This window comes from Nycticebus coucang, chromosome 17, assembly GCF_027406575.1.
Source record: "Nycticebus coucang isolate mNycCou1 chromosome 17, mNycCou1.pri, whole genome shotgun sequence".
NCBI classification, from domain to species: domain Eukaryota; kingdom Metazoa; phylum Chordata; class Mammalia; order Primates; family Lorisidae; genus Nycticebus; species Nycticebus coucang.
The window spans coordinates 77,575,168-77,639,420 of record NC_069796.1 but is presented as its reverse complement, the minus strand read 5'-3'; the positions used below and the strand labels follow the sequence as shown (position 1 = coordinate 77,639,420).

The 64,253-nt window shown below is 48.4% G+C and overlaps 2 long non-coding RNA genes across 2 annotated transcripts; one reads left to right on the top strand and one right to left on the bottom strand.

Annotated features, from left to right (window-relative positions):
* Positions 1 to 26,550: 26,550 nt before the first annotated feature.
* Positions 26,551 to 33,959, bottom strand: LOC128568994 (uncharacterized). The gene is made up of 3 exons (XR_008375256.1): positions 33,278 to 33,959; positions 27,323 to 27,413; positions 26,551 to 26,768 (listed from the first exon to the last, which is right to left on the bottom strand). It is a non-coding gene; the product is annotated as an uncharacterized LOC128568994 (long non-coding RNA).
* On the top strand, positions 28,032 to 33,181 carry LOC128568995 (uncharacterized). Its single transcript, XR_008375257.1, has 3 exons — positions 28,032 to 28,288; positions 29,182 to 29,234; positions 33,049 to 33,181. It is a non-coding gene; the product is annotated as an uncharacterized LOC128568995 (long non-coding RNA).
* Positions 33,960 to 64,253: the final 30,294 nt, after the last annotated feature.

Here is a 64,253-nt window from a genome sequence, read left to right as displayed (position 1 = left end):
CTTCTGGCTCCATTCCGTCTCCATAACTGTCCTTGCTACTGTCTCGGGCTATTCACAGGAAACATCGTGTCTCAGAGAGGTGACACCCCTACCCACCAGGAGGGTCCTTTGCCGAGTTAAACAATAGATTTGCCCTCCGTTGTCTCAGGAGATTTCTGTCCTTTCAAGGTCATGTGAAGAACTTCCTAGCATTTTCCAGCAGCTCTGTCTCTAATTCATGTAGCCACCTTTTAAATTTCAGCCTTGACATTTGCTTAATGACATGAGTGGAGCCTGATCTCGTGAGCAGCCCTGGGGTCACTCGTCACTCTGACCTTCATCCCTGTTTTCAAACTTCAATTGTTCGAAGACCACCAATAATTTTGCTGTAGCTGGTGGCCATATGGTCTAATCTTTGCCTTGTTATTTTTCTTTGACTTGCCTCTCATTGAGAACTTAAAATACATTTCTTCAAAGGAAAATTTGCTCCCACTAAGGGAAAGCCAATACCACCTGCCACACATAGAAGCTACCCATAAAAAGAAATACCATGAAAATAAAACAATATTATCAAATTCTGGAGGAATGGGGTTGCCCACGGAAGACTTTGGTTTGAGGTCTGTTTGCTTCCAATTTAAAAGAGTGATTCAGGGAGGTGTTAAAGTTTGAGAGAGGTGTTAAAGTTTGAGAGAGGCACATTTTCATCATGATCGCATTAATGTACACAGCTATGATTTAATATTAATAAAAAAAAGTTTGAGAGAAGCATTAAAGACCTATTGGTACTGAAGTAAGATTTTCTTCTTGGTATAATGAGAAGGATTGAAAGAGAATTTTAATAGGAACAAAAAAGAAAAAAACATTTCTTATGACATGATGCAATGTTTTTAGTTCCTTGTCTTTTCACTTTCTAGAATCTTCTCCTGTCTGCCAGAGGCAAGGAACCCCCTTTCACACAATTCAGTTTTTTATTGAGACATGCTAAAGACAGAGCAGCTGGGCCTCTGCTTCTTGCTCATTATAACTTCGTAGGCAGCTTCTTTCCCTGCTTTGAAATGAGGGAGTTGAATTAGAGAAATGTTATTCTCTGAGGATTTCCAGTCCCTAAAATTCTGTGTAGCACCATCCAAAACTCCCTTTGGGCTGCTATAACAAAACCATAACCTGGGTGGCTCATAAGCAACAGAGAGATACACGGTGTCCATAAAGTTCATGTGCAGTGCTATTTAAAATAGCAGCTTTTAAATTGCACATGAATTTTATGGACACCCTGTGTTTCTGTTAGTTTTGGAGGCTGGAATTGGCAGATTCGCTATCTGCTGAGAGTCTTCATTCTGGTTCACAGATGGCTCTTTTTGCTGTGTCTCCACATAGCAGAAGAGGTGAGGGAGCTCTCTGCGGCCTCTTTTATAATGGCACTAATCCCATTAATGGGGCTCCACCCTCATGACCTAATCAGCTCCTGATAACATCACCTTGGAAGTTAGGTTTCAATGTAATAACTTGGAGGGATACCAGCATTGTTTATAGCAGCTGCACGAAAATGTTTTGTCACTTCCTAACAGAGCAGGGTTGAACTCCTTAAAGAGGATGGCCCCATGGAAGGGCCCCTGAATCTCCACGAAGAGTAGAGAGATGCGGGATTCATCACATACCCACAAATAAATTCACGTTTCCTGGAGGTGGATTTTGTGCTTGTTGAACTGAGCAGATGGCCATACTTGAGATGTAAAAGGAAGTTGCTAAACCCTTCTCTCTACCCAGTGTAGAATTTAGACAGAAACAGCCCAAGAGCTTGCTGACTTTGGGTTCTGTCCCTTGCTTTCGCAGCCCCTGCAGATTTTTCCTACAGATGTTTCCTTTATCAGAGAGCCTGGGAGGAGTCGCCAATTTATGGCTCCTAAATGATTCCTGTTTTCATGTTCCTTCCCTGCTCCTGAATCAGAGGGGATCAGCCTCACCTGTGTGCTGCCTCCAGCTTCCTTGGCCTGATGCTCAGGATGCTGTGCAGTGTGATTCCCACCTCTAGTCCTCTGGCAATCCTGGCTGCCGGATTTCTTTCTTTGAATCCCGTGCTGCTGGCAAGCTGGTTACCTGGCACACGGTAGGGATAAAGATGTGTTTTCTGTGTGAAAGAATATGCCTTGTCCTGGGCTGCCTCCACAGTTCACCTTTGCTCATCTCAACACACACTTCTCGAGTGCCCCAGACAAATGGTGCTCAACGGCGTCCTACAGGCCAGACACTGGCTATGACACCACTGTCCTGATTTGCCCTGGACTTTGTGATTTTAGCACGAAATCTGTGTCTTAGGGGCCCCTCACTCCACCCAAGTTCAAGGCAAATCTAGACACTTGGGGTTAGGCTCCATGCTTTCTATTTTCATGGGACTTCCAACAGGGAGGGAAGGGACAGCATCACACAAATTATCCCACAAAGAAACATGTAATTACAAACCATGGCAAGCACAAAGGAGAGGTCAGTCCTGAGCTGGGCACGGTGGATGTGAAGAGGAAAAGATGCAGTCCCAGCCTCGGAGAAGCACACGGTTTGTAACTACCCCATTTCCCCGAAAATAAGACAGTGTCTTATTTTGAGGTGTGCTCCCAAAGATGTGCTAGGTCTTATTTTCAGGGGACGTCTTATCCTTCCTGTAAGTAGGTCTTATTTTTGGAGGATGTCTTATTTTCAGGGAAGCAGGGTAGAAGAGAGAAGGACGCGTAGCTTAGTGAGCGCAAAGTGAGGAGGGCAAAGAATCAGAAACCTACAATGTCGTCCCTGTTCACATGGCACTGTTTCTATTTTCATTAGGGTTTCAAGTATCAGAAACCCACTCTGGTGAATTAAGTAGATGTATGTTGAAAGGGCATTAGAAGGAAAAGCTGAAAAATAGGTCTTGGAAGTGAAAGAAGCAACTGCTTCTTAGGGAGTTGAGATAGTCAAAAACTAACGCCAGGAAAAAAAGAACACGCTTTGCTCTGTTTCCATTAGAAAAATTGACTCTAGCCACTGAGTGCCCTTGGGTTTCTCTGCCCAATGTTATAATTCCAGGAAGAAAGTGACTGATGGCCCAGCTTGGATTTTATGCCAGCCCCTTGGCTAGGGTAGGGGCACCATGATTAGAAATTCTACCCAAACCGAGGGTACCAGGACAGGTGGTGGCTACTGGAAAGTGGAGGGTGAAAGCCTCAGCTGCTAGCTCCCTCCTCTTCAAAAAATGGCCCAAACGTTCTCCAAGGTCCCCCCCATGCCATGGCCACTGCCCTTGGAGTACCATTCTTCCTGCCTTCAATCCAGAATATCCCACCACCATGGAGAGCCCCGCTGACAGTAGTGCGCCCTACCCAACCACCCTGATTGGGACTTGTGCCGTGTCCTTGGGCACAGCTAGTACAATGCCTGGCACAGAGCAGAAAGTTGGGGAGTGTCGCTGAGCACTTCCTGGAGGATTTTGCTACACACATGGCCACAATGATCCCACCGCCCTCCCCTGGCCCTCTGCCCTCCAACTAAGCCAGTCTCCTTCCTGCTTCTCAAGTACTCCGAGTGGCATCCCAGCCCATCCCACCGTCCTCTCCTACCATGTTGCCTGCTTTGCAGGTCTCATGACTCAGAAGTTGTCTCTCCAAGGGAGATTGCACTTTCAAGGGAATGCTTAGCAGTGTTTCTGGAGACATTTTTGTTTTTTTGGTTGTCACACTGGAGAGGAAAGTGCTCCTGGCATCTCGTGGGCAGTAGCCAAGGGTTCACAGGACAGCCCCCGAGCGAAGCTGTTGGACCTGAGATGTCCACAGTTGCCCATATTAGGAAAGCCTAGATACGCCACGCCCAAATCCCCCCTCACCTCAAGGATCCTCCACTCAGGAGCTCTTCCCTGAGCAGAACCTGTTTCTTTCTCTCAGACCCCCAGTTGTATTTTCCTCATGGCACTTTGTTGACACCTAAAATGATCATGTCTGTTTGTCCCGCTGCTTGCTCGATCCCTGCCTCTTGGATGAGAAGACCAGACCCGTGAAAGTGGGACGAGGTGGCCTTGCTCTGGGTGCGCTCCCCTGCATGGACAGCAGCTCCTGTCATACGGAGTGCCGCATGGGGAAACGCAGGGCATGACGTTTTCATGAAGGAACATGGCCTCAACTTTTCAAAGAGCAGGGGTCAGAGAGCTCCACTGGGAAGCCTAGCTTCTGCCAGGCTGGCATCTCTGTGTGTGGCATGTATTTCCCTGGCCAACGCAAATTCAGTCTCTGTTGCTTGCTGGCTGGATGGCCTTTGACAAATTTCTTGAGCCTCCCAGACCTCAGTTTCTGCATCTCTAGAGTGGAGCTGTAATTACAAGCTCCCTTATTGCAGAGATCCAGTGGGGAATAGCTAAATAAATCCACAAATACTTAAGAAAATGCCTGACTCAGAAAAGCTTCAGTAACTATCATCTTTCATCAGTGTCAGCATCATATTTTGGCTGGGATAGGTTATGGGGACAACAGAATGAGTTCTGGGGTCCTACCAGAAGATTAAGGGATTAATGCAGTTTGCAAGGCCAAAGCTGTCCCCGTTTGGTTTTACCAGCTCTTACTCCAGCCATGAAATAAACCGGATGAAGCCTTTATCCAGCCCTTGTTTTGAGAAGGAGGCAGGCAGAGCGCGTGGATTTAATGTGGCAGATGGTGCTGTCCTTGAATTATGAAACCAAAGGAAGAAATTAAAGTGCTTCATTGCAACAGATATGGGCCAGCAGGGTCAAGGGCAGGGGCCGGGGCAGGAAGGAGGGGCTGTGTCGACCGGGCAAGGGCTATCCTTGAGAGTAACTGGAGTCCTAGAATAATATCATTGTATGGTAAAAAACAATTTTAGGCTTTTCATCTTACACAAGCAAATGAGGCCCAGAGAGGGAAAGTGACCTCCCCCAAGTCACACAGACTGTTAGTGGCAGAGAAACCCACAGGTCTTGATTCCTTGAATAGTATTATTTTGATTCCTTGCCCAGGCCAAAGTCAGTGGCAGATCCTGTCAGAAGGTATCCTGATTTTGGGGTACCTTTCTACTCTGGAGAGGATTCCCCCAGACGTGCACCCAGCATCCCAGGAAGACTCAGGGCTGGGTAGAGCTCTCCTCTTCAGCAGCTGTTCTGCCAGCACGGCAGGGAGGTCACAAGCCACAGCATGGGAGCCGTTCTGTCTGGAATCCCAGCAACCAACCATAAGTTTCTTACCCTCCGGGAACCCTGGTTTCTTTACCTTTAAATTTGGAAAATAACAGAATTATAGGCTCTTCTGGTAGAGCTGTGAGAATTTAATGAGTTGCCTTCACATAAAGTGTTCAGTCCTAGGCTTAGCACGTAGTAAATGCTCAATAAAATGACAGCTGGTATTGCAGTCCAGATGGACTTCAGGATCTAAGTGCCCCCTACGCTGGGAGCCCCTCACTGCAGCTGTGGGTGGTACACCTTTTGTTCTCTCTGCCTTTCACAGCACCTGACACCTGCTAGGGGCCCTGTAAATGCTACTGGCTGATGGCTGGCCCTCTTGGGGACACTCATTTCTCAGTCAGCACTATGAAGCACCAGGGAATGGTGCCAGCAATACATGTGACTCCTTGTCACTAGTTTAGACTTTAATCCTAAGTGGATAAAGCAACCCTCCTGTCCAACGGCGAACTGGCCTCGTGATGAAGGCTGTGTTTGTTTTCCCAGCCTTTCTCTGCAGCAAGGAGCCTTTCCCCAATGACACTGTGGGCTATTTGCATTTAAATTGGTTTTCTCTCATTATAGAAATCTCTTAGGTCAGCTGGAGTTTCCATTTTCCTCCGAGTCAGTTTGGAGGCTCCATTTCTCGCTCCAAGGTCCCTTGTGCCTTCCTCTTGCTGACAGTGAGATGTGATCACGCCTTCTCACTGTGGAGACCAGATAGCCTGAGAAAGTCACCCAAATCCCACCAGAGAAGGAGGAGCGGGGAGGGGGGAGGCAAGCACAGGACCTGGCCCCTGGGATTGCAGGAAGGAGGCCCTGCCATGGTGGTGGTTCAGATTCAGGATTTAGGACACATTTTCTCGTCTATTTCAAAAACACCTATGAAGCGTGCTGCTGGGTACACAGAACGCAGAAATAAATAACATGTGTTTGCTGGCCTCTGCGAGCTCTCTGTCTAGTGAAGCAGGGAGGAAAGCAACATTTTAATAAATCATGATATCCTCAAAGAATTGCTTCAATAAAGGTCAGAATAGTTTTCAGCCAGACTAGCTGCTTTCAGATGGTGCTTATCATAAACCACAGTCTCACACACACGTGCACATGCGTGCATACCCATAGGCATGAACACTTACCCGCTAGCACGTTTACAGCACTGCCCACGTGGACGTGTACTCTTCTAAGAGACACAAGGGCTGCCGGGAAAGTAGCCAGCCATGGAATCCGAAAAATGGTACTAACAATGGCTGGATACTTTCCAGACAGCCCTCTTACATGTGTACACACATCTGTATGATATAAATGAGATGTTTTTATATATTGATATATATTATTTGTGTAATCTTCATGACAAAACATGAAGAAAGTGCTATCATTATCATTGTTTTACAGATGAGGAAACTGAGGCACCAAGATTGGGTCACTTGCTAAGGTCATTGCTATTCATCCACATCCTGTGGTAGAACCATGCCCAATAAGGAGCCATACATGCTTCTACATTCTAGTCTAGTTCGTCTTTCAAAAGGTCCTGATCAAGATCCACTACACAGGTTTTCTGACCCATGTATGAGCTGTGAGTCATGATTTGTAAAGACTGAATCGAACCATGGAAGGAGTGCCCAAGCCTTCCTGGGGAATCAGGGGGGTGGCACAGGAAGGATGCTTGTGTTGGGGCTTGAAGGATGACTTGGAATTTGCTGGATGGGTAGAAGAGCAGAAGATTTCATGAAGGGCAAGCATGCACCTGTCCTGTATGAACAAGCCTGAAGGAGCCCCAAGTTGTAGGGGAGGTGTGACACAGGTGGTGAGACTTGAGGCTGGGAGACTGGCAAAGGCCAGAACGTGGCAGGCCTTGAATGTCACATGCTGGAGCTTGGGCTTTGTCCTGAGGATAGCGGAGAGCCACTGAGGCATTCGAGAGAGAGAGGGACGTAGCCTGTTAGGAGGATCACTCTAGCTGTAAGGTGGAGGGCCACCTGGACAGGAAGAAACTCGAGGCAAGGAGACAGAACAATCAGTAATACAACCAGTAGGTATGATGAATTTCACTGCCTGGGTTAGGTGATCTTTGCCCAGCGTGGAGGCCCTCTCTATGTCAGGAAGCTCTCTCTAACCAGAAGAGATGTTTTTGCCTGATTCACCCACCAACACCCTGCAGACAGGTGGTGACCCTGACGTGTGCTGGTCAATGGGAGCTGCCACAGGCCTGAGCGAAGCAGCGGCAGTTGAGGAAAAGATGGGGCATTAGACATATGAGATAGATGGGGGCGACTGCTATCAGGGCCAAGGGAGACTGAAAAGAGGGGTCGGAGCGTAGGATTCAGCCTTTAATCCTTCAATCCAACACGGAGGGTTGGGTCGGCGACCTTTTTCTAGAAAGAGCTAAATAAAAAATATTTTTATTTTCTAAGCTCTATGACAACAGCTCAACTCTGCCATTTTATTGCTAATGCAGCCATAGACATATAAATGAGCGGTGTTCCAATAAAACTTTATTTAAACAGGCACAGGACCAGATTTGGCCCAAGGCCTATCATTTACTGACCCCTGCACTGTACCATGAGGTGGACAAAGGGCCAAGTCGACTTTGTCCTGAGGATAGTGGAGAGCCAAGTAGACTTCCCTCCGGGTGTGTCAGGTAAGCCAGAGAAAGGCAATGATCCCCTGGGGCTCACACCTTTTCGGGTACTAAAGGACCATCTTTCCCTGCTTAGATGCCTGCCTGATCATAAAAAGACTCATCTGGAATTGCAAAGTAGTTCCAGCGACTAGTCTCAGGAAGCCAGCTCTGACAGGATGGAGCCAGGACATGTCAGCTGGGTGCTCAGTATCTAGCACAGCCAGAGGGAGGCCCTGGTCTGATACACCACTGGGCACACATCCAACACAGCACTAGTTAGTAACACCGACAACTAACCTTCATAGAACATTCTCTCTACACCAGAACTGATCTCTTCTCATCCCGACACAAACCTGGTGAGGTCAGTATGTACTATGACTGGTCCATTTTATAGACCAGGAGGCTGAGGCACAAAGATGTGCAATACTTCGCCTACCGCCAACTGGCTAGCAAGGGGTGAAACCGAGGCTTGGAACTCTGGCAGCTCAATCTGAGGACCGGGGCCACCCACTGCTCTCCCACCTACATGCTGCAATCATCACGCCAAACCCATACGTTAGCCCGAAACACAGGCTGATGCTCGGCGAGCACTCGGGAATGATTTGTCCTCTGGTCTGCATGACACTGCTCTAGAAAACTAGCAGATGGGCCAGTTGTGGTGGCTCATGCTTGTAAGCCTAGAGCTCTGGGAGGCCGAGGAGGGTGGATTGCCTGAGCTCACGGGCTCAAGACCAACCTGAGCCAGGGCGAGACCCCGTCTCTAAAGAAAACAGCTGGGTGTTGTGACGGGTGCCTGTAGTCCCAGCTACTCAGGAGGCTGAGGCAAGAAGATCACTTGAGCCCAGGAGTTTGAGGTTGCTCTGGGTATGATGCCATGACACTCTACCAAGGGTGACAAAGTGAGACTCTGTCTCAAAAATAAATAAATAAATAAAATAAAATAAAAGAAGAGAAAACTAGCAGGTGCAGGGAGACAAACCCTCTGCTTCCAAACCAACATCAGCAGCCACAAAGCAGGTCCATGTCTCTGGAATACCGTTTATTAAGCAGCGTGGTTGTCAGAAGCTAATTCCGATGGAGTGAATGTATTTGTATGTGAAGGTCCTGCCATCCGAGGGGCTGGGGGCAGCAAATGAGAAGAGATAAATGATTTCTGTGTGTTCACTCCGCTAACGTCCACCAGGGACTCTTGGGTGCCCTACCCCTGACCTCCTGAAGGTCACTGTCTGGGAGGGAGCCAGGCACAGAAAACAGACGATTCAAATGCCCTGGATGTCATGCACAGTGGGGTGAATCTGGGGTGTGCTGGGGACGCAGAACAGGGACATCCGCCTTAGTCTGGGCGGCGGGGCCCAGAGCTGAGGCCAGATGGTCTGGATTGGGGAGTGGTGGCCAAGGATATGCTAGGCAGAGGGAACAGTATCTTCAAGATGAGGGAGATTGGAGGTCATGCTGGAGGTAAAGAGACTCTGTAGAAAGGATGTGGCTGGAGAGGCTGGGGCCGGGTACTGGGAGTCGCCCCCCACCCTTAGCCAACTGGCCTGGACCCCTCTGGCCTGGAGGCTACGTCGTTCTCAGCTCCTCTCTGCAACTAGAATGGCCTGAGTTCTAGATGAAAGGCAAGGCGTTTGCCAAGAACATGGTAATGCCAAGAACACATTGCTGAGTTGCATCTTGAAATAGTGAAAACCAATGATAGTAAATCACTTCTGTCACACTGTGTGTCCATTTTGCCCTAGCACTTCCAGAGGTTTAATTTTCTATAAAAGTTTGAAAGTGGGTAGATATTAATATTGCCTTCTCCCCTATTGTATTATAAATCATCTTCCATTTTAGAGACCCTCATATTGGCCAACAGTGGGCTTAGTGTTTTATATACACTGTCCTGTTTAGCAATAGAGTAACGTGAGGTTCAGAAGGGTGCAATAACTTGCTTGGGGTTGCATGCTTGGGAAAAGGAAGGAGCCAGGACCCAAACCTGTGTGAGCCTAGAGTTCCCCTGCAGAGCCTCCTTGCCTTGACATCACATGATGTAAGGGCTTCATGGATTTCTGAGACCATTTTCATCTGTTACTGTATTTGCTCTGCCAAGCATAAAGTAAGGAACTTTGGTTCACAGGCTGAAGTGTTCTCCCCAAGGTCACACAGCTTTTGAAGGGGTAGATGCAGAACTGAATCAAGGTTTCAGCACTGTGAAGTTCACAACAGAGACAGAAAGCTCATGCTCTACTCCTTATGGGCCTTTGAAAACCCCCAAACCTGTGTTCTCTTAATCTCTACATTGGCAGGTAGTCATCATCAAGCAATCAAAAGACAAACACCTAGGAGAGCCGAGCGTGCGGGTCACAGCCAAAATGACGTCAGAAGAAGCAGGCTGTGCCAAGCGAATTTAATTTCCTCTGACAGCCTGGCAGGCTGGGAGATAAGGCTAATGGCTTAGATGGTGTAAGTTCCCCTCATGCTGAAGGACAGTTTAGATCAGCTCCATGGAAACAACAGGGGGGCAGGGAAGGGGACCCATCAGGCCACACACTCACGGAAGTCACATACTTAGACACTCACAGACACACTGACTAGAGAAAAAGATGGTGAAACATACATAGAAAGACGTAACAGAGGGAACGCACATTTAGACACACACACATATACCCACACCCCCCCACCCAGACACTTACACAGTCACATGCGCGCGCGCACGCGCACACACACACACACAAACACACACACACACACAGCATATATAGGTATGGACACACATGCAGACCCTTAGATACACACATGCACCTGCCTCCCCTCCAGGGGCAGCCCTGCAAATGCACAGACGCAGAGATCCGTGCCCGTGCTCACAGAAATAGAGCACAGACAGACACTCACAGACACACACATACACAGACGTAGCCACCACCCCTCCCTGCCAGGAGGCGCCGACGCGCTCAAACTCCTCCTCAGCATCCCTGAAATTACACACTTCCCAAATTGAAGACTGGAAAATGAATACCTCCAAGTTTCTGTGCATTTTCTTGACCCTTCCTTGGCTGATGTCTTCATCATGAAGCTAAAGTTCATGCTGGCAGATGTGCGTTGATGAGACATGAACTTTGGAGTTCAGCTGGTCTGTGTCCCAGTTGAGGCTCTGCCACTCCTTAGCTGTGAGGGACTGGCCACCTCTCTTCACCTTTCTGAGCCTCGGTTTTCTTAGAAGGGGCTGATAATCCCTGCAATGAGCGCATTGGACCAGAACATGTTAAAGCTCTGACATTCTACAAGGAACTGTCTCTACTACCTACTTTTAGTTATTTGAACGTCTGTCTCCCTTGCCAGCCTGAGAACCCAGTAAGTGCCCATCAGGCACAGAGAAGGTGCTCAGAAAATATTAATGAAACGAATGAATCCAACCAGTCTATGTCTTAGAGTCTAGCACAAGGCTTGGCACAAAACATGGGCTCAGTTAAAGTTTGCTGACAAAAAAGTAATGCATGAAAATATGATCACAAGTGTGGACCATGCTCTGATTCTATGCCAAGCGTATCCGTTACCTCATCCCTTGTCCTCCACACCATAAAATGGGCATTCATTTGTAGGTGAGGAAACTGAGATCCAAGGAAGGTAAGTAAGTCACCCAAGCTTCTCTGTGTTCCTTGTGTGGCCATTCAAAACCAGGCCTCTGATCGCATGCTCAAAACATAACGTCTATGAAGCCCACAAATAAATGGATGAATAAATATTTTACCCAACTGGTGTAATTCAGGGGATGACTTCCACATGTGTGGAGGCCTTGCGAATGAATCGCCACATTGTCTTCAATCCCAGGTTGACTTCTAGGCTCCAGACAGAGAATGGAGTTTTGTATTTCTGTAGTGTTGTATTTTAATGTATATCATAATCCAAAAGCTCTGTGTCTGCATTTCTCCCTGCTCCCTCTCAGCTAAGGCTATGTAATATGCACCTGTGTATATATAAATAATGCTTACGCCATTTTCCATCTGAGGCCCATTCTATCCCCAGCTATTGTTCTTTTATGTTTGTGTAAAACACATAGCCCCATCTAGAATCCATCAAATGTTTTCATTTCTTTTGCACTGGTACAAACTGTGGGTTTGAAACTCAACCAACCTGTAGTAAGCTCCTTACTCAATTAAGCTCCTTTGCATAACAACTGCTTTTGGCAGTGATTGACAGTGCCTAGTTGAGCATCCTGCAAATCCTGAAATGCTCCTTCAACAAGTGCAGGATCTGTGCTTCTGCATACCTCAGACCCACTCTCAGTCTCTCCCTCCCCTATTTCCTTGCAAAAAGGAGAGTTTTGCAGAGAATCTTTGCCTCTGTCTAGGGCAAGCAGAATGGATATAGACACAGGGCACAGAAGTCGTAATCCTTTCCCACAAAGGAAAATAAAAATGTCCCAAGATAGTGGCCTTCTGGTAGGCGTGGGGCGAAGGCAGGCAGCAGTGACTCATCCCGCGCCAGGCAGCCTGACTCAGGGCAGAGCAGGGGTGTGCATGTCCTGGTCCTGTGAACAGGCTGGCGCTTACTCACCACCCTGCCTGGCTAAGCAGCAGAGCAGAGGCATCTGAGGGCCAGGGAGGCGCTATTTCTCACAACATGAGCCCAAAGATGAGACGGGGGCATCTAAGACTTTTTAAAATCACTCTGTTGCTTCCCAATTTTTTTAATTTTATTCACTGGTAGCCCAGTGTGGCCAGGGTAGAGTATGTAAAAACAGGGAGCCAAGTAATCCAGATTTTCTCTATTCTGTCTCAAAACCTTCCCGTCCCCTATGCCACTGGCACCTGCCTGGTATTCTACCACTGGCAGTTTATTTCCTGGGATGGAACTTGGTCCTCTGCTGGGGTTGTTCTCTAAAACACGATCTCCTATGGCATAAGGTGAGATGGAGGGAAGAAAAGTGTCAACAGAATAAAGGAGAGAGTCACGCTGGGCCAGGCACTCTGCAAAGGTCATCGCCCGGAACTCGCAGGGTCGCTGACTCTCTCCGCTTTCAAGATGCTGAAAGGGACGTTTCAGAAAGAGCAAGTGACCTCCTCTTCATTTGCCGAGAGGACAGGACTCAGACACAGGCCAGTATGGCCCCAAGGGTTATGCTCTTTCCGTATATCCCTGTTGCCTCCAAATGCTTTATGGTTCTACTGAAAAACTGCTGGACACACCACACTTTGTCCACATTGGGATTACAAGTAAGTATCCTCTCAAGTGCCAAAGCTAATATACTGGTGGAACCAGGAAGAGTGTAATGTTCCAGAGAAAACTGGTGTATTTCATGGAAACTTGAAATTTAGGACATAGCAACCATCTTGCTAGCAAGAGGAACAAAAGCTTGCAAGTAAGGATAGTGGAGCAAAAAAAAAAGAACCCAAGCCCCTGATGGGACATTGAACTACTGACACCCATCCTGAAACTTCCTTCTTTAATGAGTCTTAACCCCTTATTTACTTGGGCCACCACGATCTGAAAACTCTCTAGTTGACCACACTCCACAGCAACTCCTGAGTTTTGGAGTCCCAAGCCTTCCTCTTTCCCATACTTCTGATGTGGGCTTTTCTGTTTCATATGCTTCTGCTAAGGCTCAGAACTGCAGAATGAGAGGTTCCTCACCCACAGGATCCTGACACCAAACCAGACTTAACTCTCTCCTCCTCTCCAACCTCTTTCTCTGGAGGTGGTCATTGTGCCAACTTGGTAAACGGCCCATTAGAGGTCTGGGAGTCTCATCCTAGACTCTGCTGTCCCTACCCCTATCTCCTCAGACACCTAGTCCCACAGCCTTGCCCTCCAGTCTCGGGGTGTCTGTCCCTGTATGCCCCCCCCACGCCCATCTTCCCAGGACAGGCCTCATCTTGCCTTGCCTGGGCGGCTGCGTTGGGCTCCTCACTGACATCCTATCTCCAGCTTATCCTCCACCCTGGCCTGGGAAGAACTTTCTAAAACACAAAGCCAGATGTATCACAGCATGCTTAAAAATCCTCCCAGGAGTCTACATTTCCTGAAGATAAAATCCAAATGCCTCAGCCTGCCATCCAAGACCTTCGTTACCTGATTCCTGCCCACTTCTCCAGCCTTATCTGCAGTGACTCCTGAGACACAACCTGGGTCCCCTTCTAGCAGACACGCCGGCGGCCGTCTTCCTAACCTCCCACCTTGGGACGGGCCCCTGACTCCGGCCCATCTTCCAAGCCTTGCCCTTGTCTTCCAGAGGGTTGGCCTACATTGGGTGCCTCCTCTGGGCCCTCACACCCTCTGGCAGCCTCATCGCACTGTGCTGGCTGATCCGTTTATGGACCGCCCCCCTCAATACACACACACACCCCCACACACATACCAGGCTGCAATTCTTGAGTACTGGCACTGAGTCTTTTAGTGTTGTTGTTTTTTTAATTTTTAATTTCAGATTAATATGAGTGTATAAATGATTAAGTTACAATGTTTGTATTTGTTAGGTGGAGTCTCTCTTACAGTCGTGTCCTGCACTTAGGAGGTGTGCCATATACCCTTATATGGTGGCCATAAGGTGGGAGCTCACCAATCTCTCTCCTTTCTCCCCCTGCCCCTAACTTGAGTTGAATTGAGTTTTTCTCTTGTGTGGGTGTGTATTAGATCCTCTACTGGCTTTATGTATTAGATCCTCTACTGGCCTCGTGTTAGTATTGAGTACACGGGATACTTGTTTTTCCATTCTCGCGATACTTTACTAAGAAGAATGTATTTTAACTCCAACCAGGTTAATACAAAAGGTGTAAGGTCCCCATCTTTTTCATGGCTGAGTAATATTCCATGGTACATATACCACAGTTTATTAATCTATTCCTGGATTGATGGGCACTTGGGTTGTTTCCACATCTTGGCAATTGTAAATTGAGCTGCGATAAACAATCTAGTGCAAATGTCCTTGTGATAAAATAATTTTTTTTCTTCTGAGTAGATGCCTAATAATGTGATTTCGGGATCCAATGCAAGCTCTGTTTTGAGTTTTTCAAGGATTCTCTATACTTCTTTCCAAAGAGGCTGTATTAGTTTGCAGTCCCACTAACAGTGTAAAAGTGTTCCCACGTCCGTGATGTGGTGTATTTTCACCGGGGTTCAGTGATATCTCAGGGTGGTTTTGATTTATATTCTTTTAATATTTTTATCCTTAGCACCCAGAACATTGGCTGACCTGTGGCAAGTCTTTGTACCTGCACGTGAAATGGATGTGAGGAGCAAATATGGTCGATGAGGTAGCCAGTTTCCTTTGGCCCTTGATTCCCGCCCTCTATGTCAGTGAGACTGTTTCATGTGACAGCAGAAAGGAGAAGAAAAGGAATCTTCCTTGGCTATTAAGCTTTCAAGATGATGTTCTCAGGAGATTGGAAAGAACTTCGGCCTTAGTCAAAAAAATGTGGAGGAAGAGTTGGTAAGCAAAGGCTCTCACTTGCATGCAGACCAGGAGAATGCTCCCAGGTTCACGTGGAAAGGGAGTCGGAGAAGTGATGAGAATGTCACTGTCTTTGAGAAAGAGTCCTGTGTGCTCTGCTCTTTGGGCCTGGTGTGGGGACAAAGACCAAGTGCCCAGAAGCACAATTTGTGGAATCTCAGAGCGGAAAGGAAAAGGGGGCCCGTGGATGGAGGAAGGGCCAAAAGAAATAGCCACCTAGCATGTCTAGGAGTCTTGGGGCTCAGATACCTCATGCATCCTGTGAGCCACAAGAAATAGTATAGGGTTCCTGTCAGCTCCAGATTGTCACAGAAGTAGAGAGTCACCTGACCTGAGTCAGGCTGCAGACAGGAACAAGGGATGGCTCCATGGTGACCGATGATTCAGAATAATAAATGGACAGGTGGCACCAAAGGCCAGGTGGCCACCCTCCTACCACCTTTTTACACCAAGCATAAATGAGTCTCTGGGCAAAGGAGGGGAAGATCAACTGAGACTGAATTGCTGCCTCCCCAGACCGAACGGAGGCTCAAAATAGGGACTAAGCTCAATTAGTTATAATGGAGACATTTATATAGTTACCCCACATTTGAGTTTATACAGACCGAAGATTATATCTGCTACAAGGAAATGAATGAACACAGATGGTAAAGGCAACTTGCCCCCAAACACACGCATACTTGCAACTAGGACCTTGCTTGAAACAAGGGTCTATTTCTTTCCTCCATTTTGACGGCTGGGGTGGCCCAGCATGACACACCAAGAATCCATGAACTAGACCCAAAGCCTCTCTCAAACACAGTTAACCGTACAGTGAATGAAAGTTGGGCAGTCAGAGCCCAAGCTTCTGATTGAAAGCAACTTTTGAGTTTACCCAAATGCTGAGTCAGGTGTCAGGCACCCCTCCTTTCTGTGACTAAGGAAAAAGGTGGCTAGGAAGGTCTTCTCTGAAAAAAAAAAAAAAAATGAGGCTGGGGATGAAATCTGAAAATGAGTACAATTAGGAAGGAAGGCGTTCAGGCAGCCAGAACTGTATGTGCAAAGGCCCTGTGGTAGGAAGGAGCTGGATTTGTTCATGGACTTGTTCCCCTATGTCTGGAATCTGAAAGTGAAGGTGGGTCGATAAAGCAGGACATTGACTAGGGCTTCTAAAATGCCCCACTCCCAGGGATCCCGCTTCCTGGTTCCTGCTCATGAGTAATCCCCTCCCCTGAATTTGGACTGAACCTGGTGACTGGCTTCCAATGTGTAGACAAAATTAGTGATGGATGCCACTTCCAGAATTAGGTTATAAAAGACTTCCATCTTGCTCACAATCCCTCTCTTCCTTTGTTACCAGCTTGCTCTGATGAAGCAGGCTGCCATACTGTGAGCTATCCTCAAGAGAGCTCGTGTGGCAAGAAATTCAGGGAGCCTCCATCCAGCCTCCAGGGAGGAGCTGAATTTTGCCCAATAAACATGTGGGTGAGCTTGACAGCAGCTCCACCCCAGTCAAGCCTCGAGGGGCCTACAGAACCAGCAGTGTCTTGACTGAAGACTTGTGAGGGATCTCTAAGCCAAATCACCCTCCTAAGCCACACTGAGATTTCTGATCCACAGAAACTGTGAGATAATAAATCTGTGCTATTTTTTGAAGCCACTAAATTTCAGGGCAATTTGTTACACATCAATAGGTAATTAATATGACCAATAACATAGGCTGGTAGGAGATAGATAATAATGCAAAATATTTAGATTTTAGGGGTTATCCTTAGGATTTTAAGTTCTCAACCTGGCACCCACATATAATCCATTTTAGCATCCAATTCTGAGCCTTTTCTCATTCTTGAAGTTTACATATCCTCTGAAGTTGGATGTAAACTGATATTTGTTTGATTTACTAATACCGAAGTGGTAGGTGGGCAATGGGAGGCCAGAGGGGACAGGGAATAAGCTCTGCTGACAACCTACTGAGCTCTGTGCTCCTGCGGATGTTCTGCTGAATGTTAAGTATCTCCCTGAGGGGTGCAGTTCAGTAACCCCGCCAACAATACCCTGGTGTCTGGAATGTGGGCATGATGCCGGACCTACGCTAGCATTTTATGACCACGCAATGACCTTGACTGTGGAAGCCACAGAAAACAAAGCAGGATAGCAGAAAACAAAGACAGAAGGAGCCTTGACTTCTTGGAGGGGATGAGTGGGGAGCCACCATTGCAGCCCTTGACTATTTGGAACATAATTTTTTTCATATGAGAGGAATGGGATGTAAACTCTATTCTTTTTTTAAGCTACTATTATCTGTTATAGGGAGCTGATTCTAGTCCCGAGTAATATACTTGCAATCTTGGTTTTAGTAAGGCATTTAAGCAGGATTTGGGAATTTCATTTGTGAATTGCCAGGACCCTTGGTTCTCAAAAAGATTTTCCTCTGTACCCTTATTAGTTAAGTAGCTATTACTATGCTCCCTAGAGGACAAGAGGACTAAAGCTTCCTAAGCAACTGATTTACCCCATGCTCTGTACTCAACTCATATGATCTATACTTGTCTCACAGTGAATTTGTGAGATGGAATTATTATCCACTTTTATAGACAGAATATGGATACTCAGACAAGCACCTACACCACTGTTCAGGGAGACGAAGGTCAAATTTGAACCCAGACCTGTCTGGCTTCACAGTCCATGCTTCTTCTGTCTCCCAGGATTGGAACTCTGAGCTCCAGTTCAGGCAGACGGTAGGGCCAGTTGGACCATTTGGAAAGCCTGGCTCAGGGTACACATCCCTACCCCTGAATCTTCCACCTGCAGCCACTGGCCAAAGTCTCCTCCATTGTGAGGTGATAAAGCAGACGGCCCAGCTGGTCACCCTCTCCCCAACTCGCTGCCATCCTGTTTACTGGCCATCTGCCCCTCATCAGTGTGATTCTCTGACTGTCCCTTCTCAAGGTCCTTTTTAAAGGGGCAGAGGCCCTGTTTAGCTTCCCTAACAGGCCTCTACTCCCAGGCCAACACATTTCCACCCTAACAGAGCAAGCCTAACAAAGAAAAGACCAAACAATAGGGATTTCCTGCAGCAACACAAGTCTATTTCTAATCTTGGATTAGAGTATCCGAAAGGATTACCTGTTCCAAACACACACATTCCCTCCCTCTAGCAGAAATGCAATCAGAGCAGCCTGACTCCTCGGCAGGCTCCAAAGATTCTCCATCGAAGCTTGCTTTATCTCATTTTAAACCCCTCTGTCTGTCCCAGGAGAAGCTGGAAATACACTCTTTCTAGGAGCTGATGGAAAATTCACCCACATTAGGAGAGCACTAGGTGATCCTGAACTGGGGACAGGAAGGTCCATTTGAAAGAGGGAAGAAAAAGTATTCTCTGTAACCAGAACAAGGCTAAACGTGCCTTCTCCCTATTGGCTCAAATCTATGCCAGCCTCCCACTGGTGGCCGTGGGTGTGCTGAGAACAAGCCACAGATTTCTATAGAGGCTGTCGCCATGGTACTAGATGCCTTATTCTGCTACTTCAAGAGGAAAAATAATCAAAAGGTCAAAGGGAGAAAATCTGCCATAGGGGAATTTCAATCTACAATATTTGCGAACGCTTTGGTGCGTGCCTGACACCACCTTTGATGGTAACGAGACAGGAGAATCACCCGGCATTGCGGTCCCTCATGAGGCCAGCCCAAGGCTAGCCACTGTCGACCCATGAGCAGACTTACCACTCACAACAGCCTGAAAAGCTCAATAGTCTAGCCCTTATTCTGTCCGTTGCGGGGAGGGAGAACAAAGCGTAACTGACTTGCCCAAGTGCAGGAAGAATTTAGAATAAGGGGTGTGGCCAAGATCACAGGTCCCCATTGGAAATAGTTTGTGTAGTGGGGATTCTGAATATAAATCAATGAAATGTCTATTGACAGAGGCTGGGCAGGCATTAAGGAGCTGACAAATATGTTAAGGCAGCTGAGACTAGACAGAAGGAGAGTCTTTTACCTCACATTGGCTTGAGAGCCTAGGGAAAAAAATACACAGGTCACTATGAAAGTTTTGAGACAGACTCTGTTATTTCACTTTTAAGAAACACAGTCAACAGCGTCCTTTCTGATTCACCTGTGCAAGTTCCAACTTGCTCAGCTTATCCATATTGCTGGGAGGGCTTCATCTGTTTCTGTCTGCACAGATTTTACATTTCTTAATTTTTGTTTATCTGAAAAGTTTTGTAAGGACCCACATCGAGTAGAACCTCTTTGCTAAGTTGACCATCCAAGAGACTTAAGTGGTCAACAGAAGTGGTCAACGTAAGGAACTAGGCCTACTGTACTGACACACACATGTGGTGCGTGTCTGGTCTATGAAAATTAGGTCTTCTGATGGAGGTGGTCAATGTAGGGGGGTGGTCAACTATGGAGGTTCTACTATAGTATTGCCAGAGTCTGGGGGGGGGGGCTGCAGCCAAGGAAGGGGCCCTGAGCATGGGGCAGGGCAGAGTGGGGCAGAGAATGGAAGGTATCTGGGAAGGCAAAGCCCGTATCGCCAGACCATGCCTGGGTCATGGTCTGAACTTAATGGGATGGGGTGTGCTTCCCCATAAGAACTACCCATATATGACTATGCTAATTCTGGGTAACAACTCTAACAAAGTACTTCTATTTTCTATATAAAAAAAAATATCTAACAAGTATTTCTATTCCTTGCTCATAAACTTGAGGATAATTTCTGCCCCTGCCGGGTGGATGGAGCTTGGCTCCAGGTTAAATTTAGGGGCAGATCTATTCCATGTGCTCCTCATCCCACGTGGACCAGGAGATATGTTTTTCTCATCGTAAATCACAGAAGCATAGATGACCAAACCGCATAAGCACGTTTTAGAGCCTCTGCTCACCTTGTATCCATCCTACTGGTCAGTGATTGTTGCATGGCCAAGTTCAATATTAATGTCATGGAGAGAGACAGTATCCCCCAAACTGAGAAACACTGAAAAGTCACGTGTTGGTGGGTATGCATAGAAATCCTTTTATAGAGGAATGAAGAATTGCAAGCAATATCCTAGTATAACATATTCTCCAAAGGAAAGAAAAATGTTAACACCATAGGAGAAATGCATGTGGATTAAAAACAACCATTGCCCAGTAGGGTGGTTTTACATAATATCCATGTGGACAAGCTGAAGAAATTTGACAGTGGGAGGTGGGGTAAGAGTATATTCACTGGGATCCTTATTGTTCATGGGTCAACACTTGGAGAGCACTGGTCAGTGAGATGGCAGCGGCTGGGGAGAGAACAGGTGTCCTGCAGAGACATCAGGACTCTGAACTCAACAGGGAATGACATGATGATGGAATTCATGGAAAGGACAATGTTGAGGGTCACGTCCCAACTCTGAGTCCTGAAATAGCTGGAACCCCAAAAGATTATGAATGGAACGTACCAGAGACTAAATCCAACCTCAGGATTTACACAGTGGTCATTGTAGGTCCTGCCCATTGGGGTTTGAAACCTGACCACATGGGTCCACATGATCAGGAGATTTTGCTTTTTTTCTGTGCTTCTAATTTTAGCTCATCTCTGAGCCTCAGATACATTATCTGCAAATTAGGGCTACTAAGTCCTGCCTCAGAGAGAAATGGTAAGGATTCAAAGAACACTATGAACCAGGCCTGGAATTCATGAGGTGCTCAATGCACATTGGTGCCCAAACACCTGCGCCTTAGCAGCAGCACCTGTGCCCATCACTGGTGGTTCCTGTTGACTGAAAACTCACGCCTTGCTGGCTGTGCCCAACAGGAAGCTAACAAGCAGGAGTTCACTGTGGGAGACGGAAGCCTGCTTATTTCTTTGCTTTAGCCCTCCTTGGAAGTGACCCATTCGACTTCAGCCATCCTGCTTAAAAGGGGACTTGGATAAAGCCACGTCCAGCAATAACTACAGGAAGGGAAAAGGAGCCCAACATCCTTCCTTATACGAAAGTTGAAGGAATAAGGCATCATGATGCTGGATATTCACCAGAGCGGTAGCAAAAGCAGCGACTTCTATTTTGAGATGCAAGTAGAGGGCTGGGGATTTGGGCTCCAAGGAGGGAAGGACTTTGAACCGACCCCAGCTTCCTGAGTCTGGAGCACACTGCCTTATCTTGGAGCTTGGGGCAGACCCTCCTGGTTCTGATCCTGCCTTGGCTGCTCATTCCTTGTGTGTCCTTAGGCAAATACCCACTTATCTGGACCTCAGTCTGGGTCAGAGTTCTTGATCACATTAAATGCCAAGGAAGGGGTAATGGATGACAATGATTCTCTGATTTGGCCTGATTTCGTCCCTTCCCCAGAACCAAGGAAGAAGCAGAAGCCAAATGAGGGGTAATATCGACCCTTTTGGTGCTGGGGAACATGAGGCAATGGGAGGGTTGTGACTTATCACCTGTCACCCTTGCGAGATGACAGCCTTCCTAGGAAGAGTGAGGCTAAGGGGCTTATTTGCCTGACTTGGGCCATCTCTCCAGAACCTGATATAATGGCAATCTTTGATCAATATTGGAAAGAAAGAATAAAGGAGGGAAGAGGAAGGAAGGAAGGACATTTTTCTACCTCACAGAATCTAATCTTTCCAAGTACCTGGCGAGTCAGGAATTATCATCCTTAATTTTCTAAATAGGTGGCAACTGGGGTTAGCAACTTGCCTTCTGCAATTTGTGAGACGCTGGGCAAGTGACTTAACCTCTCTGTGCTTTAGTTTCCTCATCTGAGAAATGAAGGTGATAAAATAACATCTAGCTTATAGACTACTTGGGTGAGTACTTTGGCACGTGCTGAACCCTGACTAAATGTAAGTTATTATTATCATATTGTAAAGGGGAGCTTCGGGACTCAAAGCCTGCCTATATGAGTAACAGGTTCTTTTTACCACACCACATGTCTCTACAAACAAATATTTAAGGGGGTCTATCACATAATAAATGCTTAACATACAAATTAATTTTCAGTTAATTTCCTTCTCTCAAGTTGAGACCTGAGCAGTTTGATAAGCCACAGACTTATAAATGGCTTTAAGCTGGATATCTGGGGGGTGGGGGAGGGTGGTGAAATGTAGCACAGGACAGAGGAGGGAGGTTAACGCCTATAAAATAATGCTCAAGCAATAAACGCAGATCATGGGATTCATGACAATGACAACGCACTGGCTTCTGTGAAGATTTGATCGGGTTGGGTTCTGAGAGCATGGTCTGGAATTTTCAGGCAGGCTAAGGTTTGGGCTTTCAAGTAAATGAGCAGGCAGGCAGGAAGTGGACTCACGGACCTGGGAAATTCATTCAACCTGAATTGTCCCTTGCAACTTGGAGAAGGTGTCAGATTAACTAAAGGGACCAAAGGGTGAAAAAGAAGAGGTGACAATCACCCACCGCCTTCCTACCCTGTCTTCCCCCTCAACTCTGTCCCCTCAAATGGCCCCTGACACCAATCTGAGATGGTGCCATTAACAAAGGCCAAAAGCCAATCAGCCTGCAAGGAGAGGGCTGGAACGGTGGGACCCAATTCCCAAGCCCAAAGCTGTCTGCAGCCCCTCTGAGGAGTGGCTCAGATTTCTGGCCCAGTGAATGGCCCAGTCTGAGGTCTCTCGAAGCAGATCTGGTTACACTCCTGCCATGCCTGCTAAGCTGGGGACACAATGGGGGGGGGGTCAGACTTTGCTTGTTAGTGACCCCACAGTGAAGGCCTGTCTACAAGCCCGGATGGTGTCCACTCACTGCTGTGTCAGGCTTATTGTTGCTACCTGAGCCTCTGTTCAAGAGGGAGGCCCCAGAGCTGAGCAGATTTGGTTCAAATCCTAGATCTACCACTTTCTAGCTCAGGACTGAGCAAATCCCTTAGCCTCACTGAGCTTCAGTTCTCTTTAGTGTGGGGATAATCAGAGTATCCAGCTTTGCATTTCATAGGGAGGTGAGATAAACCATACAGGATATTTGCTCAGGGCTTGGCTCACACTAAGTGCTCACTAAATATTAGGTACTTTTATAGTTTATTATCATTGCTGCCAGTTAGGGTCCATTCTTAGGAAATAGAATTTTGAGCTGTATAGGCTAGGTCATCTTTGTCAGACTCCAGTGGAAAAATGAGATAGTTTAGTGTCTGAAAATATTTTAGAGATGACTTTGGGACCCAGATAAGCCACTTCTTCCAGGTCACACAGTTAGCTGGGGGCAGCAAAGCTGAGCCTGAGTCCAGTCTTCTGAGTCACATCCTTCTCCTCCTCCCCCTCATTGTCCTGTGCGGCTTAGAGGTATTTTCATGTATATCTGTCCCCCCATGCCAGGCTGGTGTGCCCACATGCAGAATCGAGAGAGTTGGGTCCGTGCAGCCTCCGCGGCTGCTGTGCACCCTGGGAAGCTCCTCCCAGCCCTGGGACATCTTGACAATTAGCATCCTTCTGGAAGGATTTTTAACATCCAAAGGAAATTAACATAGGCAGCCTCTCCAGGATTTTAAGTTTGCCCTGGAATTTCACCCCCAATCCTCAATCCTCTTTGTTCTTTGCTCCGTCCATTTCAAGGGAGAGATGGAGAAACAGAACCGTCTCTGCGTGTGTTAGAGTGCGACAGATTGAGCAAACGCTCATGGTACGGGGGGTTTTCCCCTCACAAGGAAGAGAAAAGGACAACTTGGTTTCTAAAAATCATGCCCCAGGCCCTGTGCTTGGTGCTAAAACATGAAGGTCACCTGTGTTGTGAATTTTTTTTTTTTTTATAAACTTGAACTGAATTGTAATTCAGACCAAATAGTGTTTTGTCTGCCAACAACAAAACCCTAAAACTATAAGCCAAGAGACTCAGGGTAGGGTCTGGGGAGACTTTAAACCCAGACAAACCAGAGTTCAAGCCCCAGCTCTGCCATGCATTGGCCCTGAGACCTTTAAGACATCACTGAGCATCTCTGGGCCTCTGTCTTCTCATCTGTAAAACAGGGACACACTACGTACCAGCCACCTCATGGGCTTTTTTGTCAGATGTAAAATGTGTGCAAAGTACCTAAAACCAGAGACATATAATAAGTAAGAGCTGTCATTAACTGTGACCGCCAGCATGGGGTGACTCCCCCCAATGGCATTTAAGGCACAATGCCTAGGTGGTTCTGCTGCTGAGGGGATCCTGAGAAAGCACGGGACCATTCCACTCCATTTTCCAGATAAGGAAACTGAGGCTCAGAGAGGTGGATTAGAATAGATGCAGGAAAATAAAATACTAGAAAAGTCACAGACAGTCTGTCCGTGAGCTCTTTCTGAGTCTAGGAGGGACAGGCAGTATAGTCAGGATTTTTAAGACTTATTTACAAGTCCAAGACCCAAAGCCTCGACCCCAGAGGTTATCAGCACCATAGCCAACTACGCCACCTGATCCACTAGAGAGCTTCTGGCAGAACAAACTAGGGGCTGGTTGGTCCTGGATTCAAGGCTGTGGCCTGACTGGCCGGTCAGCACAAGGTATCCTCAGGTCATGTTTCTTGCAGTGAAATGAGAATAATGTCTCTTTCCCAGGCTTGTCATAAAGATAAAGACATGTGGAATGAAAGAGGTGCTGGCTTCATCTGTGCCCGGGTCAGGCCTGAGTCCTTCTCACCATCCATGCTTTGGGTTACCCCATAAGCCTTGGTAGGCAGGAGTTCTCTTGTCCCGCTCGTTTGGCAGATCTGGAAACTGAGGCTTGTGGCAGTGAAGGAAGCTACTCAAGGTCACACAGCTGCTAAGTGGAGGGCAGGGCGGGGCCCTCACCTGGATCTGTGTGGCAGACAGCGGATCTCTGTGCTCAGCCATGACACTGCCCAGCCCCCCATGCCCCACCGGCAGCCACTGACAGACCAGGACAGAGAGAACAGCTCTGCTACCCCTAGAAGGAAAGGAAGGACACCACAGGGCAGACTCTGGGACCCACTTGTTTGGGTTACAGCAGATCACATGCCCTAATGCCTCTGTATTTTATCCAAGCTATAGTCCCAGCACTTAAAATATCATCTGTGTTACAGGTTGAGTGGAAGGGAGAGGAGGACAGGGGGTTGAACAGGTGGAATGTGGGGGACTTTTGGGACAGTGGAACTACTCTGTATGAATCTGTAATAGTGGAGACATGTCATCATGTCTTCATTTAAAACCATAGACTGAGCTACGCGTGGTGGCTCATACCAGCAATCCCAGAGTTTTCAGAGGCTGAAGTGGGAGGATCGCTTGGGCCCAGGTGATCAAGGCCAGTGTGGGCCACATAGCAAGACCCCATTTCTAAAAAATAATTAAAAATTAGCCTAGTCTGGTGGCACATGCCTATAGTCCCAGCTACTGGGGGTGCTGATGCAGGAAGATCCCTTGAACTAGGAGTTCAAGGTTGTTGTGAGTTATGATGATGCCACTGCACCCTCGCATGGGTGATAGAGTGAGACCCTATCTCAGAAAACTAAAAACCCATAGAATTTACAACACAAAGTGAAATCTTAATACAAACTATAGACTTTAGTTAATAACAATGTATCAGTATTGGCTCATCAGTTGCAACAAATACACCAGTGAGGGCAAAATGTTAATAACAGGGGCAATGAAGAGAAGGTGGTTAGCAGGTGTACAGAACGCTGCTCTGTACTTTCTGTTCATTTTTCTGTAAACTTAAACTGTTGTTTTTTTTTTAAAGGTCTATTACTGTAATAAAAAGAACCTGGCACATAGTAGGTGCCTAGTAAGTATTTGCTGATGACTGAAGGCATCAACTGGTCAGCCTCAATTAACAAAGGTTCACTCCATGCTCTGCACAGTGATGTAAAAATCCTAGATTCAGGCACAAGGCACAGACTCTCAAAAGGGTTACAAAACAGCAGAACAAAACACAAGGTCAGTGGTAACTAGGTCAATGGTAATTAAAACACAAGATCAGTGGTAAACACAATGTGAGTGGTAATTCATTCATTCTAAAGCTACTTACTGTAATGCCTATAGGGAGGCTGTGCTGTTGGTCACCTGCAGACAGTTCCCCCACGGCTCGGAGGCTTCAGGAAGGCCTGCAATGCATGAAGCAGGAGTGACCTCCAACCTTGAGGGGCGAGTCCTCAGTGGATAGAGCCTGGCCCGGCACGGCCACTCCTTGTTCATTATGTGCCTTCCCCATGTCACTTCCGCACTCACTCCGGGGGTCACCTCCCAAATAAATACCTTGCCCCAATTCCTTGTCTCCATGTCTCCCTCTGAGGGGACTCAAACCGAGACACAGTCCCTTGTAAAACACGGTATAGAGAAGGCACTCCGTAAGAGAAGGCATATCTATCACAAGTACTATAAACATGGCGGATGACAAGGATCATTATGACAAATAACAGAGGCCCAACAGCGGTGGTCTCTTGCCCACGTTTATTTTAGAGGGTAGATGGCAGAGAGGCACCATTCTAATCTGGGTCTGACTGCAATACCCATGAGGTCCTACGTATGCATACGCCGACCCACTCTGGGTTAAAATGCCTGCTGCAGATTCCTCGCCCCTGGGGAGATGGTAGTAGAGGTCAGGTGATAAGCATGGCTTGAGCAATCCTGGAGAGCTTCCTGGAAGAGGTGGCATTGGAGCCTGAATGGAAAAACAAAGATTGTGGAGTCAGGCTCAGATTTGTGGCTGGGTTCTGTAGCTCCAGGAAAGTCACTTTAACTGCCTGGGGCTCTAGTAAGCCCCTTGGAAAATGGGAATAATGGACCCACCTTACAAGGTTGTTATAAACACTAACTGTATTGGTTAAGAGAACAGGTTTTAGTCTGAGACAGCTCTGAGTTCTACTGCCAACTGACAAGTTTATTAAAGACTCTATATCTCGTAACCAAAATTCTTTCGTTTATAAAACAGAAATGTTCTCAGTTCACCAAATGGGATTGTAGTGACAATAAAATAAAATGGCAAATACAAATTATTTAGCACAGTGCATGAAATACAATGGATGCCGACTAAATATTTGGTATTTTTCATCAAGGTATTAGTACCAATAGAATAAATTGGTATAAACTATTCTGGATAACAATGTGGAAGATCAAAGTGACAAGGTACATACTTCTGGACTAGCAATGCTACATTTTTATCCTGGATATATCAAGATACATGTGTGAGAATGTTGATTGGAGAATTATGTGTACCTTGATTGGAGAATTATGTGTACCAGCAAAACCCCGGAAACCACTCCAGTGCCCATTGTGAGGGAATTTGTTCCATCGATTGCAACAGTACCTGCAAAGAAAAATCACTCAGATGTTAAAAGGAGAAATGCAGGAAAATGTTCAAGAGATATTACTAAGTAAAAAACAAGTGGTAGAAAAATTGTATTCATTAATCCACCTTTTTTTTTTTAAGGTGTACACATCTGCTTTGAAATATCCCAAAAGAGTCTCAAGAAATTATTAACAGTGATCATTCTAAAGAGGTGGTTCTCACAGTGGTGATTCCCCACCCCCCACCTCCCACTGCAGGGACATTTGGTAATGTCTAGAGACATTTTGGGCCACGGATGTGTTTGAACATCCTACAAGGCACAAACTGGCCCAACAATAATTATCTGGCTCAAAATGCCAACGGTGCAGAGGCTGAGAAACCTGAGGGGTTTGAGGGGGGCAAAAGCTCTCGATGTGAGAAAGAAGACATTTTTAATCATGTGCTTCTCTAGTGTTCAAAGGTTATTCATTAATAGCAACAAAAACAGAACCCGCCTGCCTGCTCTAACCTACGAGATAATGCGTGTAACCCCCGCGTCTGGTAAGTGCTCACAGATGCTCTTTTCCCATTTTATACGTTTTCCTATTTAATGTTCACACCACCCAAGGATATAGGCATTGCCATTTTACAGGTGAGGAAACAGAGGCTCAGAGAAAAGCAGCACGGTTCTCACAACTCCACAGTTTTGGTTCTGGCCCTGACCTGGGCACGGCTGTTGATCACTAATCTGTTTGGGGCAACTGTCCCCTTTCCCTTCCTTGGTCACTGGTTCTTCTGCTAAAGATCCAAGATCCCAGCTGCTTCTCAAAGCAAGGACACTTCTGAAAAACATACCCTGAGTTTGAATAGCCACACCTTGCTTGAGAAAGAAAGGCCAGAGTTACCCTGCTAAGGTAGGTTTTTTTCCCTACAGCACTGAACCTGAGTTTGCCGGGTTCCTGATAGACAGAACAACCAGTTAAAAGTTCCATGCAATATCTGGGACATATTTATAGTTAGTCTTCACAGCAGCCCTGTGACATCAGTCAGATCATGAGCTGCATTTTGCAGATGGGGAAACTCAGCTCACAGAGATGACGTGTGTGCCCCAGAGCACCCAGTGGGTAAGTGGCGTTTAGGCTTCTGGCTGCCCGTCTGGCAGAGGCCCCATCTGAAGCCCTACTGTGTATTTGTAAGTGTGGATCCTCTTTCCTAAAGAGATGATACACATCGCACGGGCTCCTGGGTCCAACTTAACTTGGGTGAAGCCCTGGCTGAAAGAGTGGCGCCTACCTGGTTTGGGAGGTAAGCAGCCGATGATGCTTCCTGAGCACCTGGTACCTGCCCAACCGTGAGCACGCTTACCGTCGCCCCAACATCCGGGAGGGCTCCCTGTGGGCACTGTCACAATGAGGACACCGAGGCTCAGAGTGTGGGGCAACTCCCCCAGTGCTGGGGAGTGGGGACAAACAGATTTTTGAACATGGGTTGAGTTTCCTCTGCTATGAAGACATGGCTAAGGACCCTGGTGCCTGGGGCTGGTGACAAAGGGAAAATTTGCTCCCCAAGGGTCCCTGCTAGTCTACATGTTGCAGGAAGGGGTTGACCCCTCAAGCAGAGCCCAGGTTCCAGCACTTGGGGCTTTTGGAAGCACAAAGGGAAGATTCAGAATTATGCTCAACTAAAAATATCACCAGACACCAATTTTATGCCAGGCGTGGTTGCTAAGAGACTCCACAAGCATCATCTCAGTTAATCCTCACAGCAGCCCTGTGACATCAGTCAGATCATGAGCTGCATTTTGCAGATGGGGAAACTCGGCTCGCGGAGATGACGTGTGTGCCCCAGAGCACCCAGTGGGTAAGTGGAGCAGCCATCGGAAGCCAGACTTTCTGAGTGGAGGGGGGCTGGGGAGACAGGAGAGAGGCAGCGCCCGGCTCCTGCAGGGGCAGGTGAGGGACTGTTGTATTAGCTTCCCATTTTGCTAAAAGTACTACAAAATCAGTGGCTTAACACAACACAAACATATCTCCTTACAGCTCTGAAAGTCAGAAGTCTGACCTCCCTGGGCTAAACCCAATGTGTCACCAGGGCTGCATCCCACTGGGGGTTTAGCAGCGAATCCATTCCCTGCCTTTTCCAGGTTCTGGAAGCCTCCTACACACCTTGGCTCATGGCCCTTTCCTCCATCTCCAATGCCAGCAGCATGTTACCTTCCAATCTCTCTCTGTCACTTTCTGTATCCCATTTTGGATGCTGGTAATTACAGTGGGCTCACCCAACTAGTGCAGGATAATCTCCCCATTGCAAGACCCTTAACTTCACATCATGAGGTCTCTGTGCTACGTAAAGCAACATAGTCACAGGTTTGGGGGATCAGGATATGGGTGTTCTGGCTGCCACAGCTGCCCTTGCCTTCAGCGGGCTTTGGCATCATCCTGGGGGTAAGGGGTGAAGTCACCAGGCTGCAGGTGGGGGTGGGGCTGGGGGTGGAGCAGAGCTGAGGAGTGAAGGTTGACCGTGCAAATGTGTGTAGCTGATGTGGAACCACAAAGGGGCTTGTGGGGTGGCCTCCCTGACATGTCAGGAGACCACACTGGGTACCACCATCTTCTGAAGGGTGGTTTCCATCTACCGAATGCCAGAGGCTACAGGGCTGGGCACAGCGCCCCTCAGAATGTCACCAGGTCTGCGTCACTGGGAGAGAGCAGGGACGAGTAGAGACAGGACCAACACAGTGACCTGGTGGTTCCCATCCAGTCGTGTTAGAATAGTGCGATTCTTTCACATAAGTCCCATTCGTGTGCGTTTATCCTGCAAATAGGCCCATTCATGTGTCAAATTACATGTACAAACTTAATTCCTGCAAGTTTCTTGGTAAATTAGAAACAACCTAACTGTCCATGGACAGATTATTTCTTGGTGGTACAGTTGTACAATGGGGTTCTAGGCCATCACCCAAAAGGTGAAGGTGTTCTTTATAAACCACCATGAAAAAAATCTCTCAGAATAAAATTTGAAATATTATATTTAGCACGCTGTAATGAGTGCAAAAATGGGCAAAGGGAAGAATATAGTAATATAGAGATATGCATATTATTTATAGATACATATTGCTTAGGTATCTGTATGCACAAAACATCACGGAACGAATATACAGAAACTGACAGCATTGGCTGCCTCCAAGGAGCAGTGGGTGCCTGAGAGACACCCACTCTCAGATGGGAGAGACATTAGTCATGACTGACTTTTTCACTTTTAAAATATTGAAACAGATCAGTGTGTTACCTATCAATACAGGAACACTTAAAACTTTGTTTTAAAAAATCCTTTAAAATCATATGCTCACTGAATATTCTATTGTCTAAGTTGGAAGAAACTTTAGTCATTTGCTCCAAGTTAACTCTGAGTGAGCATGAGCTCCTGTCTGTGGCCCTTTACTTGTCAGGGAATCTTGATACCCAAGACAATCGCTTCCCACCTACCAATCTCTCCTACCCAAGGCTCAGCCTGGCAGTTCCCCAGTATATCTTGCTGGGATTTCTCTGGACCTTTGCATGTAAAGGTCCTTCTTCTTACAGCCCTCCAACCACAATGGCCATGTTCTCTTCTTCCTCCTGAGCCCACGGCTAGACTGCATTTCCCAGGCTCCCTCGCAGCTAGGTGTGAACAAAAGACTGAGTTCTGTCTGGGGTGGTGATTCTGGCCTGTAATCCTAACACTCTGGGAGGCTGAAGTGGGTGCATCACTTAACCTCAGGAGCTCAGAGACCAGCCTGAGCAAGAGTGAGACCCCCCCAGCTCTACTAAAAATAGAAAAACTAGCTGGGATTGTGGTGGATGCTGAGGCAAGAAGATCATTTGAGCCTGAGAGTTTGAGGTTGCTATGAGCTATGATGCCACCACACTCTACCCCAGGTGACAGAGTGAGACTCTGTCTCAAAACAAAAAAAAAAAGACTAAGTTCTGGCCAAGGGAATGTGAGTGAATATGGCTATTGCTGTATTCAAGCTCAGCCTGTTAAAAATCTCCTGCACACAATCCTGCTATTTTTCCCCATCCACTCTCTGAAGAGAAGAAACTCCAAAAATCTAAAGGAAGGTCCAGGCAGAAGGAACCTGGGTCCTCACATGACTGTGTAGAGCAGAGACCCACCACTTTCCGTGGACCGTGACATGAGCAAGAAACAAACTCGTGTCAATGGTAAGCCACTAAGATTTAGGGTTGTGGCAGTAATTACCCTATCTTGACTAATATTCTGAAAAATTCTGATTCATCCTCAGGCATTAGCTTAAATGTTACTTTGTCCTTTGTGCTGGACTTCCTGGTTGCCTTAGTTGCATGAAAGTGAGACGGAATTTAGGTGGACGCAACTGTGGGGTGTGCCTGGGGTGGGGGGCTTGGCCTGGATTAGAGCCGGAGTAGGACAGGCAGGCATTCACTTCATAGGGCATGTGCTGTATTATCTCGGGGCCTATGGGCAGCTTCCTTGTAAATTTGAACCACATTTGCAAAAGAGGGATTTAGGTTTCCAAAAGGAAGACCATGAGTCCAGTAACCATAGCTGAACCATTCTACCAGCTTCCTCTCCTAAGGGAGAGACAACATATCTGGTGTGAGTATAGGAGCCATCCCTAATCTGCAAAAGTTGGCTTTTTTTAAGGCTTATTTTAGATTGATTGCTATAACTAATCAATCACTAAGTAACTTATTTGTTCACTTGACCTTTACTGAGCCCCTTCTCTGCAACAGGTTGTGGCATTGAGAGCCCAGAGAATAACACCCAGCTGTTACCCTTGTGAGACTGACAATCTAACAGGGGGGTGAGATAGAATTATAGCCCAATGTGCTGAGGGCGAGGCTCAACCGGGGTGTTTGAAAGGGGCCAGTGGAGGAGGACCTCAGAGGAGGAGTCCCAAACCTTACCTGAGTGGTCTGGTCCACACGGAAAGGAAGGGTAGGGATTCTCCTGGGGAAGAGAAAAGAGGGGACAGCATTTGGAAAGATGGAGTAATGAGGGGCATGGAACATCTGGGGAACTAACTTAACAACTCACAACCAATCTAAAAAGACTCTGTACTCCTTGACTTCCGGCTATACACATCAGCTGATCCTAAGAACTCTGGGAGGCGAGGAGGAATGTTCTGTTTTATAAATGCCGTGGACTGAATTGTGTCTCCCCCCACACTCCAAGTCATATGCTGAAGCCCTGGCACCTGATATGACTGTACAGATGGTGCCAAAAAATATATATACACACTTTAAAAAAGGGAAAACTGTATTAAAATTGTAATACTCAAGTCATATTTGGCTTCTGCGATCACAAGAGATACAAGGTACAATCTATAACGAATGTTATCGGTATATTGTGAGAATTACAATTTTAATACACAGATTGTATCGTGTATTTCGTGTATCTTATAACTGCAGAAGCCAAATGTGACTTGAATGTTATGATTTTAATGCAGTTTTTTTTTTTCCTTTCTTAAAATGTATGCATTTTTTTTTCTTTTGGCATCCTCTGTATTTGGAGACAGTTTTTAGGAGGTAACTGAGGTTCAATGAGGTCAGAAGGGTAGGGCTCTAATCAGTAGGAGTTGCGGCTTTAGAGGAAGAGGAAGATACATCTCTCTTTCTCTTTTCCTCCTCTCACGGCCCCCCACATGCGCACCAAGGAGAGGCCATGTGAGGACGCAGTGCGGAGGACGTCCCCTGCACGCCAGGAGGAGTCCTCACCAGAAGTCAAGCCCTGCTGGACTGGAACGTTGTCCTTCTCAGCCTCCAGAACTGGGAGATAATACATTTCTGTTGTTTAAGCCACTTAGCCTGCGGTATTTGTTATGGCAGCCTGAGCTAATATAATTCGCACTATTTTTATTTTCATTACCATCATAATCGTCTTACTGGTTTAGTAGATGTTTCTTGGCCACCTGGTCTTTCCCTTTGCCCAGGAGAAGCTGATGCCGGTGTCCGCCCTCAGTTCTTCCATGCCGCTGGGGTCCAGGGGATGCTGATTTCCTACGCAAAGCTCAAGCAGTGTGTCCAATTGGTCAAGAGCAATTGACCACCCCTGACGCAGCAATTGGGTCAGTCTCTTTTCCATCTCCTCCTGGTTCCTCCTCTTTTCGCAGCCTCTGCATATTGGAGACTCCTGTGCTCCGTCTCCGACCTCTGCACTCCTCCAGCTATAACCACTCCTCAGGTGATCACAGCCGGAGTCATGGATTTAAATTCCACCGGCATCAGAGTTTTTTGACCCTGGCTGCACAATGGAATTGCTTGGGGAGCTTTCAAAATTCTTACTGGCTGCCCATACCCAACCAGTTCTATCAGGCTCTGAGTGCTCAAGCATTCATAGTCTGTAAAGCTCCCATGTGAATCCCAGTCTTGGGGATCACTGCTGGAGACAGGGGCAGAAGACCTGGAGGTCCTGGGAACCTCGACGCAGTAGAGGCAGTGGATGTGAGGAGCTGGGGTGCGTTCTGGGTATGTTCTGAAGGTAGAGTGGGCAGGGTCTTCTGAAGGGTTGCAGAAGATGTGGGAGTAAGACAGGAGTCCAGGATAATGCCAAGATTTCGGCATGAGGGACTTGAAGGACAGGGAGGCTACTCACTAAGACGGAGGACCTTAAATAGAGCAGGTTTGGGAGGGGTCAGGGATCAACAGAAGCCAGGTTAAGGAGGAGATGATTATTACAACTGGTAGACGTCTAAAGAGAGACATGTAGTTGGAAGCCGACATTAAAATATGGATGTCAAGGGAGAGCTGTGAGTCAGAGCTGAGGATGTGGGAATCCTCAGCAGGCAGAGCCACAGCTCTCAGCCCTCTTTCTTTTTGAAAGAAAGAATATGTGTCTGGTCTTCACCCAACAGAGGCTGATTTAGGAATGGGTGTGTGACCCAGTTTAGGCTTATGAGATGCAAGGGAGATTGACTGGAGACTTCTAGAAGAGCCTCAGGAAGAGACGGTGTGGGTATGGAAGCTGTAATGCCATAGCCACCACTGCCTGGGGGTGAAAGGATGGGACAGAGGTCAAGGCCCTCACACCTGCAGAACAGAATTGAGTGAGGGGTAAAAGTAGGGATTCGGCCAGTCCCCAAGCTTGCCATTTCCTTGCTGTTGCAGCCTGTTGGAGAATTTTGGCTTTCTTATTTTGTTTTCATTTACTTTTTATTTTTAAGATTCTCTGGAAGGTAGTTATAGTGTTTTTAAAACAACTTAAAAGTGTTCAGGTATAACCCAACTTTCTCCTGGAATATGTGAAGCCTTCCTTTGTGAACTCAACGCCGAGTTTAGAACGCAGCTCCGGAAGCTAAGAAGTCAAGGAGCATGTCCCAGCTCTACTGTGAGCTTGTAAGAATGTTTCCCAAGCTGGGAAACATCAGTTTCCCATTTTTTGAAACCGAAATGAGTTCTTTTATGCCTTATCCCATTTCCCACTGCTCACAAATTAGGCAACTGGACTTCAATTACCAGGTGGATCCCCTGACCAAGGGAATGGAATAAACATGGTCCCCGCCCTTCCCCTCAGCATGCCATGCCTGCTGGTCTTAGACAAGAAGTAACTGAGGCCCCAGAAGCAGAAAAGGAAGTGGGGGGGGGGGGTGTCTCAACTCAACTCAACTGAGGAAGACACTGGAGGGTCCGGGAGGGAGGTTGGATGTGGTGACACATTTTACATAAGTCTGCCCACTCTCCTAACAGGCACCACTGAGCACCCCCTGTGGTGGGCCAGCCCTCAACAGGGCCGGGCTATGAGTGGCTGCTGCTGCTGAAAACATGTTCAGTACTTAGCGCGCCAGCACGTTATATGCATCATCTCATTCTGGGCTATCATTATGGTATATTTGGGGTTTAAGGAAATGAGACCCAGGGAGGGTAAGAAACATTCTCCAGGTGTCACAAAGTGGCACAGCTGAGATTTGAACCCATGTCCTCCATGCCTGACTCCCCAGCCATGCTTTTAACTACTTCCCAATAGCACCTGCACAGGCCTCTGACCCTGTCCACCCCGTGGTCACGGGCAGACACGTTCTCTGGGCATCTACTTGTGCTCAGCCCTATGTTGGGAGCTGAGGGCATAGCAGAGAATCAGATCCCCCAAAGCTCAAGAAGGAGCTTCCAGCTGTCCCAGTGGACTTGAGGAACCCACAGACTCTTGGCTCGGTACCAAGCATGGAGTCCTGCACATTCGGGGCCCATGATGAAGGGTTTGGAGCTGGCCCCGTAGCCAGTGCCCAGCTTTTTCCCCAGGGGCTGCTCTTCCTCTCTTGGAAACATTCCAGCTCACAGACAGCTGTGTCTGTAATCCAGGCCCTTCTCCTTCAGGGTGGAGCCGGCATGTGTCACCAGTCCCTGCTGTCACCAACTGGGACCTGAGTGGACAGCAGCCACAACCGACCTTAGCTGGGCCTCCACGTTCTGCAGACCATGTGTCTCTTTGTGTCTCTTTTCCCAGCCCAGGGCTGGGGGCTTCATGAAACCTGTGCTGCAGCACAGAGGGGTTAAGAGACTGGCCTGAGGTTGCTCAGCAGGTCCCTGGGCTGGATGGGTCTAGAATTCATCCTTTGTCCCCATTTTCTATCTATGATCCTTCAGGCTAGGTGGTCTCTTGCTAGGCAGAGTACATCCTTCCTTCTATTCCTGAACTTTCAACCCAGCCTGGGTATGAATAAAGAAATATGTTGTGAAGAGAGCAAGGATTATCTGGGCGCAGTGCAAAGAGCAAGATGTTTAGCTGCGTGCAGTGGCTCATGTCTGTAATCCTAGCACTCTGGAAGTCTGAGGCAGGTGGATCACTGAAGCAAAAGGATCTCTTGAGCCCAAGAATTTGAGGTTGCTGTGAGGTGTGATACCACGGCACTCTACCCAGGGCAACAGAGTGAGATTCTGTCTTAAAAAAAAAAAAAAAGGTAGCGCCTGTGGCTCAAAAGAGTAGGGCGCCAGCCCCATATACCAGAGGTGGCAGGTTCAAATCCAGCCCCGGCCAAAAACTGCAAAAAAAAAAAAAAAGAACAAGGTTTCCTTGGACCTATCTACATCTTTCTCTTATTAATGTTTAATCTTCCCTGTAAGCGTCTACCCATCCGCCTACTTGCTTGTTTCATATAGTCATTTAGTCATTCACCTAAAGAATTGCAAAGCAGCCACTCTACGGATTACCAGGAAGTAGAGGCCCTGTCTTCCACGAGTTCACAGCCTTGCCAAGGGGTCACAGTGTGGCTGGGGCGGAACGGATTGTTGGGAACGGGAACAGTTACAATAGTTACCATACAAGGTGACTGGATTATATCAAAAGCATAAGCGAATGACTGTTGAAATGCAGATCACAAAGTAACTAGCGGGAGAGTCAGGGGAGGCTTCACAGAGGAGGTAACGTGTGACCGGACCTGGGAGACCCAATAGTTGGCTACCCAGATTATGCAGGAGATTGATTTTCTAGGGAGAGGTCAAAAGCATGGCCACATGCACGATCCATTCAGGAAGGAAACGGGGATGAAACCAAGCTAAAGAAACTAATCACAGTGAGTACCCTTTGGAATAGTGTGTTTGAGGGTTTCCACTATACTCTTTACAACAAGCTCCCGAAGTGCCATTTTCCCCATTTTATAGATGGGGAATTTGAAGCTCAGAACAGGGAAGTCACATGCCAAAGGCCACGCAGCCCTGACACTTGTACTCACTCTTCCCTCTCAGGGCTGAAAAGTTAGGATGAGGACAATAATGCCAAGAAACTCCAGCTGGTCTCAGAATCTGCATGGAGGTCACCTGGACACCTGGTGGGCTGGTGGAAGACATTTTTGAGTTCTCTTCTAGGTTCCTTTCCTTGCCCTCACTGCCAGGACTGAAGTCCTAGGCCCAGGAGCCACCTCTGTAATTGCTCTCTCCATCCGTCCATGTCACACAGGCCCTGTCTCAGCAGATCCCAAGTTAAAGAGGGTCATAGGAAGAACAGACATTGGCACATTTCCACAGATGTCCCTGTGTGTGGAGATGGCACCTTGTCAACAAGAAGGGGGCTTCCACAGAGGCAGCGGAGCAGAGGGGCTGACGGGCACATTCTCCGAAAACAGGCGGCGGTCTAATTACAGGCCAGCTGCGTAATGAGAAGTGTGGGCTGGCTGGGGCGGCAGGGCGCGGAGGCAGGGTGGAGGCAGGCATCAGCATTTGGGCTGCAGGAGGGCCCCGGTGGGGCCACCAGCTCAGCGTCTAGCTGTCTCCAGACCACACACGTGTTAGAAGGGGGAGACAGACGGGGAAGAAAACCATGCTGAGCGCGGGCCATGCACTAGGGCTAAGGGGGCTTTTACCTCCCGCGCCTTGTGTTCCTCTACTGGCAGCCTAGAGAAACAGATGTAATCTGCTCGCTCTTAGGAGAAAACGGAGGCTTCTGGAAGTGAAGCAAATTGCTCAAAGTTCACACACCTAAGAATGGCGAGGCGAGGATTCCCACTCAGATCTGAGTGAATCTTAAAGCCTGTTTTCATGGGGGTGGGTGATGAGGGAGAGGTGAGTTTATTCTGGAGGTGAGAGAGATCACAGGAGGTGGTCTGCCGGGGGTGGGGTGGGGAGGGGCCGATATCTGTGCGGGGGGGGGGGGGGAAGCTGAGGCAGGTTTTTGCATGTGAAAGCACAGCGTCACATCAGAAATCTGAGTGGCTTAGGGACATCAGGAGTACATATTTGGGCTCTTGATTTTGCCTTTCCGTCTTTGCTGTCTCGCTGCTTTTCTCTGAGGTATAAATCCCTAGGGAACTGACCCACGCCTGGCCCTCTGCACCTCTCAGATCACCTCCCTCCAACAATCCTCAGAAAACCTCTCCCCCAGGTGTCTTCCTCCTGGGAATATCCAGCTGGCTCCTCCGGAAGAGAGCTGTGCTTTGTCACCTGGGCTTTAGGTCCTGTTTAGAAGAGATGACAGTGGCTTGGATACATCTGTGTGGACTGAGAAGCTCTGACTAACCTCCTTGAGCAACTGCAGGGCCCTTGTGGCATAGAAAAAGCTGCCACCATTTCAGGCTAAGCAGTCTAAGCCTCTCTCGGCGGCATCACCTGCTTCTGATTCACCAAGGGGCCTGCCCAGGGGACTGTGGGTGCAGCTGCCTCTTCTGCACTCCTGTCATGGCCTCCGCCCCAAGCCCTGGCTGGTGTCCTTGCAGCACATTCTGGGCGTGCTTTAGAACTCACAAGGAAGCTTCCTGTTTGCGAAGTGCCCACTCATAGGCAGATAGCACCTTACTGTGTCCAAAGCAAGTAAGCAAAATTTAGAACGTGACAGACTGAGTTTCAAATCCTGGCCTCGTCACTTATTAGCTATGGGAACTTGGGTGTTTGCTCTCACCACTGGGAGCCTCCCTGTCCTCCTTTGTAAACTGGTCACACCAGTGTGGACGCCCATCACTGTCCACATGCTGGATAAGACCTGGGGCTCTGGAACCAGACATCTTCCTCCAAACCGTGGCTCTGTTGATGGCAGCAGTGCCACCTTGGGTCCCTTATCTGGCCTTACTCAACCTCAGTTTCCTCATCTGTGAAATGGGGATAGTGATTCTATCTACTTCCACAACACTGTGGTGGAGACCCAATGAGATGATCCCAGTGCCACCTAAAGTGCTCAGACAGCTATGTCACGGCTGCCCTAAAGCACCTGCCCATGACCTGGAGCCACAAAGACCCTCAAGCTACTGACCTTTTACTCTTCCTTTAAAAACATAAGCCATTTAAATAGTTTTCTTTCGTCATCCATGGACAAAAAAAGATGTTGTCACATTAGCTCCCAAGCAGCTCTCTTTCCAAAATGGGAAATTTCCGGTGATAGTAGCTAAGGGCTGGGCTCTCTGCCAGTGTCTTAAAGGTACAGGAGTTGACTGACTAATGACTCTGCAAATGTCACCCAGCAGGTCTTCTCCCCTCAACTGCCAGCCTCCATTTCCACAGACAGGGCTCTTGCAAATGCACTGGCAGATCGGCTGTAGGGTGGGCACCACCCCCAGGGAAACAGGGTGGTATTGAGGGGCCAGGAGAACGTTGGTGTGAACAGAGACTGGGAAGGACCCTATGTGTTTCATTCTTAGCAACTCCGACAACATCTGATCAGCCCCGTGGCCACGCTTGCCTTGCTGGGGAGGCAGAAGCAGCTGGTGTTGCCATGGTAACTAGCCAGCATCAACTTCCAGCTCACCTCTGCATTTTCTATAACAACGGCAAAGCCTCTGAAAATGTGTTTGGAAAGTGAGAGCCGCCAGCAGAAAATTATGCCAGAGAACTGTGGGGAGCTGATAAGGAAGGGTGGTCCTATTTCCTACCTCCTTGGTTAACCAAGAATGTAGCAAAAAGGCACAGGACTAATCCAGATTCGGGCCCAGGAGAAAGAAACATTGGCAAAATTTACTTGTGTTAAGATAGAGAATTACAGGGATTACTGTTCCCATCACACACAAAGGCACCGAGCAGCTGTGATCTGTCAGGCTCTGGGTCAGATGCTGGAAGGAGAAGCTAAGGACACTGGAGGAAGGAAAGGTCCTGGTCATGTAAAGATGGATGTCCCTGGAACCCAGCTTGGAGAGGACCTCATGGAAGGGAGGTCTGCAGCAGATTTTAAAAGTTCAGATTTCCAGAAGGTTCGTTGAGTGCTGTTCACGGGGGCCTGTGCCTGGCAGCAGGAAGGAGGCTCCGTATTTGTCATCACAGCCATCTCAATGGCCCTCGTCTCTGTGCACAGTCAGCCACGTCATTAATCTTAACCTCTCTAGCAGCCACGTTAATAACAGAACAAACAGGTACAATTATTTTTAATAATATGTTTTATTTAATCTAATACATGCAAAACTAATCATTTCAACATGGAATCCATACGAAAATGAGTCATGTTTTATATCCTTTTGTTCTTCCTAAATCTCAAAAACCTCAGGTGTCTTTTATCTTCACAGCACATCTTGATGTAGACTTGCACATCCCTAGCAACACGCGGCTAGTGGCTGCCACACCGGGTGGAAGTGGAGATGTGGCTGTGCGATGATGCTTTGCCTCTGGCCCACCCATACATTTCAGAGGAATCCAACTCAGGACTGGGAAGGGATCTGAGCAGCAGGTGTGGTCCTGGTCAGCAGGGCTTCTCTACCTCTGTGGACTTTTGGAGCCGGATAATTCTTTGTTATGGGCAGCTGTGCATTGTTAGATGTTTACATCATCCTTGGTTCCTACCCACTAGATGCCATTAGCATCCCCCAAACTGTGACATCCAAAAATGTCTCTAGACGTTGTCAAGCTGTCCCTTCTCCCCTACTCCCCCCATGTGAGATCACCCTGCTAGGGTCAGACAAAGAGAAAGGAGAGGGGTTGTTAGGGTAGGAGTGATATTGACTCACGTAACAAAATGGTGGGAAACGTAGGGATGAGATTGGGCCTCATGGGCAAGTGCAATCTGCTATGAGAAAATTACCAGAACATTCTCTCTTTATTGCTTGCTGTTGCTTCTCTAGCCTCCTCAGCCTCATTCTATGCTGAGGCTGGAACCAGGGCTCTAACAGGCTCTGAGCTCACATGTCTAGGGTACGCCACAGTAAGGGGCTCCTGCCTCCTTCCCATTAGTATTCATTTTAAAACTTTCAGGGAAGGGCTCTGATTGGTCCTCTCTGGGTCACATGGTCACTCCTGGACCAAAGGGAGGGGCAGGATCCCTGGAACATGGAGTAGGAGCAGAAGAAGCCGTTCACCCAAAGAAGCGGTGAAGGGCTGGGAAGGTAAAGCGAAGGACATCTCCTTCTTGGCAGCAGATCCAGGACTCAGGCGTGGAGGGAGGATCATATGGGCTGGGGCGTTAGACTCACTTTCCTCCTCAGAGCACACAAGTGCAGTAGGTGAGCTTGAAGCCCAGGATGAGACTGATTTCAGGTCTGCTCACGTAGCTTTAAACTTTTGGATGGCAGCAATCTCCTTTTCTTTTCGTTTGGTATTCTCCTTAGCATGCAGCAGGGCACTGGGGAGTGCATAGATGTGATGGTTAATTTTATGCATCTACTTGGAGGGTGTTTTGGATGAGGTGAACATTTCACTCAGTGAACTTTGAGTAAAGCAGATTGCCCTCCGCATGGTGGGTGGGCCTCATCCATCAGTTGAAGACCTAAATGGACCAGAAAGACCAGCCCCTGAGCAAGATGGAATCCTCCAGCAGACTGTCCTCAGAAGTCACCAGCACCATCAGCTCTTCTGGGCCTCCAGCCTGCCCTGCAGATTTTAGATTTGCTCCATAATCACCTGAACTGATTCCTTAAAGTACATCTCTGTATGTAAGCACATCCCGTTGGTCTGTTTCTCTGCAGAACCCCCATTAATACAATGGATTTTCATTAGCTACCTCTTGAATAAGTAGGAGAAAAATGGATTTATGTTTTCTGTGAGAGTCGGGGAGAAATGCAGTATTTAAGGAAAGTAAGTGGCAAGTCCAAAATTCCATTTGGTGAGGATCCTCCTTGCTATAAAACGTTGGAGATGTTAGAATGTTGACACTAGAGGGAGAGGCGGCTTTAAGTCAAACCCCAGTGGAGGCAGGAGGTGGGCCAGCCTGGGTGCTCTGTTACCCTCACAGCAATACTAACTGGGACCAGCCGGAACTGGCTGCACTGGGGGAGCAAGAGGGGGAAGCAGGACCAGCCAGGTAAGGAGCTGGAGCTGGGCTGCAGCCCTGGGGAATGTGAACAGGAGCAGCCACAGAGGGGGAAGAATCTGATGAGCAGTGATAAATTCTTTTTTTTTTGTTTTTTGAGCAGTGATAAATTCTTAATGGGCTCACGCTTGATTATACTTAGTCACTGGGCCCCTGGTGGGGGTGGTGGAGGGGAATGGGCCAATTACACTGAAGAACATGGAACCTGAAATAAAGGGGAGCGGATACTAAGGGGAGCCCTGAGAGAAGAGCAGAGGCTGCTACACACACCTGGGGCTCCAGCCCTGGAGAGCGGAAAATGAGAAGCCACAGAGGCGAGGGAGAGAGGCTTGACCCCAACCTCACCCACCAAGGAGCAGAGGCTTGGTTTTGAGGACCCCCTCTCTGCTCAGGGGCCGTGAGGTGCAGTGAACCGAGGCTGAGCTCCTTCACATTGGCTGATGACTTCACTTCTTTAAGCTGAAGCATTTTGTCTGTAAACTGTGGGTAGTGATCGCCTCCCCAGAGTTACTGTAGAGGTCAGCAGCTGAGATTATAATTGCTAAGCATGAGGCACTTCATCGGCTGGCCTGCCAGTGCTGTCTGCTCTTAGCGCAGGTCTCGTCCTGACCCATGTACTGGGAGGAGCACCCTGGCCCTTCCTGCTCTCAGTTCTGGGGCACTCCTCGGGAGCTGAGTGTTTTTCTTAACACTTCTTATTTGTTCTCTACTCCTCTGCCATCTGGGGTGGCTGGTATTATTATCCCAACTTGGCGTGTGAGGAAGCCGAGACTCAAAGCCTCAGCCAAAGGTGCAGAGCTGGTCAGTGCAGCCACTGAGTTTCAAATCCAAGCTGCTGGACCCAACAGGCTGCCTGGCTCTGCTCAGCCACCCCATGAGGTTCTGCCAGTCTGAGCTCCTCAAGGGCAGTGATGGGCTGATTCAGACTCTAGCACTTTGTCAGACACAGTGGTCATGACAAAAGCTCTGCAGGGAATTCAGATGGTGCATAGAGGCAGGGCAGGAACAGGTCTCTCCTCTCTGCCTTCAATGGGTCTTCGTCTCACAGCAGGGTCATGCAGGCGTTATGTACAAAATAACAATATGCAGAGTGACTTGCTAGACAGAGAGTGCTACAGGGGTCAGGGGACAGGGCACAGGCTCCAGAGACAGCTGCTGGGGTCTGAATGTTGAACCCACCACTACCTAACTTAGGGGACTTTGAGCAAATTGCCTCACCTCTGTGTGCTCAGTTACCTCCTACAGAAAACAAACAATGGGCCAGGCACGGTGCCCCACACCTATAACCCTAGCACTTTGGGAGGCTGGAGGATTGCTTGAGGTTAGGAGTTTGAGACCAGCCTGGGCAATAGTAAGTGATCATTTTTACAAAAAGCGAAAAATTAATTAGCCGGGTGTGGTGGTATGTGTCGGAGCTACTCAGGAGGCTGAGGCAGGAGGATTGCTTGAGCTCAGGAGTTCAAGGTTGCAGTGCAATTTGATGATGTCTGGGTGACACACTGAGACCCTGTCTCAAAACAAAACCATAAAGAGAGAGAGAGATAATAAAAATATTAACAACACAGGGTTGTGCAGATTAAGCGGGATAATATAGGTAAAATTGGGTATTTGTAAACACTGAATGAATGGGACTCATTTTGAGATGAAGCTGGGAGGACTAAAGGGAAGACAACAGCCATCACTTACCAGGCACGGAGGTGATCTGCCTCTTCTCTGCATTCCTTCCAGTGCCCTTCATGAAGTGGCTAGAGGCACAGTGATTATCCCACCTGACTGACAGACAGGGAAGATAAGGGATGAGAGAGGAAGGGAGGCCCCGAGGTCGCCCAGCTGCCTGACAGAGCCTCGGATTGCTAAACCCTCAGCACCTTTGGGAATGTTGAAGGGGAGCACAGACCTGCTGGTCAGGCCAGGCCAGATCATGAGGCCTCAACAGCAAAGGAGGAGAACAGGGGCAGAAACTGCTGTGATCTGACCCTGGGAAGAGAGTCCTAGAAATGCGCAGTCACTCAGTGCCACGCTTATCTCCATTTCAGAGGTGAGGAAGAAACTGGAGGCTCAGCCAAGTGAAGGGCCCCACCCCAGAGCACCCAGGTGTGGGCGCTGAGCAAGGAGCAGAGCCTGCTCTGCCTTTGAACTCATGGAATGTGAGGTCCTGCCTCTGCCCAGGGCACCCTGGAGCAGGAGGAATGGCAGGTGGATGGGGCCTGGGCAGGGAGGACCCTGTCTCTGTCTCACAGGTGTCTAGAGAAAGTGCCCAGAGGATGTAGGGGACCAGGATGCCACTAAGTGCATTTCTGAATCCCGCATAGATTGTGACAAGTGTTAGCTCCCTCCCAAGGATGGAAGAGGTCACTGGGCAGAGCCGGGACACTATGCTTCCAGGTCCGTGACGAGCTCCCTGTCAGTTCTAACCACGCCGTCTGCTCTGTCAGCCCACTGCAAGGCCAGTTCCTACAGGAGGGAACCCTGTCTCTGTATGCCTGGGAACTCATCCCGCTGGCATGGAGTGTTTGAACTCACATCCTATCCTCTACCCCACACCCACCATGCCCTCACATCCTCATACCCTTTGTTTTTCCTCAAAGAACATGGTTTACCTGTTGGACCAGTGCCTATCTCCACCACTATGCAAGAACGTGGGCCGCCTGATGAGAGACAGGCTGCTTTGCACCTGGCTGGCAGTGCCTGGTGGAGCTCCGGGCACATGGGAGGCACTCCATGAGCACTTACTGAATAAATGCACAGCAGGCACTCAATGTGGGTTCCTAAAATCGGTGATGGAGCAGGCACTGTTGCTGGGCAGTTCCACGTGTTGCTACTGCATTTAAACCTCATGAGCAGCTTTTGAGGGAAGAATAAACTATCCTTTACAGATCAGTTGAGAGGAGAGGAGCAACTTGCCCAGGGTCACACATCCAGTTGGTGACATAATTGGGATGCAAGCCCGGTTCTACCTGACTTCAAGCCTGTGCCCGTTCCACTGCTCCCAGCCACCTCTGAGACAAAGGGGAGGTCAGGAGAACAGAATGCTCACCCCCCCAGAGGGATACAGGGCCCCATTTCCTGGGTAGGGATAGCTCACAAAATTCATGATCTGGTCCCCCGAGAAAAAGGACCAACCAGGTTGACTTAAAGTAAATGCCCACCTCAATGACTACCTCAAAGCTGTGGATGAGGAAACTGGTCACATTTGGGAAGGCCTGCTTATAACCCTGCTGCTTTCAGTTTTACAGAGGCTCAGAGAGGTGAAGTGACACGCCAAGGTTCTCCTGGGAGAGTTAGATGCAGATTTGATCTCAGCTCTGCCAGCTGCCAAAGCCTGTGTTTTTCTCAAGCTGTTTCTCTTTCTGTTGCATGCATACACTGGCAGGTCCCAGAGTGAAATTGCAGAGCCATCCCATACACATGTGGTCTAATCCCGTTCCCACAGGACCATGCTCTCACATCCCTGGCAGCTGATTTCAACTTTAGTGTGAATCTTCTCAGCGATTACCAAGTTTTAATAAGAGCCTCTAGAAACTGAAACACCCTGTGGATTCAATCATACTAACTTCTGAGGAAAAGTCCGCCATTTGGACCCAAAGACTGTGTACAATTGATAACATGATCCTGTCCTCCAGCACCACTTCCCTGTCCTGGGAATTGCTCTGCCCCCACTCCATCCACTGCCTCCAGCTGAAGAGGCCACATCTTATATGGCCCCTGCTCTGCAACCACTGTTGATTGGTCCAAACTGAGCCAATCATGGTACCTCCTCTTTCAAGCACAGTTTTCAATCCAGACCAATCAAACACCTTCTGTGATATTGGGATAAAGTAAGAAATATATATATTTGGTCTTCCTCCTTCACTTCCTGGCATGGAGCACCTTATACTCTTATAATTTCCCAGGTAAAGGAGTGATAGGAGCATCTTTTGTTATAATATTGGTTTTAGTCCTTAGTTCCAGACACAAGAGCTTCTAAGACCTCTAGAATCTCCAGAGCAACAAGGCTACAAGCAGTTCCTGAGTTACAAATATCTGATTGACATACAACTCATAAACAGAGGTTATTGGTAAATATAACTGCTCTAACTTAAATACAAATTCAACTTAAGAACAAACCTATAGAACCTGTCTTGTTTGTGATCCAGGGACTGCCTGGGGGCTAGGGTCTATGAACAGCTGCAAGTGGGAGGTAGGACTGGAGTCTTGGAACTTTTGATCTGAATTTCTGAGCTCTGGGGAGGGAAAAGGGGCTGGAGAATGAGTGCTTCACCAATGGCAAATGATTTAATCAATCATGCCTATGTAATGAAACGTCCGTAGAACCCCTAAATGGTGGGGTTCAGAGAGCTTTCGGGTTGGCGAACACATGGAGGTGCTGGCAGAGTGGTGCACCTAGAGAGGGCAAGGCCTGGAGGAAGGGGCACAGAGCCTCCACAACCTTCAAATCCTCTCAAGAAGGCATCGCCTTCTGTAATCACTCCCTTGACTTGTGAAACCAAGCATCCTTTGGCCACTTGGTCCCTGCAGCATCTACCTGGAACACTGTATGTAGGTGCCCCAGGAGCATAGAGGCAGTCCAGAGCCATGGCCAAGGTGCAAGCTCTGGAATCAGGCTGGTTGAGCATGGATCCCTGTTACCTACTGTGTGTGATATTGGTGTGAGCAAGAATAAAATCTTAAGCCCCTTGCTGACTGAATGAACCCCCTTTTGACCAAGGGGACCCCAGAAAAACTTAAAAACTGAGTTCCCAGCTATGACAGACACACTTCATTATACCCCCTTCCTTGCTATCAGCCATCAGGATTTCCTCCTAAGGGATAAACAGAAACCAATTTCCTGTTCTAGACAAACATTCTTTTCTGATAAGAGACCACCAGCCATGGAATCTGCAAAACCTGCACAGAGAGGGTTTTTATGTCCGTGCTTCACCTTTTGACATAGAGGGCTGCCACTTTCTGATCATGAAACCCAAAGGGGCGTAAAGCTCGCTTACGCAGGTGTGCGCTTCTCCTTTCATAAATATTCATGACTCCTCCTATAGTTTGTTAAATGTATATATTTGGCCATCCCACTCAGTATAAATTCCTGTTCCCATTGTCCCTGCCTGGAAGCATGTGTTCCTGACTTCTGGAAAGGGCTGTGCTTTCCAGCCTGTTGGAATGGCCACCCACAGACTACAATTCTTTGTGTGAAATAAAGTTCTCCTTTCCGAATTTGTGAGCCTCACCATTTCCCTCAGTTAACATTAGACAAATCACTCAACTTCTCTGTGCTTCACTTTCCTCTTCTGAAAACAAGAAGGATCACAACGTCTTCTTTCCGTAAAGCTGTGAAAACTACAAGAGATAATACACTAGAAGGTGCCCAATATTACTAATAGTTAGGTGCTGTTAGTAATTGCAAAGATAGTAAACTTTCTTTGCTACAGAAATTGTCAAGGACAGGAGGCATTTATACTGCTATTCTCACATGAGGCAGTGAAGGGTGGGAGGGGGCATCCTCTGTGGACACACTGGTGCCACAGGTGCTTTTCCAGGGGATTCCATGGATATGCAGACCACACAGGGGCCAGCCTCACTTTATCCCTAGAATCCCCTGTGAAGGCTTTACCCCTATCCCCTTCCCTAGCTCAAGCTTCACCCAGCTGGGCCTGGCATGGCAAAACTCAAGAGTCCCTGGCCAAGCCCAGAGCCTGCTGTTTCCCTCTGAAATCTACTCACAGAGACGCCCCTCCTGCCTAGTCTGCTCTGCCTCTCCAGGACCCAGGGAATGTGTGTGCACCAGCACACACTGCCTCCTGCGTGCTCACTCACAAACCCACGCCTGTTCACCCCCTCACAGTCACACTCCTATTTATAGACACAAATTCACACCTTCAAAGAATATATTTGTACTCTTAAATCCAGGCCTCACACTTCCACACATACGTACCCACAGACACTCTCTCGCATTGCACACACAGGCACAGGATTGTCTGTCCAAGCCCATCTCTCTCCCTCTCCCTCTCTCTCACATACACACAGAGACTCTCCCTAGCCCCCAGCTTGTTTGTCCCCATTAGCACTTGTCAGCACTAAAATACTGAGAGGTTACCTTTTTTTAAAAAAAAAAAAAATCTTGTCCAGGCTGGGCGTGGTGGTTCATGCCTATAATCCTAGCACTCTTGGAGGCTAAGGCTGGTGGATTGCCTGAGCTCACAGGTTTGAGACCAGCCTGAGCAAGAGCAAGAGCCCATCTCTAAAAATAGCCAGGTATTCTGAGAGCGCCTGTGATCCCAGATACTCGAGAGGCTAAAGCAAGAGAATCACTTGAGCCCAAGAGCTTGAAGTTGCTGTGAGCTATGATGCCATAGCACTCTACCGAGGGTGACAAAATAAGACTCTGTCTCAATAAAAAATAAAATAAAATAAATCTTGTGCATGGTGTTTTTCTTTTCCCCTCCCTTTAGAATAAGCCACCTAAAGGCAGGGCTTTTCTTTTTCTGTTTTGTTCACTGCTTAATTTCCAATATGACAGTGCCTAGCTCATAGTAGGCAGTCAAAAAACGTGATTTTACAAATGTCTCATTTCATACTCTGGGAAGTACCATGAAGCAGGTGGGTTGTGGAGCCTCATCTTGCAGACAGAGAGCAGAGGCTCAGAGATGGTAAGCTATGCACCCACAGGCACACAGCTACCACACCACAGCTGGGTACTTCTGCTCCAGAACTTGAATCCCAGGTGCTTGTCTGCAAAATTAAGTGCAAAGCCACGTTCTCTCACATACCATCTGGCTCAGAGATGGTGTGATTTCACAGCTAACACATGGCAGGGTGAAGTACCTGATTTGATTCCCGCAACCCAAGACATCTTGTCCTCTTAGCAAGGAAAGGTGAGGCTTGAGAAGGTGACTACCCGGCCTGAGGACCCATACCTGAGTAGTGATAGAGCCAACGTTACGCACTTAAGTGTCCCCAAGGCCCTGGGTGCCACAGTGGCCCGGACTTCCTAAAGACTTCTGCATCCAGAAACAGGTTTCTTTTGCTCCCACAGAGAATTAGCAGCCTCTGCTACCTTTGTTTCTCCTTCTCTCACTCAACTAGGATCAAGGCACACCTTCCTAGCAGGTGTCAAGAGTGCCACTGGCCACTTGGGCTACAGGCCATCCCTGGTCCTGGGAGCTTGCATTCCAGCAGAGGAACAAACGTGTGGTCAGTGGGCTGACAGCAGAAGGGATCTTAAGAGCATGTGGATGGGGCCCCTCCGTGTGCGGGGAGGGCTTCCCCAAGGAGGAGTTGATGCCTGTTCTAAGACCAAGACTCATAGGAATAAATTAAGTGATGGGGGGGAGGGTGTCTCTGCACTCAGACCCAGAGGTCAGCAAGCCAGGCCACTGGGAGAACTCACCCCACCTGCCAATCTGCCCTGGGGACCCAACCCTGCACAGTCAGCACTGGGCTCCTTCCAGCATCACCCGAAGGCTGGCTGCTGCCCGGCTTCTCAGGAACCTTCCGGCTTCCCCGCTGCCTGGCCCGCCTCCTGCATCTCCAGGGAAGCAGGATTCATTCTAGTCCTGATTTATTAGCCTTGTGCTGGAGTCATCCCAGATGCTGTGGCTGGTCTCATTTACTGACCCGCCTGAGGGCCGAGGAAGGAAATTCATTAGGGCCGCAGAGCCTATGGCCAGCCCCATCTGTCTGGGCATCTGCCTCCCTTCCCTCCCCTCCTATCCTCTCCTGCAAAGAGGGAGGCTCTGTGCCTGAGTCCCTGCTCAGGATCACCACAGCAATGACACCACTGGGCCACTGGGTCCCAAGCAGGGAGGTAAGCCACTCCCACCAGGGACCTCCAGCCTCCAGCATCTCCTGAGACTCTCCCAGGCTCCCTACCCTGACCCAGGAAACAGGCATCTTCCCCTGGAGATTTGGAGGCCTACCTCCCAGGTGCACCAGGCCTGCCTGTTTTTATGCAAAAGGTATCTTCCGGAGCAAGTTGTATGGAAATCAGATGTTCTGAACCAGACTGCTATCTTTAAAGCAGAAGGCCAGAGGGACCTTCTGAAGCATTTTTACTCCAAGCAAGATGATGTTCAGGAGTGTGGGAATCTAGGCTTTTTATTTTCATATGTATTAAGGATACAAAATATGTACACATTTATAACTAGCATACCTAACCCTTGAGAACATAAAATATAATTACTCTGAATAAAGCTAACATAGGTATTTACATTTTTAAAAGTAGATCTGTTTAAAGAAAAAATGTGAAGTAAATAACAGTTACAGAAGGTATATAGAGTTTGGCAAAAAGACTAGAGTTTAGGACACATTACTTTAAAAGAATAAGTCAGTGAACATGCTGTCAAGGTTAAACTTTTCTGGAAGTGAAGCAAGCCTTGATGAAGGCGGCCCATTTCGTGGAGGAAAGTTGCAGCCCCAAGCACCTCACCAAGAGTGCACCTGCTCCCCTCAGCCTACAAGAGAGAAACTACCAGAGCTAGACTGTTCTCAGTGACCCTTGAGGTCTAAACAAACATGGCCTCAGGCTTCGGTAAATGTTTAGCCTTAGCGACTGTCTGGCAGAGGCCTGAGGCCCTCTGTCCCTGACAGCTGGCGCCATGAGGGCAGGTGGACAGGCTGTGGGAGCAGAGAGGGGGAGCCTGGGTGGGCTTCTCTCTTCTTCTGACTTAAGGAGGTGCCGAGACCCTCTGAGGCCCAAAGGAACAAATAAAGATCAGGGTCTGCAGCTTCTATGTTGGTGATACCCTAATAGTCAAACGTGGATAATGGAGACGTATACACTCACAATCCTGCAAGACACATCATAACACAGCACATATTCACGTGTGCACACACATACGCACAGCTCCCGGTCCCCTACGTCCACTTGGACACGCAGCATTAACATAATCAGACATAGATGCACATGCAGGCGTATTTGCCTGAATAGCCAAACAATAGGCAAACAGAGAGAGAAAAACACCAGTGTACAAAGGCAGACCTACACGCAAAGACACAGAGACACAGTCACACTTACACGCTCATCGACAGGCCCGCTGTGGTAGCTGAGGCCAACACACACACAGAGGATGCAAACAAATTCTTCCAGGTGTAGTAAAGAACAGCCCAGCTTTGGCTCGGGAATGGCAATAACAGGGCGGCCTCGCCATGTGTTCGCCTAGCTGCTGCCAGCTTCCCAGCCGCAGAGGATGCCCGGGGAGCTGGGCCTGAGCCAGGCACCTAGCTGCAGGGAAGAAGACACCCCTGCTCCCTTTGTCAGCTCTCCCTGACCCAGCCCTGCGAGGAGCTCGGAGGCTGGAGGAGTCACAGGGCGGCCTTCCTACTGGCCCCGAGGCATGTAGGCAGGACCAAGATTACACTCAGGCTATCCCCAGCCCACCACGTCTTTGGCACCTGATTTGTGTCACACACCCTGTCTGCCTCTGCAGGCTGGAGCCACATGATCATTCGGCATTGAAGAGTCAAGCAGACCCAAGTTCAAGGGTTGTCTTTGCCACACCATAGCTGTGAACCTTAAGCCTCACTGAGCCTCAGGTTGCTCACCCGTAATGTGGGCGTAATGATGATACCTTGCTCCGAGAACAGAGTGAAGATTACATTAGGCAAAACAGACAGAGAGCACTCAGCACAGCTCCCACACGGAGTGAGCACACCACAAACCGGGCGTTCCAGCCTGGATACTATTGACATCCCGAGCTGGATAATTCTTTGTTATGAGGGACCATCTTGTACATCCCAGGATATTAGCAGCTTCCCTGTCCCATACCTACAAGTTGTCAATAGCACTCCCCGTCCAAGTTGAGGCAACAAAAAGTGTCTCTACACATTGCCAAATACCCCGTGGGGAGCAAAATCTCCCACCATTGGGAATCCCTGCTATGTACACTGACTTCTACTGTTGTAGTTGTCATCATTATTGGTGGTAAGTTGGCTACGAGACACTCAGAACAAAAAGAGACCCCAAGAATGGAAGGAGACTTTGCAGTCACGTCCCTCCTCTGTGGCCTCCTTCCCCTCCCCTTCTCTGCCTTCACTGCTAAAGCCAGTGCACAGGGTTAGGCCTGGCCTGCTGAGCACCTGGAGGGAAGACAGTCCAGGCACTTGCCAGTATAACCCTGGGAGTGGGGCTGGAAGTGCTTCCAAAGGATGGGTAGTCTGGTCAGGAGCAACCATGTTCCAAGAAACTGGGCCTTCTGGGGAACTGAGGTGTACCCGACATCTGAGCAACCTTGAGTGGGGTGGGGGCAGGGATGGAGAAATCCAGGGCAAAGAAAGCCACGTGGGACGGCACAGGGGCAGGACCAGGTGACTTACTGGAGTAGCCCAGCCATGTGTGTTAAATTATAAAATATGTGTGTCTGAACAAAACGATCCTTTGCATGAGGAGCTATCCTATGAACAAGAACAAGCACTAGTTTACAGGACTTGGAAGTACAAGATGTTTATTGCAGTGCTGTTCCCAGTGGCGCAAGTCTGAAGCAACACGTGCATGTCCATCAGCTGGGGATCAGTTCAATAGGTTGCAGGTTACTGATGCAGTGGAATCTTCAACAGCTATTAAAAAACTTTGCTGTATATCCAGGGATATGAATGAATGTCTAGCACACTATTGTTAAATGGGAATAATGGAGAATCCCACTTTTTTGGTAAAAACAACTAAAAAGCCCTATGTTTTGTATGCATCAATATGAAGACTGCTAACATTAGTTGTTGGGGAAGAAAAGAGGAATGAAATGAACAGGGAGAGATTACTTAGCTCACATATATGTGGAGACACGCAGAGATCTCTGTGATTATTGTATGCTTTCGCTGACCTTTGTGGGGGTCTCAGACTTGGTTAATTTCCGCAAAGGAACTTAGTAAGGGGTGTTTTTAAATGAAAATAAAAGAACTCAGCCCTGAACCAATTTCCCAAGCTGAGGTTTTAAAGCACCGTGGGCGACTTCTTCAATTGTCCATTTGTTCAACCGCTCTCTTCTGAGTGTCTGAGGTGTGGCAGGTACTGAGATGCGTCCCTGCCCCGAGGTGCCCATCTCCTGGTGGAGAAGCAGAGAAGAGACCAACACGTGCATGTGCAGGCTTCTGGAGGTTGCAAGAAAAACAGAGCCAGGAGGGGATGGAGTGAAGGGAAGTGGCCTGTCTTTTAGACAGAATGATGCTTGAACGAACTGAGGATGGAGAAGCCAGAGGAGGAAGATCGGGGAAGAGTGTCCGGGAGGGCACAGGCTCTGAGGCGGAAATCTACCAGAAGTGTTCAAAGAAGAAGAAAGTTGGTGTAAGAGATTGTGTTATGTGGGCGCAGGAAGGACTCCAAACTTTATTCCAGCGCTACGCTGGCGGGTCACAGCTGAGGTTCCGAGTAGGCCCTGCAGGCAGGAACGGAAGGTACCGAGCAACACTCTGATCGTTTTCGCAAACTGATCCACAGTGAGGTCCCACTGGATGTGGTACAATGGGCACTGTCATCCCCGCGGGTGGGAGAATCCTTGTGCAGTGCTCCCTTTGGAAACAGTTGGCATTGTCTAATTTAGCCGAACACCTACACGTCCAGGGATCCATGATTGCATTCCTAGGCGTGCTCCCTGTGGGAACTCTCCCATGCCAGTGCCAAGACTCACATACAAGCATGTGCACAGTAATATTATTCACAATAGCAAAGGCAGGAACAACCCAAATGCCCACAGAGAGTAGACTGTGTGAGGAAACTGGGCTATACTCCTCCAATGGAACACAACCCAGCAGGGAAAATGAATGAATGATTACTGCGTGCGTGGGCTTGGGGAAATCCCGAATCCTAGTGTGAACAGAAGAAGCAAGTCACAGAGGACACTCAGCGCATGACTCCATTTATACAAAATCCAAAGCCAGGCAAAAGGAGCTGTACAGTTTTTAGGAATCCATAAACAAGTCATAAACATTCAAAGAGAAGCAAGGGAGCGATTAACAAAATAAGATGCTATAGACGTCATAATTTTTTAAGTAAAAATAATTAATTTGTACAACTCACTTAATTTAAAATTCATGAATGTCTGATATTTTGGTGTTGCTAAAGTAGAGGGTGAAGGTAAAATCGTCAGCAGATTTACATTAACCGCGCTCTCTCTCCCCTTTTCCATGGGCTCCTAGCTTTAAAGCAACAGTGGTCTACACATGTTATTTTATTTATGCCGTGAAATAAGCCACACAATTATACCCACTTCAGAGATAAGCAGAATAGGGCTCAAACAGGTGATGTCATCTGCCCAGGTGACTTGGAATTCAGATCCAAATTGGTGGGACTTCAAAGCCAGTAAGAACTTGACATAGTTGAGGAACTGGAAAGGAGGCCAGGGTGCACTGAAAGAACTTGGGTTTTATTAACAGTGTCCTGGGGAGCCACCAAACGGTTTTTAAGCAGAGGAGTGGCAGGGCCACATCTGCATAGCACAAAAAGATAGCATAGCACATCTGCATAGCACTCCCCAGAGCAAAGGGAGAGACGTGAAGAGGGGCTATGGGCTGGACAGTGCAGTTGGTGAGGAGGAGTGACGCTGACACAGTCACAAGACCTCGCAGAGTAGGTCACAAGATCTGGCAGTAGGTTGAATTTGAGATTCCAGGTAAAAGAGGGGATCAAGGATAACCCCAGGTTTTCGACTTCAACAACTGAGTAGAAAGTAGTGACATTCGAATAATCAAAGGAAAAGCAATTTGGGAGAAGAGCCAGAGGCTATGGTGCTCTCAAAGTCTAACAGTCACTTCAATGTTTCACCCCAGCCCAGCCCTTGAAAAAAGAACAGCCACTAAGCTGTATGAACAGTCAGCACTGCCCTCCTGCAGAGACCACATCAGGGGCAGGCCTGTGCCCCTCACTCTCCCTTTCCCGATTTCCCAAGCGCCTCTGCACTTCTGCTGACAGATGCCCAGGCCTACCCGGGCCTGTCTGCAGCCTTGGGTGAGACCCCTTAATGTGTTTCATATTGTTAATTCCTCTTCCCTTTGTTAAGTCCTCTAGTCCCCCGCTTTTTGAAAGGTCAAAGAGAATCTTCAAAAATCTGTACTGACTGTGAGCTACGAAAATAACTATTTGGATCTTCTAGAAGTTTTGTAGCAGCATTAAGGGGACCTGAACACATTCCTCTTTCCCTGAGCATTACCCAAATGATTTAATGACTTTCTTTCTCTGAAGACAATATCGTGCCTAAGCTGAAGGCCTTTACAGTCAGACAGGCCTGGGGTGGAATCCAGGCTTTGCCACATTAACAGGTGTGTGATCTCAGTCAAGGGCCTTTAGAGGGAGAAGCACAGGGCCTGCACATCACAAGGCCATCATCAATGGAAGGTGGTAGTGATTTGGGGGGGGGGTCACAAAGGAGAAGAGAATTTCAATTGCAAGGGCCCTGAGAGGTCTTCCTGCCAGTATGTAGGTTGGGAGAGCTGCAGCCTGGAGACGTGACCAAGTTTGCTCAAGAACCCACATTAGAGGCACCACCTCACTAGGAGTGGATGACACACCTGACTTCCAGCCCAGTTCTCTCTCCAGGCTTCTTGTGGGAGAACTGCAGACACGAGTGAAGACAGCAGGCCCATAGGCATTTACAGTTGATTGCAACAGCAACAGGAGCAGAGGTCACCCACTGATATCCACGGGCTGGATGGGTTTTGTTTGTTTCCATAGGGTAGACAGTTCAATGGCCCGAAACAAATCCGAACTGGCTGTCACAATTTACAGATCACGTTTCCCACAAAAATTCAATTTTCTGAATTTTTTTAAGAAACCAGAAAATAGGGTGGCGTCTGTGGCTCAGTGGGTAGGGCACTGGCCCCGTATACCGAGGGTGGCAGGTTCAAACCCGGCCCCGGCCAAACTGCAACAAAAAATAGGCGGGTGTTGTGGTGGGCACCTGTGGTCCCAGCTACTCAGGAGGCTGAGGCAGGAGAATCGCCTAAGCCCAGGAGTTGGAGGTTGCTGTGAGCTGTGTGATGCCAGGGCACTCTACCGAGGGCAATAAAGTGAGACTCTGTCTCTAAAAAAAAACTGTTTTATGAGATAAATATATGTACATGTTCCAATGCGTCTCTACCATATTAGCTATTGTTCTGGAACCCTGAGTCACTTGTTTCAAAATTCTCCTGGCAGATACATTTCCTTTGAAATCTTCCTGCCCATGTGCATTTGCAAATAGAAACTTCTGCCCACAGTTGTAGCCGTGTCCTCTATCCGCATCCCCACCATCCTTCTTCTTAGATCTTGCCGGGGGTCCAACACTGGACTTTCTGCTAATTTCTCCTTCACAGCACTCCTTCTGTTCCTTTTTCACCTGCTGCAAGCTTGACTGTGTCTCGCCCCTGTGTAAAGACCATCAAGCGCCCCCATCACCTTCAGAATGAACCTATGCACCTGGCTGACCAAGTGGGGCCCGCCCAACTTCCCAGCTTCACCTCCCACTTTCCCCCATGACCTGTCGGCATCCAGGCCAAGAAGCCAGGAATCTCTCACCTGATCTGCTGTGCCTGTAGTTTTTTCTCTACCAGTTACATGGGGATGGGTTTGGGTGAACACTCCCACCAGTCCTTCAGAGATCTGTTTAAATACCACCTGCTCCTGGACTCTTAGTCTGACCATCTGTATCCACCCAAATAATTGGATCAGTTTGTTTCTGCTCTGCTCACATCTCTTCCTTAGCCTGCTGGTCGTACTGTTTATAGACGTGTCTCGCCCAGAGACCGAAGACTTCTGGTTCATCTTTATGTCCACAAAAATCAAGCCCAGGGCCTGGCACTAGAACAGCCTAACAAAAACCTGAGAAATTGAAATGATACAGGGATGCATTTCAGCAAATGTGTAGAGAGATTTGTTCACAGTTGGAAAAAGCTGGCCTTGCATCTTTTGAAAATGTGTCTCCTGCTTCATAGAAACAAGGACCATGCTTCAAGGAGATGATCATGGGCCTCCCTCCACCCTTGCCAACCACAAAGCCCTTTCCTCTCTCTTTATTCACACTGGACTGTATCTTCCCATTACTGAGCACAGGACCCTTGACCAAAAAATGTCTTGAGTTACCACAAACCATTTTCCATATCTAGATCTTGTGACTCCAGATGAGTAGTAAGCTCTTAAAGGGCAAGTCTGTGATATTTATTGAACCATCCATCCATACAACCATCCATTCTTCCAGCCATCTAGCCATTCATATTCTATCCATCCAGCCATCCAGCCTTTTATCCAGCTATTCATCCATCCATCTGACCCTTATTCATCCATCCATCCATTCATCCATCCATCTAACCATCCATTCAACCATCCATCCATCCATCCATCTATCATGGATAGATTTAATTATTATGGATGGATGGTCCATCCATCTGACCATCCAACCATTCATTTATTTGATCATTTTACCAAGCATCTACGCTGCACCACACACCCTAATGGTGGCTGGAGGGAAATCAGGAAGCAAAAGCAGATGGGACCTCTGACCTCAGTGCAGCTAACCATCAGTCTGGTGGAAGAGACACGTAAGCTGACAACTACAAATAAATATAAAATATCAACTGTGACAAGTGCTATGAAGGAGGAATTAGCAGAATTATGAAAGCCTCTAACTGGGAGATTGCTCCTGGGGTGAAGGACAAGATAAGCCCAGCATGGCAACAGCAGCATCACATGGGGGAGTGTGATGCACACGAGCGGGGACTGCAGGGTGTGGGGCCACAGCCCAGAGCCCTGTCTTTGTGTGTCAGCAACAGAAGACTGAGGCCTGTGCTTGGACAGATTATACCACTGATCCGGCATCTTCAATGTCTCTTTGTTCATTCATTTACAGAAACATACTCAATATCTATGCATTTTTCTTGTGGTATCATTTTCTTATATAACACCAAGCATCTATTTCTATAATGTGCTTGTCTATTTATAATACACAGAGGCACACACACAAGCAAGCACATGTGTACAGACCTTCTTGACAGGTCGTGGGTCCCACATAAGGCAGTCCACTGAAGTGCAGTCCTCAGGTTTCATAATTATATAACTATCACAGCTTACAGTTTTACATTTTATTATGTATTTAACAATTACATAACTCTTTAATAAGGGCCACTTAACTTGGAGAATGAGATGCATTATCTCTGCTCCTCTTAATATTCTCTCCAGATAGATTTTGTTTCCCCATTTCATAGATGTGGAGACTCAGGTTCAGAGATGTGAAGTCACTTGCTCACTGCCACACAGCCACAAGTGGGAAGACACTACACCGGGGCAGGGGTCTGCAGGACACTATGTCTGTGCTGTCCCCTCTCTAGCATAGGACTCAAAGAGACTCAAGTCAGACAGCTGGCCGGTTAGGAGCCACCTGTGGCTGCCAAAGAAGAATCTGCCTCTATTTAAAGAAAGAGCCATTCAGGGAATGAGGACCATGACCTTGGCTGCACTGACCAGCTGGGCTCTAGGGACTTGATGAAACTGCCCAGCCTTCAACACCCCCTACACAATAGATCCACTGACCCTACGGTCAGAGGTGACCCCCAGAGGTCACCAGCCCTTGGCTGAGGGGAATAAACACAGACCTGGGAGCCGAGTTTCCCAGGGACCACACAGGGAGGCTGAGACGGGGCTCTGAGTTCAGATGGATAACCTCAGAGCCCGCTGGGAATTCGTCTGAGGCCTTTGGGGTCAGATATAGACTCATATGAAGCCAGCTTGGGCTGTGTGTGTGACATTTGCTAGGCTCTGTCACATGTAGCTTTTACCAATCCTCATAGTGACCCTTCAAGAATAGTATTATTAAAATCCCCATTAGAGAGGAGGAAAGGGAGGCTCAGACGTGTTGAGCATTTCACCCAAGCTCATGCAGCTTCTTAGTAATAGAATCCACTTGGCACCGGTTAACATTCATTCATTCATTTGTTCATTCACTCAGTAACCCTTTATGGCATGTCTACCATGTGCCAGGCACTGTTCTAGACTCTCAGAATACATAGATAAGCAAAACAGACAAACTCCTGCCCTCCTGGCGCCACCACTTCAGTGGCACAGTGACAGGGCCTGTGCAGGTGCTATTGAAACAAACAAACAGTAAGAGCAGCTCTTGCCTTTGGGGGAGCTTGTCGTCTAGTGGAGGAGACACACACACAAAATGTCAAAGCACTGTGGAAAGTTTAGGGGATTTTAAAAGGGGTTAGCAGAGGGGCTGTGAGAACAGAGGGTAAGTCTCAGGGAAGGCTTCCTGGAAGAGGTGATACCTGAACTAAGCCTTGAAGGATGAGGCAGGGACAGAAAAGTCACTTCAGGTAGAATTCACTCCAGGGGATGGAGCCCAAACCTGTTCTCTTTTGGTTTCTGAGCTCTGAGTCCCAGACATAGCTGGTCAGACCTGACTTATCCTCCCAGGTGCACCTTGCATAGAGGTGCTGAAGCAGAAGACAGCTGTTTGGTTCAGGGAACTCCACCTCTGGCTATAAAGGACAGGGACAGATGTGGCCCAGATGGCCTCAGACTTCAGGAAGCAAGAGGTTTTAGGCAGGAAAGTGATCAGATGCCATTTATGCTTACAAAGATCCCTCGGGGGCCAAGAGGAGCTGAAGGGGAGGGGTGAGGACAGAGGATGGAGACTGAAGTGGAGTGGTGAGGACAGAGGTAGGAGGAGGCTGACGTGGAGGGGTGAGGACAGAGGTAGGAGGAGGCTGAAGTGGAGGGGTGAGGACAGAGGCAGGAGGAGGCCGAAGTGGAGGGGTGAGGACAGAGGGTGGAGGCTGAAGTGGAGGGGTGAGGACAGAGGATGGAGACTGAAGTGGAGGGGTGAGGACAGAGGTAGGAGGAGGCTGAAGTGGAGGGGTGAGGACAGAGGCAGGAGGAGGCCGAAGTGGAGGGGTGAGGACAGAGGCAGGAGGAGGCCGAAGTGAGGACAGAGAGTAGAGGCTGAAGTGGAGGGGTGAGGACAGAGGCAGGAGGAGGCCGAAGTGGAGGGGTGAGGACAGAGGGTGGAGGCTGAAGTGGAGGGGTGAGGACAGAGGCAGGAGGAGGCCGAAGTGGAGGGGTGAACACAGAGGGTGGAGGCTGAAGTGGAGGGGTGAGGACAGAGGGTGGAGGCTGACATGGAGGGGTGAGGACAGAGTCAGGATGAGGCCAGAGTGGAGGGGTGAGGATAGAGGCAGGAGGAGCAGTCGTGGGAAGGGGCTACTCCAAAACCAGTGCTTTAGACTCCAAGTCCAGGGCTCTTATTAATTTTTTTAATTCTGTATTTTCAGAGGCAAAATCATCCTTCCTCGTTAAAAAGAAAAGGGAATAGGAACCGGAAACACACACCTCTATCTGATGACAAAGACAAACCCACTGTCCTCTTTCTAAAGCGTTTCTTGGGAAGTATTTCATACTAAGGGACATATGTGGTTTCTGTTAAGTTATAAAGCGTAATAATAAATCAAACAGCTGTGAGCCCACTACTCCGTGTCAGAACTGGAATTTGCCAAAGCGACGGAAGCTAAGGTGGGATCGGCCGGTCCACCCGCCCCACCCACTCCGCCACCCACCAAGACCTGGCCCCTGACCACTCTCAAATTTCATCTTTGTCTCCTTCCCCTGCTTCGCTTTATGTCTTTCCCTACCGTGAGTGCCCTTCTAAACAATACGGTGCTGGATTTACTTATTTTCAAGCTGTATTGAAAATGTATCCTTGATCCTTCGGCCACTTGTGTGTCGGAGTCATCTGGGAGGCGCATGCGCCTGTCATGTACGCATTCTCAGCCGCGCATGCTCTGTTCCACTGCGTGTGTGTATGCGCGGCTACAGTTCTCCTGCTGGAGGGCCTGTGGGCGGTGTCCAGTCGACGCCATCTCAGCAGTGCTGCCCCAGCCATCTTCAAGCACACCTCCTGGGGCACGTGTGCACGAGTTCCTCTAAGGAAACCTTAGGGTGAAAGTGCTGAGTCTCAACCCAGTGCTCTTTGCACTTTTCTGTCCCAAGCAGGGCCCAGTGGGCCCCAAATTAGCCTTGGTCCCACCATGCTGGTAGTACAGGGAAGGGCAGCCTAGGGATGACAATCCTAAGCTGGCACCATGCCCCCAGCATTTCTCAGAACTCAGCAGGCACCCAGAAGTCCCTCACCAGCAAGCAAAACTACAAATCTGCCAGCTGGCTACTAACCAGGTCACGAGAGGCTATTGCCCCCACACTCAAGGTTTGTCCCACTTCCTTAAGCACTTGGACCAAGTGAGGCTCTGTTCATATGCCGCCAGAGCCAGGGGAGACTGTGATCAAACGCCTGGCACAGACTGCTGACTGCACACCAGGCCCGGTGAGAGGCACCTAATGCCTGTAACTCACTTAACCCCTGCACCTGACTGCCCTGAATAGGTACTACTAATACCCCCAATTAACAGATAAGAAACTGAGGCAAGGAATTGTAGGATCTTCCCCTTCTGCATGGTGGGACCAGGCTTCAAATCTCAGCAGCCTGGCTGCTCCACTCCCTCCCTCTCTCCTATCCCAGCTCCCATGAGGAAAAGGACCAATGCCTCACCCAATCCTGAAGCCATAAGCATACTCTTTCTTGCAAAGAAAAGAAACTCGAATGAAACCATAAAAGAGGACTTACTGGCTGACAAAAATAAATACAGAAAATCCAGGTGGGAGGCGGACCTCAGGTCCCACTGGATCCAGAGAGGCCAAAGCTATCCGCGACCTCCCCACCTTCCACCTTGAGGTCTGCATATGTGCGGCTTTTGCTGCCAAAGTGCTTCCTCCACTGAGGAAGAAGGTGGCTTCCTGCAGCTCTCACCTTACCTTCTAACAGATCTGCCAATTCCTGTTAAAAAAAACAAAATCAACCAACTGAATAAACCAAAAGCCAGGGAAGAATCCCAACAGACGCAGGAAAGGATGCTGATTAGTTCACCTTGGGTCATGACCCATTTGCTGCGAAATGAATGTTTGTGCTCCCCCGAAATGCATGTGCTGAACCCCTAACACTCCACACTGTGGTATTGAGAGGTAGGACTTGGAAAGGTGATGGGGTTTAGATGAGGTCGTGAGCGCCTCTGTGCAAGGTGCACCTGGAAGGACAAGTCAGGTCTAACCAGCTGGGCCCGGGACTCAGAGCTCAGGGGGCCCCATGACAGAATTAATGCCCTTATAAGAAAAGGGAGAGACACTAAAACTTTCTCTCTGCCTTTTTGAGGACACAGTGAAAAGGTAGCTATCTGTAAGCCAGGAAGAAAGCCTCACCAAGGACCAAACCGGCCAGGTCCTTGATCTTGGACTTCCAGCATCCAGAGCTATGAGAAATAAATTCCCATTGCTTAAGCCACCCATTCTATGGGATTTTGTTAGCCTACCCAGCTGACTACAGCACCATTCCTAGAGCGACCCTAGTGCCCTGGGGAGGTTGGGCACGGGGGCTAGTACAGGGAGGATCATGAGCTCCAGCCTGTAGCCCCAGAAGTGGCGTCTGTCCCGGGAAAGGGGACATCACAGACACAACCCCAGGGACAGTGGGAGTGCATGAGTGATTGTGAGTAGGGCAACCAACTCACAGTCCAAGTACAAGTTCCAAGTACAACCGGGCCCCATCCGTGCCCAAGAATGGAAGAAACCAAAGGTACCTGGTTTCCTCTCTGAAATTCATGACACAAATGCGCCTCTCTTCCTTCTTGAGCAAGGCCTGGGTCTTCACCCAGGATCCAGCTAGACTGAAAGGAATTACTCCTTTAATAGAATTCTTCTTAGCATTTAGAGATTTCCACCTGGTATTTTTAACCAGCACAACATCCTCCCCTGGGACCAGAATGAGGAGTGTGGATGTTATGCTGGACTTCTCAAAGGGGTCACAGAGCCTCAGAGAAGGGCCTGCTGATTACAAGTCCTGTGGGCAGAGGAGCCATGTACTCAGGCCACACTGGGGGAGCTCAAGAGGGATAGATATCCTCACTCACCAAGGGCCATAGGACTCAGGGCACAGGGAAGGGAACCAGAAGTGAGGCATAGGACAGGGGATTTGACATCCACAAATCCTGCATGGGCTGCACATCCTCTCCCGCAGACCCACCCAACCCTCACCAGGCCCCGGCACTGGCAGCCCCATGGCTGCAGGCAAAGGCCTCTGTGTCCCCAGTGAATCCAGGTCAGAGAGCAATCGAGCCTCATCGTGGGGAGCCAAACGGGTAGAAATCTGGACAAGAAAACAAAGCCAACCTGTTGGCCAAGGAAACTCAATCCGATTATGCCCTAGAGCCCCCATGGCTGGGAGCAGCCGTGTGGCTGAGAAGAAAGGGCGCTTTCATGGGCCCAGCCCTTCCTCCTGACAAAATGGACCTCACAGTGCCCTGCCCCCTCTCCACTGGCCCCACGGGACCTGCTGGCCCCTCACCGAGACTGGGGGTGGGCATGGGGGACAGGAACCCTTTCAACAGGTCTGGTAGGAGCCAGGGGGTGAGAGAGGGACATGGGGTAAGCCAGAGCCAATGAATGCCTTCAAGGTTAAGGCTCTGGAGATAAAAAAGCCAGTGCCTGTTTGTCCTGGAAATTGGCTCATGGACAGATTAAATTTAGGAGTAACTGGGGCAGATACGCAGGGAAGCATGTTTCCTTAATGAGTGTGTCTTTATTTAACTGCTTAATCATTTATTGGGCCAAAAAACTCTGGAGGTGACTCCAACAGTCACAAGGTTTGAGACAGTGATAGATGGAGCCCTGTGGAGCCATTTCAGGGTCTGGCCCCAGTGACATCAATTCCTCGCTCCTGCCTCCATCGTCATCCTGACAGAGCTGGGAGGGGTTATCAGCACTTTGCTTGGGGCTGGTTTTGCTTTGCCATTTCCTTGTCCTATACGGGATGTTCCTGGGACTGGCAAAACTGATTTGGATGGGGCTTTCCCTTCACTCTGTTACTTCCTCTCTCCAGCCTCCTCCGTTGCCGCTGTTTCCTTTCTCATCCACGCATTCATTCATTCACTCATTCATTCAACAAAGTTTGCAGGCCATCAGCATAGGGCACACACTCTGACAAACGCCAGGAAACATGGTGTTGGAAAAGCCCAGAATAACGGTTGCCTTCCTGAAGCTTCTTATGGTCTAACAGAGGAGGCAGACTTTGACCAAGTGATCCCACAATTCTATTATTACAACCGCAATACAGGCAGTCCCCAAGTTACAAACCTCAGGCTTATGTACGGCTTGCACTTACAAATGGAGGCCATTACAGGTGAGAGGTAAATGTCCCTGTTGCAAATAGGTACATACAAATTCCACTT